At 38.7% G+C, this 72,089-nt stretch overlaps 1 protein-coding gene across 4 annotated transcripts; it reads left to right on the forward strand.

Moving 5' to 3' along the window:
- Positions 1 to 21,972: 21,972 nt before the first annotated feature.
- MRPS9 (mitochondrial ribosomal protein S9) lies at positions 21,973 to 55,977 on the forward strand. Of its 4 annotated transcripts, none has more exons than XR_015261350.1 (11): positions 21,973 to 22,082; positions 28,412 to 28,591; positions 37,177 to 37,239; positions 37,332 to 37,362; positions 39,623 to 39,702; positions 45,887 to 45,969; positions 48,743 to 48,818; positions 51,583 to 51,751; positions 53,204 to 53,312; positions 54,205 to 54,349; positions 55,774 to 55,977. XR_015261350.1 is itself a non-coding variant. In XM_086769639.1 (11 exons), exons 1-11 carry the CDS (start codon positions 22,005 to 22,007, stop codon positions 55,863 to 55,865), a joined length of 1,131 nt encoding a protein of 376 aa, XP_086625765.1. In that variant the 5' UTR covers positions 21,973 to 22,004; the 3' UTR covers positions 55,866 to 55,977. The 4 variants fall into 4 exon arrangements, 3 of the variants coding, with proteins under 3 accessions (XP_086625765.1, XP_086625774.1, XP_010122156.1); XM_086769639.1 differs by having other exon boundaries at positions 54,180 to 54,349; XM_010123854.2 differs by lacking the exon at positions 21,973 to 22,082 and adding an exon at positions 27,237 to 27,341 and having other exon boundaries at positions 54,180 to 54,349.
- The last annotated feature ends 16,112 nt before the right edge of the window (positions 55,978 to 72,089 follow it).

Here is a 72,089-nt window from a genome sequence, read left to right on the forward strand (position 1 = left end):
ATTACCCCCTGCCCACACCTATTATGGGTGCAGGTGAAACTTAAACCGGTTAAGGAAAAGAATAGAGAAGACAGCTCGTCTCTTTGAATAAAATGACTTGGCTTTTCATACTTAAATGTACTTTTCCCCATGAAAGCAAAGATGTTTGGGTAACAATGTTTGGCTAGCTATGCAACCTGAATATTGAACAGATGGGGAAGAAATACATCTTTTCACTCTATATGATTATGAGATATCTGAAACAATAATTTGTAGAGAGGCCCTGGGCTTAGCTACAGATGTTTGCATTGCAACAGTCAGATATCGTTTCAACTGACTTTGAATTCAATATCCTTCAGAAGCAGCTAGAAATGAAATTCATACACTGTTAGATGGGAGACTTGTTGGCAAAGGCTTTGAGGAAGAAAGCATTTTGATTTTGTGAACAGCAAGACCAAAATCTGTGAGTGATGGACTAGGTACAGAGGACACTTATTTCTCTCCAGAGACTGTGCCAGGCTACCAAACAAGATTCTGAGTGCTAGCTCTTGGGTTGGCTTTGCTTTTCTTTTCCCTCCCATTTTCTGTCACGTAACGGTAGCAGTGTAGCTTAAAAATTCCACAGTTTTCCACCCTAATCTTTGCCTCAGTGTCTCAGACACTCTATGGGAAGAGTTTCACAATTACTCAGTGTTTCGCAATGTTAAAATGTCACAAGCATTCAAGTATTTTTGATGCGGGAACATCTACAAAACTGCATGAGTCACTCAACTAGAACGGAAAAGCGAAGAGCCTTGCAATGCCTTATGCTGTTTCTTGAACGTTGGCTTTCTTAATGGGGTCAGCGGTGACATTTGTCTTGAAAGACATCCAGTGAGGAGGGAAGTTCTCACACAGTCTTCCTCACAGATGGTGAGACCTGCCAGCAGTTTTATGGCTCGGCAGTGAATGGCTCTGCAGCTGTACGGACATACCTGCTGGAAGGCTGCCCGAGTGATACAGTCAACACGTGCGTCAAAAAACCCTGGGCGCCGCTGGTGGGTTCCTTTGTTTAATCTTCCTCTGGCAAACAAAAAGTGACTTGGCTTCAAAACAATGGGAGTGAGGGAGACAAATAAGGGGAGAGGGTGCTACTGAAAGATTTAGTTAAAGTCTATTCTTCTCTGGTATTTCTCAGAGTAGGGGTCAATGGTTTAAGTACAACAGGCTTGATTCACTGCCTGGATGAAGCAGATGGGGCAGACCGCCAGGCAGTGGCTTCCAAATAAAAGCTGCGGAGGGCGGCTTTAACTTTTCTCGCAAACCAAAGGGCCATTATAATAGTGAGAAAGTGGGACCTGACCCTACTCTGCCTTCACTTCCATCTGCTCCTGGGAATTCTTCATACAGTAGTTTGGGTCACAAGGGCCAGCTGAATTGGCTTTCTCCTTCTCCGCCAGTGGTCTGGAGATCGAGTACAGGAATTGGTAGGCAGTCTTCCTGTACAGGGAAGTACAGCAATTGCCTAAGACCATCCAGCTCCAGTTGTGTTGTCTCACACTCTCACCTGGAGCCCTCATTATACTGTAAGATGAGGTGCTGCACCAGCAGATCACAAAAGATGCTCTTGCCTAAAAAAGGAGATGGTCTAAGCATGAAACTAGAGACACCAGTGGGAACACAGGCATTGATAAGGAAACACAAAGAAAGAGTGAGCTGATGTTGTTGAGCATCGTGGTAAGGAGCCAGGTGCCTGATTGCTGTCACGTGTGTTGCAGGCACCATGACACTTTCAAAGCGGGGAACGAGGTAAGTTTACAGACATTTGCTGGGGGTTCCTCCCACAAGAAAGCTTGAGCGAAAGGGTGCAAGTGTTTATTTGGAAGTGTGATAAGTGGGTAGAAACTGTTGGCTTCATGGGACAATTAGAGGCAAGAGTCAAAATAACGGCAGTCCTGATCGGTGAAGTAGGAATAGACAGTGAAGATCCAGGAAAATGGAAACAAGTAGTTTATATCAGTTGCAATACAGGAACCAAGATGGGAACCAGAAGAGAGAAGCAAAATATACAGTCAAGCTGTGGTCTAAATTTTTTTTTTTTTTTTTTCAGTAGAAGTCAAAATAGACTTCAGGGGCACTCAGCTTTCCAAGAGTTGACTGTGATGCTTGCACAACTATTATCCAAGACTCCTTTCCCTTCTTAAACCTGGAATAGACCCTAAGAAATCCCTCAGTGACCTGATAGAGGAATACCCAATTAATATCTAAAGATAGCTACTTCTTATTGAAGTTTTTAGCATCAGTGGACTCTGAGCATCACTGTTAGTCTACAGAGGAGTCTATGTTATATAGTTTTTATAGATTTTTAGAGACCCTGACTTTGAGCTAGTAGCACCCATGTTGTTTCCCAAGCTTTTCCAATTCTGCACAACATGCAGATCCGATGAAAGGATATTGTACAGATTTCTATCCCATGTATGGAAAAGTGTGAATACATATTTCCATGTCTCTGGGCACACATATTATTAGACAGATAGACTGACAGGCAAATAGATAAAAATAAATCATTCCACATGTCCAGAATATTCCACTGTCAGTAAAGTTATCTGTATTCCTGTAATAACACGTATTTTTTTATTCACTGATTCATAACTTTTTCAATTCTTTCATGCCAACATCTGCTTGTTTCTCCTAACAAACACAGCATAACTGACTTTCCTACATCCAACATCTACCATTATCTTTGCTTTCAGCCATGAAGTTTCCTAGACACCAAAACAAAGCGTTCTTCTGCACATGCTCAGAAGAGTTGCTCTCATATATCACAAGCTAGGCAGTTAGTTTCCACATAGTTCAGAGCTCTACTAATCCAGAAGAAAACTACACTTGCCCAAATCCAAAGGGATTCTAATTTAGGACTCCTTTTTCCCATGGGAGTTATGTATTGACCAGACCATATATATTCAACCACAGCGTAGAAAAAAGTGCTACATACATGTGGCCAGGAAAAGAGAACAATGATGGAGGAGTCTGATTCTGTGGTCAAGTGACAACAGGCATCCCATGAACGGGTAAAGTCGTCATCACGTCATTACTTCTGTCTTCTGCCCTGCCCCTGCACCTTGTCCTCAGGGTGCAATTCTTCAATAATCCCTGGAATGCTGCGACGAAACCTTGACTATATTGACTTGAATTGACTTTGAAGAACTGGGTCAGAATGCATACGTAACAGATAATAAACTGCAACCATAAAAGCAATAAAAAATGCAGAAGGCACTTGTACAATATAGTCCCATTAACATATCACACCAAAAATCTTAACTTTGGAATTTCCTGAGATAATTTTAACCATACTGTCCTCACATTACTTTAAAAGTCCTCTTTGTATAACATCCAGGGTGAGGTAAACAAATGTAGCAGGAACTGAAAGGTGGGCTTCTGGGCTTAGTAACTTTAACCTCTGCTGCCTAACCTTAAAGATGTCAGTCAGGAGAGATCCACAAAATGCCAGCATGGGTTACAGTAGCATATTCTTTTGTTGTCTGCTACTCACATTCGTATTTTCACAGCAGAAAAGGAAGATCAACAGGCTTGAAGGAAATTGGATTTCAGTATTTCTGGACACAAACTAAAATAAGATGACTTTTTTTGAGTATTAAGACACACATGCATACACGGGAGTTGGGAGTGAGGAAAATAAAAATACTCAGTATGGGTGTTAAGGAGAGAAAATCAGCGTCTGTTTTGATGGTTAGTATTTGGTGCCCTCTTCTGCACCCATCTATATTTTTAAAGGTCTTTAGAATCAGGGGAAGAGCATCTGTCTGTCATCTATTTCTGCACAGTGGTGCTTTGCTGCTAGGGGCAGAGGGTCATTAGAGCAGATGTCAGCCATCACGGTCATAGGAAAAGTAGAATCTTTTAGGTGAAAGGAATGAGTTTGTTAATACTGCTGAGACTAAAAGGCTGTGAATAGAAATGTAAAAAATATTTAACTGAGATTTCATTTATGACATTTAAATTATTATATTAATAAAAATAGATTGTATTTTGATTGTGACTGAATAAGAAACATACCATGTATATAAGGTATATAATCAGTTTAATCACATGCTGATCCCAGGACAATCTCATCCCAACATTTTATGAAATTACAAATAACATATAGCGCACAATTCTTCATAGTAATTTAAATGTCACTTTGCTAAATGAACTTGAAGACAGATTTGCACTTCTTGAGTGCAGAATCATTTAAATATTAATTTCTATTTTTTTCCATTACTGAAAGATAATTTTATGCTAGAATTTAAAATACTTAAATCCAAAAGGTTCACTAATTCTCAGCTTTTGAGTTTCAGCAGTACCAAATCCAATTGCAAAGCTTGCTAACTGTCTTTGTCTTTCTACCTTGAACTTCCCTTTATCTGCAGATGTGCAAAGCATTGCAAATGTCTTACAGCAGTTCTCTACCAGTCTGCCACAGCCTGGGCAGCTCTTGTTTCCTGCAGGATTATTCATTTATTTGAAGAGGGATGATATAGAGGTTATCATTGTGCCAGCTCACAGCTCCTCCACTGAGAACCAACGAGAGCAATATCTAAATTGTAGATGTTGTTATGAACATGACAAGCCTCAGGTTCCTGTATGGCAGTCCACCTGAGCCCCTGACCCCAGGCAGGGTTGCTCAGAAACATCATCTGAGCAAGAAGCAGGAGACTGAAGTCTGATTTCACCCTCCCAGGTATGTCTCTGTTCCTGTTTATTGCTGGTTGACTTCATGAGAAGAAATCCAATTGACATTTTAAGATTTACTGTCTTGGATACATGGGTTTGAGCAGCTGCTACTAACCTCCCCTACAGTTTTGAAGACAGTTTGTTTTCAGTCAAGCTAAACCTTAGAGCCAAAACTGTCAAACTTGGGTGACTACATTCCACATAGAGACATGAAAGCAATTGGCCAGATTTTTGAGCACGAAAAACATCCAGAATTTGCATCAATTCAGCACCTCCAAAACTCAGGCCATTCATTTAAGCAAGCAAATATGCATTTAGATTCCCAAACATAAATTTCTATTTGTATTTCCTTCAACAATGAACTACCATGCTTATGAACCTGTCCTGCAAACTGTTAATGTCTTTAATGTCATTACTGAATTTAACACATATGTCAGAGGACAATACAGAATGGGGTATATCATAGAACAAGGCTCAGGAACATATGCAGACAGCCACTCTGAGCAAACACTTGACCTGGAGTACTGCGTCCAGCTCTGGAGCCCCCAACATAAGGACATGGACACTTTGGAGAGGGTCCAGGAGGAGGGCCATGAAGATGATCAGAGGGCTGGAGCACCTCTCCTATGAGGAGATGCTGAGAGAGTTGGGGCTGTTCAGCCTGGAGAAGAGAAGGCTTCAAGGAGACCTTATAGCGATCTTCCAGTACCTTAAGGGGGCTTATAACAAAGATGGGATATACTCTTCAGTAGGGCCTTTTGTGATAGGACGAGGGGTAATGGTTTTAAAATAGACAGAGGTAGATTCAGACTGGACATAAGGAAATTTTTTTTTTATAATGAGGGTGGTGGAACACTGGAACAGGTTGCCCAGAGAGGTGGTAGGTGCCTCATCCCTGGAAACATTCAAGGCCAGGTTGGACGGGGCTCTCAGCAGCCTGATCTGGTGGGAGATGTCCCTGCTTCTTGCAGGGGGGTTGGACTAGATGGCCTTTAAAGGTCCCTTCCAACTCTAACTATTCTATAACTCCATGATTCTATGACCTCAAACTCACTGACTCGGTACACCGAGGTGAGCTCATCCCAAATCTGACACATTATTGTCACTAAGCAGATCTGAGCAATACAAGGAGACTTGCTATACTAGAAGATCTGCATCTTTTTGTGCAGGAGTGCAAATCCCAAATGCAGGAGCATCTCTGCAAAGCTAACTTTAGCTTAAATGTTCCCCGAGTTTAACTCCCATATAGGATCCTAACTTCAGTGTGGTGAAGCCTGTAGTGCTGACTGGCTGGGCCACTAATGGATGCAATCTAACAATTGATCTCCCTGTAGCAGGGACATATGTTTGCTCAATGGGAAAACTTCAAGGATGTACAGTCCTTCAGTGCCTTCTGCTCATCTAAAGAGGTCAGCGTTTTCTTATAAGCAATTAACTGGAGATGCTTTGCTTTGTTTTGTTTTGTTTTGCAGCTTACTTCAGTAAAGAAATCCATAGGATGCCCATCCACAACTCTTAGTATTACATACAAGCATAGCATGGGCAAAACAAATTCAAGTATTATTTCACAGTGTGGCTGCTTTCATGCAAGCAGAGCTAGTACAAACAGAATAATTCAAGCATGGATAATTCATGTTAACTCTTCACTGAAGATATATCCATCAGTGGTGCAAAAGAAGTGATTTTACCCTTGCTTTGTTTTCACTTAGGTCACTAATTAAGACAAGTTAATCTAAACAAGTTTGAACTGAATTCAAAGTGTCAGCCTCAGGGATTTTTTTCTAGTTTACATAGATCAAATAAAATTAATTGATGGAGACTTTTGGTACTTTTCTAGCGAGGACAAGATCAAGTGCACTAGCAAATATGAGAACAGATTGCAAAAAAATAGATTCCAGAGCTTACAGCACCTCTTTTTGTGATGTCTTATACTTTTATATCATATGACCATCTGCAGCTAAGTGGAGCTGACCATCTAACAAAGGGACCAGTCAGGTCACTGAAATATGGAGTTGCCCTTTGCTTGTATTTGGATAACTGATGGATAAAACATTGTTCATCATTATTCAGGAATGACATCAAACATTTTGCATCTGTACACAAGAAACTGGAGTCTAGACTGAGAGGAGGCTTTCAACGTCCTTGTTTTCTTCTGACTTTTGAAAAAAATTCTTTTTGAATTCATTATTAAATGAAGGCATTTAAAAAGACGAGATCAAAGCTGCACTTTAAACTCAAACAAGGATGAAGTACTGGTGGAAAGAGGTACCTTCCTTTACTGTGGTACCTACAGTTTTTGAAGGCGATTAACTGTTGTGTGCTCTAATATTAAAAGGATTTTTTAAAGGCATTCTATTGGAAGGATTCCTGATTTAAAGAGGTGCTTCAGGAAGTAATCAGCTGTTTTACTATCCTGTTGAGATAGCTATCTCTCTGCCACTGTAAGCTCAAGTAATATTCATATCAGTATAAGCAATGTTATGGCATACAATCTCAGAATAAACTGTGTGGAAAGTGGCTTCTAACATTGCATCATCTACATAGTAAAAATATATGCCATTAATAGAATGTACTTACAGAGACAACAAACAAATATCACGGGTAGGCTGCCTAGGAAAAACAGAGTTTATCACTATGCCATCATTATATTCCTCTAACCTAATATAACAAAAATAACTCTAATGAGTCAGTTAAGAACATGATTTCAGAATAAAAACACTTGAATCTTCTCTTTCAGTGTCCATCTATGAATATCAGATCAACTGCCTCAGCCTTTAAATTGCTTGCCTAGTGTCACGCTGCATCAACCGAAAAGAGCAGAGGGACTTGTGCTAGAAGGCTCTTCTTTAAAAAGGGGAAGTTTGGCAGTGGGTGAATTTAGAGGAGTTTCCATAAGTTTGGAAAAAATTCCCTGTACTGGTTCATGTAGCCAGGCTTTTTTTTTGTCTGTATTTGTCCTTACAGATTTCAGAAGCTACTTGTTCTACCAGGCCTGACAACAAGGCTCTGACAAAGCCTCTTTTTAACTCTAAACATCATCTAATACATCCAGAAAATAAAAACTCTAGCAATGTCCTCCATCCAAAGGTCATGAGGAAACCACTCTGACCTGCTACCTAAGGTGGCTCAGCACTGATCAAAACACCATCGGTTCCTGAGGAGAAATAGCTCAATTCATCCAATTATGAATCTATGGCATTCTACTTAAATATACCAGTGAAAAAAAAATTGAGCCCAAGAGCCTAAGTGCCTAGTAGCTGTATCCTGAGAAAATAACTCATATCTCCTCTGAATAGGATGAGCTCTGGAAGTACGTGCTGTCACCCAGCTCCCCATGGATCAAGGCAAATGTCACCTCACCTAGCATTAACCACCTCTGCTCCTCCGGGGAGACAGTCATCCCCTTCTAAGTCCAGGTCACTCAGCCTGCAGCATGAGGAGAACATCTCCCAGCAGAGACAATACTTGTGCAAAGGGACCCCAGTGTCATCATGAAAGGGAATCTTAAATTCAATAGAAGTTTTCTCCTAAATAGGCCTAAAGCTAGGGCATAGAAGGTCACACTCCTTGGCCTATGTTTACTTCAGCTAGAGGGCAGGAGAGAAGCAGGCAGAAGGCAAGGAAGGTCTGGACTGGGATGGAGAAGATAGGAGAGAAGAGTGCCTGAGGGAACTAGAGAAGGAAGCACCACTCTCCGCCATGCAGACCACAGGACCACATTTGGTGGGTTTGGTTCTGCCAGTACTCATCCTCTAGCAGAACAGCAGGCAATTTAAGCCTTGACTGCATCTTGGGCTGAAGCAACGTCAGGTTACGCCACAGTGCCTTGCTACACTGCATGCAGTCCTGACAGAAGGGTTCACCCAAGACCTGCTGCACTGTTGCAGAAGCTGCTACTGGCTTCGGTGATGCAAGCGATTCTTGGGACTTTCTTATTGAGCCAGTCTCTAGGGCTATCTACTAATAAGTTAAACAGTGTCAAGGAAGTTCCTGGAGAGAGGAAGTCCTGCAAAACTGTAAAACTATGCTGTTAGAATAGTTCCTGGCACACCTTTGGTCTGTACCAGATAGGACTTGGACAAGCCAATTCTTGGACTAATTCAAGAATTAGTACAGCCCTGGCACCTCTTCAAGCAAGTGGTTTGGATGTGGCTGCCCTTTGCTGAAGGGTAAGAGCTTTATTAATATAGCTGTAAACCACTGTGTGACAGTTGGTCTCAGTGCCAGAACAGGGCCCCAGGACGCTTCACCTACCACCAAACGCAGCCTAAGCGGCTGCCAGCTGAAAACATACTCCGCCTCTGCAGAAATTCAGGACCAGATGTGAGACGTTGTTCCCCAAAGGTCTGGAGACACTGAGAGGGTGAATGATGAGCCTGACCACTTCACTCATCCTCAGAACTCCAGGGCACTCTCTGACACACCTCTGGAGAGCAATACCTCATCCATGTGTGCTGCTGTTAGCCTGAGTTACATTTGTTGATGAAAGTGATGTAAATATTGCTTTTGGTGGCTACCAGCAATGGAAAAGGAAGAACCACAGACCATGGGATTGCTGCTGTTGTAGGCAATATGAAAATGAAAAGGATTATACATCTTCTGACATAGGTGTTCATTTCCATTGCTGTGATTTTCAGATGAGAGGGTATGTCCTGCTGCAGTCCTAACTTCCACTAAACACAGATATGGTTGTTAATAAACATACACTGTGGCCCATAGAAAGGAGAAATCGTGTGCCTTAGTACTATGCAATAAACCTCCTAGATTCCTTTTATTTAATTAATCAATGCATAGGGAGATTTTTATTTTAACATCAAGTCACTCCTTAATTATCAGAGCTCACTCCCTGGAGAGAAATATCCCCAATTATCATAATTATCACATAGTTCAGCTTCTGAAAATTTTCTATTGTGCATTTAACTTTTGGCATCACAAAATGTGAAGTGCAAAGCACACGCTGTGCCTTACTGCACAACTTAACAGTAGCATTACCTGCTTCCTAGCTTTGCACATTTTTGTACTTCTGGCATCATATTACACAAACACTAGCCATTCTCCTCTGTTACTAAAGTAAGAGAAGGCATTTGTTTGCTTCAAAAACACTTGCTATAAATCATTCCTCCATTGCGGTAACCATTCAAAAATTGCATACTCAACTTTTAGAAAAATTCCCAATTTAATTTCTGAAATCATCACAACAGATTAGTTTGTGAGCTCTTCTTTCGGGGCTGACATGTATAAAAACTTCTCAAACAAAGGTCTTCTGTCTATAGATACATTCATTCAACTTGTCTGACTTCTCATTTATTTTGAAGAGGTAGGAGCTATCTCTGTTACAATGGCACGGACTCCCGGCAATGATAACGTATTAGAAGCTTTCCAAGAAAGAATGAGTTTTCTGCAGTTTCTAAGTGGTAGCCTCCTTGGCAAATGAGCTATTGAAGAAATTCACTTTCTGAATGTACTTATTCTCCTGGGTTTTCTCGAGAAGTTTTTCTAGATATTTACTTGAGGAAAGATCATAATAGATCATTGTTGGAAATCTAAAGATAATCTTGCCACTTGAAACATTGGCATGCATTTTTAAATTAAATATAATGAATCTGTATTTTGTACTTTTGATATTAGATGCTTTGAAGCTCTGGTTAAGCAACCTAAGGATGTATTTAAGAAACTGCTTCCATGCATTCATGAACCAGAGCTTTTATTCTCAGTCTTGCTTGTTTAGGTATTTTGGACACACACTGTAGCTTCTGTCCCACCATCATCTGTTTATTTTTACTTCTAAATTTATAATTGGAATTGTCACTTGACAGAAAGCCTATTTTGTCAACGTCCTTCTCTGTTCTATTTAATTCAGATCTGTTTCTTTTGTTTCCATATCTTCACCTTCATTTCTGTAAATATTGACTTAGAATTTCTTTAAATCTTAACTCAGAAAAAAGAAAGGCATCTTTATTGGTTTGTGTTAGAATTACTTATAATGTACTATGTATGCCATTGCAATAAAAGAAATTTAAAAAACAATCATGAAAATCAATGAAATCTACCATAATTAGGACCATAACAGCTTGTTAGCAGAGAGTGAGAATATTGCTGTGGCACCAAGGTTTCTAGAATTTCCAAAGACAAGTAAAACAATGAGAGAGTGGTATTAAAAGGAAGAATCTTCAGACATGGAATACAGAGGAGGTTCAAGAGTGTGGATGCACTCGGAGCTACCCAAAATATTATCATATTTCAATAGTAATGTTTTTATAGATTAAAATCATAAGTATAGCTGGCAGTCTAAGGAGAAGTTATTTAGAGAAGATGAAACATCTTCTTACAAAATTGGTTTTAATTCTTTGAAAACATTTGGCTTCCATCTGCTACAAATTACAAAACAAGCACAGAATAGGTACAAAAGAGAGAATATTAACTAAATTTTTAATTCTTGTGTTTGATTTATGGATATGATCTTATTTATTTGTGTTAGCATAAGCTAACACTGTATATGTTGGTGTGAACAGGATATTGTTAAGTAGAAAGAAGATACTTCCCTGTCCACTCCCTTTTATGACTTGTCTTTTGGGTCAGCTTGCTCAGACAGCTTTAGTAGGGTTCAATGAGGCTCAAAGTTGCAGATACGTAACTTCAAAGTGTAAATCAACTATTTATTGGCCATCACCCACAAAAGGTAGCTAAGAGTTAACATTTAAGCATTAGTGTGCTCGCTACCCTGACAAGGCACCTGATGACTTTCCGCTGGCCAAGCAGGCATCAGGAAAAGGCAGACCTCCAAGGCTCCTGAGGATGCTCCCTCAGTGTGGCAGAACTGCCATCTTCCACCAAAAGCTGAAAGTCCCTGGCCTAAAAAAAAATCCATTAATTGATCCTGGAAATGCTTAGAAACTGGTTTTTAAATCCCTTCTTGAGGTGAATGGCATTTAATAGTGTGCCATTAATGGTAACAGCTTTGTTCACCAAGTAAGACGCTCTTTAAATAAATATGTCAGCAAACTCTTGGCCTTGGCTCAGTTCTAAAAATAATTTCAAGAGAGCAGAAACCCTTAATTTTTGCAAATATATTAAATTACTCTCTGCCTTCATTGCTGGCATCTTGTTTTCCCAGAGGAGACAATTGTTCTTCAGTTTCTGTTTGCAATTCAGACTCTTCAGATTAAAAAAATGCAGTACTCTTTACGTTCAATTTTGTTATAATCTTCCACTCTAAGTTTCTGTTAATTCATTTAATCGACCTTAACCTTCACTTCAGAAGATACCTAAATTTTACATTTTTCTGAATAACATATTCCCTACCAGTAACTGCAGTGCAATTACTCAGTGATAGTGACAAACTGTTCTATGTATTCTAACAGATAAAACTCATATATTATCATCACCTGGAATTAAACCTTAACTGAGAGATTTATTGAATATTGCAAAGAAGGTTTGAGAATCTGTGAGGGTCCTCTAATATTTGAAAAGAGAATACTCACTGAGATATATTGATTTATTTTGCTAGATTTCTTTTACTACTGGAGTGAAGAGCAAAATATTTGTCATCTGAGTTCCAGTGTGAAGATAAGAAGAGGAAAATTTCCTTTCTCTTACAAATTTCAAACAATTCCAATTTTGTACATCAAATATTTGCATTAATCGGAGAAAAAACGTGAAGACCAATGTGTGTTTGCGAACATTCCCAAAATAATTAGAAAGTGCTTGACTATCACATGCTGGCAGAGTGTAAAAACCTACTTCAACAAACCTAAATAAACAATTTAAAGTAACAATTAAACTACATGTCATATGCAGAAAATTTAAAACAAAAAGGCAAAACAAATATTGTTTCCCCAAGTCTGGTCCTCATTGCGAGGCCAACTGTTTGCAGGCTCCAATAAGGTGTTTAAAAATTGACCTGAGCACTACTCTGAGTGTACTTTACCAAATAATTTCTCATTTAATTTCATGTTCTTCAGTGTATTGTCCATTGGGTGAAATGACACTGGGACTAACTCCTCACCAGAAAGGTTTCTTATTTATAAGTAAAGTACATGTGAGTATTTCTTAAAACACTCTATCAGCTTGAGTAAGAGATATCATTATCAAGTCAAGATGAAGAAATAGCCTGACAAGATAGGAGGGAAAATATCCATATCAAGACAATAATGGTAGCCCTATCAAGAAAAGTTATGGGAAAAGGATAGATCCAGGCATGTAAGGAATATCTATGCCAGCTACATCTCCAAATCCTTTACTTATTTAGATGTCAAAAGGAAGATATTCTGATAAAGGAACAATAACCAAATGCCTAACCATGGAAGAACTCTCTGAATATTATTCACAGGAGTAAAGTTACTCATTTGTTTGAGCATTTCCAGAATCAGACCTTTTATGACAAATGCATCAAAAAGCAACATTTTTGTCTTGAAGAGTGAGAACACTGGCAGTTTCTCAGGAAAGCACTTCTAAAAACCAAAGTAACCTTTCTTAATTATTTTCACATATGAAATGATATTTGCCTGTAGTGGGGTTGAAGTCCTGCTCTTAACAGTTGGTGGTCCCAGAACTGCTAAACACCTGGTCATCCTTTGTTCTTCTATTTTAGCAGAATGAAAATTCAGGGAGAATGAGGATACAAAAGCTATCTAGACAGGATCTGATCCAACAGCCACTAGATCATTGTCATACCTTCGACAGACTCAGGCAAATCAGACCAGTGAGGTCAAGCCTGTACAGGCAGAATCAGTAAGGTATGGAGCTGTCCCTGAAGTATGTGAAAGAGCAAAATACCAAATGATGTCATCTACTGTGGAGAAGTAAGCCTTCAAGTTCTGTTTCAGTGCTAGATTTATTGCAATGTAGAGGAAAGACTGTTGAGACTGATAAGAGAATCACATAGAAATACAGAAGAGAGGCAAAGAGAAAAAATGTCTGTCCTATTGATCCCACAAAGGAGTTACAGGTTGGTGACTCCCCTCTCCTTTTAATTTTAGTGTTTGAAACTGTAGGTTTTTATTTTGAATTTTATCACATTTCCCCTGGCAACTCTGCTCTAAAAATATTTTTTTTTTCTGAGGGTATCTTGCATTAAAAAAAAAAAAGTATATTTCTTTTGATATTTGCTCAGAACCTCTAGATTCCAACAGAAACTCTTAATGAAAATCCTGTTTGATTTTGTATTTTTAATGTATCCAGGAGAGTGGAAAACTAGCAATCACATCCCAGGGGACAGTGAGGTCCTCTCCCAGGAGATATTTAGCAAGCTTTTTCATTTTGCTTTGCTTTTATTTAAGTAAACTGAAATAATTTAATGTGATCTGTTTTAATCATATTGTATATCTAAGTACAGATTGACCTTTCCATGTAACATTGTAAATGACTGGGAAGGCTTGGCCAAAGAGACAAAATGTCTGGCATCCTTTAAAATAAACTGGAGCCCACTTACCTCCACAAGGTTCAGGATAATTTGCTGCCAGCCAACCCTGTTCAGCTGGATCGTGGCAGTACATTATAAATGACACACGACTTGTGTCATCAATAAATAAGTAAATCAGTCACTTTGTGCCTCTGCTCAGAGAAGCTGGAGACTCCTTCTCTCTTTCCCCTCAAAAGCCACAAACTCTCTATCCCTTGTTTCACCTCCTGTTTCAAACAGAACGACCATAATCTGAGAAATACAGTTGCTTGCTGCAGATGTTCAGATTTAGGCTGACATGGAGTATTAGATTCTCACATCTAAGGAGGTGATGATTCAGGCAGTTTCTACTGATACTTACATAAGAATCTTAATTATGTATGCTATTTCATGAGTTAGCTCCAGACTGCATCATTTGCCCTCTTAAGTGCTTCCTTTGATGGCTGAGGACAGCAGAGCAAGAGATGTCAAAACAGAGACTGCCTTTCTACCTGCAGGTCAGATGGTTGAGAAGGGAAAGCATTCAATAGCGCTTCCTACTTTTCTCCTCATTACTATTTTCTGTAGTTGGAACTTGGCCCAAAATGGTCAACGACTGACAGGTTCTCAAGACTAGCATAAAACACCTGGAGGTAAAACTATTATCCAGGCGCCAGTCTAGCTCTCTGGGAGCAGAGTACTACTTCTGCATTCAGGTTAGCTCTTGCACAGACGTGCAAATGCTAAAGAAGCTTCTTATGCTTACCTCTCCCTCCAAATATACCCACACAGGATTATTGTGGATGAAGCTCTTCTTGCACAGCAGAATCACAGGAAGGGATCTTTTCCAGGTCGTGCTGACTGGCTCTTCAGGTACTGGCACCCACAGGGTAGACCGCAGGCAGTGCCTCATTGCTGCAATAAGAGAGAAGCCAAAAAGAATGATCGGTTCTTTTCTCAGAACATCTGGGGAACACATCTGTATTATGTTAGACGCTTGGTTTTGCTGGACACTTTACAGCCTTGACATCCTAACATGCATTACCTAAAACATTATAGCAAGTACAAAAGCATTACTTATTCTCTTATTTAGTTGTCTTAACATAAAGGAAAGCACATGCTCCCCAAGTATTTTAACAAGATTCAATGCAGGCACATGAATGGCTTGTTTCTGTAGAGTTCTACGCCAGAAAACTGCAGATTATTTTCTTTATTTTTTGAATATGATGGTCAGAAAGTAACAGCAGTACTTGGTGCTTTTTATCTTTATCCAGACAAAATTTGTCATTCTCTTTCCTTGTTATTTCTGTGAAAGATGCACCGTATGTATTTCTTTAGATTTTCTGTGGAAGCCCTGATGACTCAGAAGCTTCTGTTGCTACGGCTGTTTTAAAACCTGAAATCTTTAAGTCATACTTTCTTGTGCTTCGTTAATTCAGAGACTGGTCCAAAGCCTGTTAGAACAAAATTTCATCTCTAAATTGGATGGTATTTGGTCATCACATTCATTTTGAGGGGAGAAGAAATTTAATTCTGAATAACCACTTCAGAACATCTCCAAGAAGTGTGGAAAAGTGTTAGGTGCTGGATCTGCCATTTCCCGAGTTCCAAAGACACCAAGAGGACCACTTTTATTCTATAACTTTTCAGCTCCCGTCCAGGTGAATGCAGTCTCCTGCCAGATTAACTTGTGGCCAAGGTGACCACATCCTCAACAACCTGGTCTCCTTGGCAGGAGCAACTCTGTGTCTGGGACTGCAGCATTCTACAGGATAGCGCTTGAACCCTGCATGAATTTTAATCCAGCAGGAAAGACATGAGGGCCACAGAAAGGCGCATGCCAGCCTTAAAACCAAAATGGAGCTTGCAATCTAACAAATATATAGACGGAGTTCACAACCTTCAACAGCATCCATAAACTGTACATTAGCAAATCCCCCATGTTGTCCCAGGAGAGCAGACTCTGAGATGTATTTTCTGATTATCTGGTGAGGTAGACAGGATTCACAGTGTCTACTCCCTATCTATAAATGAATCTTGGGAAGCATATACAATTTGAAAAACTACTGGTTTTTTCTATTTATTCTGAATATATGTATGTCTCCAGTATTTAGAAAAATCAATAATGAAAAGTTTATAAATCTGAACAGGTTCAATAATGGGAACAGCAATAAATTTCTTTCTGAGTGATGAAGAGATAAAACTACTACTGCTCTGTGTCTATGGATGGGGCAGATTATTTGTATTTCTGGTTCTATTTTGGGCTGTTCCAAGCAGCTCTGCTGTACCGGGAAGGTGGCTCTAATCAGTGCTGATGTGACTCAATCAAGGTCACTTAGTCTCTAGGCCAGTCCTTAGGCCTCTTTTATTTAGCAGCATAGCCACAGCTTCTTGATCTAATGTCAGCTCTGACTCAAAGTTGCTGCTAAGCTCAGTAATGACATTAGTCTAATTATATAGAGACAAAAAAGTCTGATGCAAGCCCTAGTCTAAAGAACAGCTCCAAATGATTCTATTATTGAAATACTGAATCAGCAATAGCAACAGTGATAAACATATGGAGGCAAAGCGTATGGCAGACAAATGACAAAGACACATTACACAGTCTAAAAGCACTTGCCAACTAAAAATATGCCCAGACACTGCATTTGGATCTCTTTGGGCTGACTCTGGCATCCATGTGGAATAAAACTATCTTCAGATGCCTCCAAATTACATCCATACAAGTTCTCTTTCTTTTTGAGAACTGTCTGTAAATTCAACGGAGGCTACTCAAGCACATAAACTACGGCAGAGCTGGAGGATAATACTGCAGAAAAGAATTCTCAAAAAAATGCCTTGCAGTGCTCAGCGATACCCACAAGCTGTGGAAAAAAAACCCCCAACCAACAGCCCTTGAACTTGTGAAGAAAAGATGAAACAGATGCGGGGCTGCGATCCAAAGTGTGGTGAAGATTTGGGTAATACCTTCCATCATGGAGAAGGAAAGCTGTAGGAAGGAATAAAACAGGGGGGCACTGCTTTACAGGCAAAGATCTCTGGCTATTTTTGATTCACCTTTACCGATTTTGGGCTGAATCCAAACCACTTTCACTATAAAATGAAATATGATCCCTCTGTATTTGGTGCTGTCATGTAAATTTGTTTTATTTTTATATTTTATAAATACTGTTGGAATAATGATTCTTGAAATCTCTCTCACAACAGACTTGATTGACAGCTCCCTAAGTGTGCCTTTCATAGCGGAACATAATTGACAACCCTTAGGTGGCTAGCATATGCAGGCTACGAAATGGAGTGTGCTCGCTCCACATTTGCAAAAAACTAGGTGCAATGAAATAGGTGTTCTTATTATCAGCTTTTAAAAATGAAATTTATGTGTTTGCATTTAAGAAAGTATGACTTCTGGATATGTCAGCCTCAAGCCTTTCAACAGTGATGAAAAAGATCAATGCAAAACAATTTCTATGTCAAAAAGCACACACATGCCATAAAATACCTAGAAATTACTTAACTGGAACAGAGTTAAAATACTGCTGAGTTCTCTTCATTTCTAACACGTATTTCGTTTTTTTTTTTTTCAAATGCATACTGATCAGCTTCTGAAACACAAAGCTTTCTGCCAAGCCACCCTTCTCCAGTGCTCTCCCTAGCCAAAAACTGAAGGGTTTTTTTTGTTGAACACAGGACCTGGGTGTCCCTAAACTTCCCTGAGTCTAAGGAGAATCCTGAAAGTGCTCCTGGTTAGGCTCAGAGCAATATCCTCAGCATGCGGATGCTCTGTGTAGTGTCCTTAGACTCTACACCCAAACGCTCACTTCCTGGACGAGCACTGGTGATTGCTGTCCCTTTTGGCATAGGTGCCCCAGAACTCCAGCCAAAATACTTGCAGTCAAAGGAAGAAAGGCACACGGGAAAGATAACAGAAAATAGTTTATAAGAAGAATAACTGTAGTTCAGAATTGAAAAACAAATCTACTCTTTCATTTCTGTTTAGGGAAAACCCTAAAAAACTTAGGCATCTCTTCAGAAGTCGATTTAGATTATGGCATCCTGAGAAGTTTTAACTCTTCTACAACTACTTGCATTGTCTTCTGATTAACGGAGTCTTACTCTCTCTGCTGCAGATTAGCTTGTTCTGTTGCACGGCAGTAGATCCTGCTACATCCTCCATTATGTCCTGCCCGCTTCTCTTGCATTAGTTTCTTGTACACCTAAGTGTAAGATACTGACTTCAGCTCATTGCAGGTCAGGAGACTTTATCAGGGAAGTATGTCTGTATATTTGCCCTGTCTTTCTGCTCTTCTGTAAGCACCTAACATTGGCCACTGCTACAGTGAAGCCATCTGGCTCAATGGACATTTGGTCTGACCCATCCTTGCCATTTTTTCGTGCCACCGGGATATCTGTTCCTCAAGCAACTGGTTTTTACATTTTTACACTGTCCATACCAGTAACTTGAACTCATGCTACCTACAAATCCCGTCTCTGATTACAAAAGGACACCCCAAATCTTACCTTGGGACTGCCTACCTGCAAGTTGGTAATGCAAGCAATCAGCAGTTTTGGACTGAAACTGGGCCTTAGGTTTGTGCTCAAGAATTTGCATACACTGCAGATGTGCCACTCAAGCTGTCCCCTGACCTGTGCATGTGGCAGGCTCAGCCTAGTTTCCTTGTTCAGTAATTTTTCATTTCAGAAACCTCAAGCCCCACACAGAAGCACCATTTTCTGTCCCTGAAAGACAGCACTCCAAAGCTTTTATCATCCCAAATTGTATGCTTACCCTCATTACCTAATTTCAAAACAGAAGCAGGTAAATTGCTGCAGGCAACAGTTCTCAGTTCTGTGATGGCATAGAGCACGATTAGCAAGTTACACAAGGATACAGGTAATCAGGTCCACAATTTGAACAAGTTCCCGGAGTTGAACACAGGCCAGCCAGGCTCAAAAAGGACATTGCTGCCACACAAGAGGCTAAAGATCCGCAGGGGACTTAGCGAAGCATCAGGGTAGTTTGCATGGATTAGGTAGGCATCTAGTCTGTCAACCAAATGTGGAGATAGAAAGAGAAGCCCTTTGGAGTTAATCTTGGGATAAGTAGATTAACCATGCTTTTCTTGCATTTCCCTCCACCTCTGTCTTAATAAACTTTTGACAGCAGGATGGGGATGCAGGGGGCTGAGCATGTAAATAACTTCTGCTCATTTTTATCTTACCTTGGCTCGTGCTAAAAACTGTTTTTGAACTGGCAAACCCAGGCTCCTGACATTTGAGCAGAAGCAGCAATCCTTCCACTAGAAAGCAGCCTTCTGGGACACATTAGCTTTGCCCACCACAGTCAATAAACTTAAGGAGTTGAGTGAGTTGGATTTACATCAACCAGTTTCCAAGTACAAGTGGCCGATATGGTGTAGATGGCCCTGCTCCTCAAATTTAACTGACAATTAATAACATCTGGGGAATGAAAACCTCCACTCCAGTGGCGCTTTATTTCTCTATGGCTGACAGGAGTGAGAGGTAACAATTGCTCAGCATGGTGAGGACCAGTGAGCTCCTTGCTACTGAACAAAGCCAAGCCATGGGGCAACAGATGGCAGACGAGATTCACCACAGGCCTTGAAGAGGCTGTACCATCCCCAGCTTTCTTCACCTCTTCAACTCTGCTTGCTGCTCCTGGAGGTGGGTCAGTGAGGCTGTGACCCTAACCCAACCTCCTTTATCTCTTTTGGAGAAACAGCTGCTAACCAAATGCCATCCCTACGCACCCTGTGAATGAAAGTGTGGCTACAGTTCCCAGTGCTTGGCCAGGTGTGCACAGGAGAGAGACACTCCACTGCTCTGCTTCAGTGCAGCGTTCGCAGCATTCACTTGCATGTATCCACGTCAATAAAACTACTGACATTTTCATTTTCACGGTTGGTAACCACAAGAATAAACGCACCTTTCCAGGGTGGCTTCTCTTTGGCCTCCCTGCATGGGTGACTTCCCTTGCCCACGGCCAGTTTTCTTATACTTTCTTTTATATCCCAGGGAGGAAATCATACTTACGTCTGCATGGGGCAAGAGCCACTTGTGAAAAAAGTAAAAACAAACCTGGGAAAGCAGAGATTCACTTCCAGAATTTTCTTTCAAATAATAACTGCTCCTAAAGAGAGGGCCCCAATAAGTGTGAAGTAGAAGGATTTTTAATTCAATTTTTTATTAATTTCCACTTCTTCTGTGGTGCAAAACACTACTGCTAAAATCCAATCACTTCTAAGGGTATATACTGTGTAACTTGGGGAAATGATGAACACTCTCAAGCCCTCAAGGCTGAGCACTCTTAAGCCCTCAAGGTTCAGCATCCAGATTAACGTCACCTTCGGAGGTGACAGTATTGATAGCAAACCCCCCTCAGCAGGAGACAACTGCTACATCTCTAAAAAATGGCATTTTTTTTCCCTGGAAAAAAACCCCAGTGCTAGGGTGAAATATGTTTTTTGCTACAACTCTCCAGACAAGTTGTAGACCTCCAAGATCATCAAGTCCAACCATTAACCCACCACCATCCCTACTAAACCATGTCCTGAAGTGACACATCTACACGTTCTTTGAACACCTCCAGGGATGGTGACTCCACCACTTCCTTTGGCAGCCTGTTCCAGTGCCTGACCACCCTTTCAGTAAAGAAGTATTTCCTAATATCCAACATAAACCGCCCCCGCTGCAACTTGAGGCCATTTCCTCTTGTCCTATCACAAGTTATTTGGGAGAAGAGAGCAACACCCGCCTGCCTACAACCTCCTTTCAGGTAGCTGTAGAGAGCAATGAGGTCTCCCCTCAGCCTCCTCTTCTCCAGACTAAACAACCCCAGTTCCCTCAGCTGCTTCTCAGAAGACTTGTTCTCCAGCTTCATCACCCTTCTCTGGATGCGCTCCAGCAACTCAAAGTCCTTCTTGTACTGAGGGGCCCAAAGCTGAACACAGTATTTGAGGTGCAACCTCACCAGTGCCGAGTACAGGGGCACAATCACTTCCTTACGCCTGCTGGCCACACTGTTCCTGATACAAGCCAGGATGCTGTTGGCCTCCTTGGCCACCTGGGCACACTGCTGGCTCATGTTCAGCCGGCTGTCTACCAGCACTCCCAGGTCCCTTTCCACCAGACAGCTTTCCAGCCACTCTTGCCCAAACCTGTGGATTTGCGTGGGGTTGTGACCGAAGTACAAGACTCAGCACTTGGCCTTGGTAAACCTCATACAGTTCACCTCAACCCATCGATCCAACCTGTCCAGATCCCTCTGCAGAGCCTTCCTACCCTGGAGCAGATTGACACTCCTGCCCAGTTTGGTGTCATCTGCAAACTTACTGAGGGACCACTCGATCCCCTCATCGTTGATAAAGGTACTAAATGGGACTGGGCCCAGCACTGAGCCCTGAGGAACATCGCTTGTGACCAGCTGCCAACTGGATTTTACTCTGTTCATCACAACTCTCTAGGCTCGGCCATCCAGCCAGTTTTTGACCGATCGCAGAGTACACCTGTCCAAGCCATGAGCCAGCAGCTTCTCTAGGAGAGTGCTGTGGGAGATGGTACCGAAGGCTCTGCTCAAGTCCAGGTGAATCACATCCACAGCCTTCCCGTCACCCACTAGACCATGATGCAAGCTGTAAACTAGCATTCTAAAGATCAGTCTGCATTTTAATAATGCTGATGTGTTTTAGCTTTCAAAGTGATTTTGACAGCCTATCCGCCGCCACAGCCCCACCCCTCCGGGAGCCGGGCAGACCCGGCAGCGCAAGGCACAGCGAGGTGCAGCGCGCAGGCGCGGCTCCGGCCCCGCCCTTCCAGCCCGGCCCGCCAATCGGTGGCGCCGAGGCCTACCGGCGGAGAGGTGACGCGCGGGGCTGCGCCTTCCCCCGGGCGGCCGGGGCGGAGCGGTGCCGCGGGAATGGCGGCGGCCGTTGGGCGCGTGCTGCGGCTGGGCGGCCGTTGGAGCGCGGTGACGCCGGGTGGGCCGCTCCCCCAGGTGAGAGCTAGGCCGGGCCAGGCCAGGCCAGGCCAGGCCGTTTTCTCACCGCCCTTCGTGCGGGGGCTGCCTGCTGCGGTCCCCCAGGGCCCTGCTTAGGGGCGGAGGTGGGGAAGCCGGAGGCGACGGCGAGTTCGCGTTCCCGGCTGGGTGAAGCGAGGTTGTCGCTGCCGGGGTGACAGCACGCTCGTTTAAGACGCCCCAGTTAGACGCAGGGTGCGGGGCTCCCCCTGCCCGACCCTGGGCGGCCTGGCCGGCGGGGCTGCGGCCTACGGGGCGCCGGCGGTGCGTACGCGGGGCTGGCGGCGTGAGGAGGCCGCGTTGGGGCGGGGAGCGTGGGGAACTGGCGCCGCGTTCAAGTCAGGCCTTCAGTGAGCCGAGTTTGTTTTTCTCATTGTGAAGAAAAACTGTGGATAAGCCCTGGTTTATTTATATATATCACTAAGATGAACAGAAGCATGTATACACCAAAGCCAACACGAAAATGAAGTGCTTTAAGATGGTAGTTTTTTAGATTGATCGTCTTGAATTGTTCTGTCAGCAGGTAAGCAGATGATGAAGTCTCCCAATTCCACAATGAAGAGAGAAACGCACTCTACTTCTGATTAAACAGAATTACTCTCTTGTTTTGAGAGATAGCGGTGTTCAGTCAGTGTTGAGGAGAGCCGTGTATTTGTGCAGTGGTATTTGATACATCTGTATATTTAATCAGTGACCAGCAAGTGGATAAAAAGGCATGCTAGTAACACTCTCAAAATACAAAGTAATTTAGGCTAGTAAGAACTGTTTGATGACTGAATTAAACCAAGCCGTGGGCTGGCAGAAGGTAGATACAGTAAGAAAGTGAAAGATAGCACTGGAGCAATTTGAACTGTTGATAGGGTTTACTTCTACATCAGTTTTACCCATTAGGAATAAAGAACTGGTGCCTGTGTTGGTAGCTCTTTACACAGCAGTCAGAAATACATGTGCTTAAGCTGTGCAAGGAATGACAAAGACAGTAAGGCTGAAAATATTGTAACACTTGATTTTGTTCTCAGTTGGTATAGTTTGTGTTGTTTTGGTTATCCTGTATCAAAGGTATGATTATGACAGTAGCTTGCTTTTCCTGGCTGGGCACCTGCTTGAGTTTGAGCTGAAAATGTTTTGTATTGTATATGAGGAAATTATCTCGAAGGAGGAGTCACTGTAAAAGGCTGGGCTGGAAGAGGCCTTGTGAGATCGTTTGCCTACTCCTCTCACCCCTAAAGATAAGATCAGTACCTATAGCTGTATACAGATCATCCTATTTCTAACTGTGTGCAAACCAGAGGATATGAAGGGAACTAATGGGAGACAGGGCCCAGGAAACTTAAGGGACTCTTCTTCCGAGTAGGTGCGGTTAACCCGTGGAACTGTTTGATGAGGATGTTCAGGATACTAAGCATTTATGTGAATACAAAAAGCCACTTAAGAAACTCAAAAGAAAATTCCACTGAGGACTGTTAAAAACAAGATATCGGCATATCTTTGAAACATAGATTGCTGGAAACTGGGGAAGTATCTTGGAAAAATTATCACTACTTGTTTGTTGTCTTCTTGTACCTCTGATACTGGGTACTGTTGAGGACAGGATAAGAAGTTAACGTACCCTTGTTCTGACTTGCCGTTTCTTATGTCAAGCACTTATCTGTCCTTAGCATTAGGGAACTTTTTAATTATGCATATCCTAAAAATCCCTTTCTGGAGTTTAGTTCAAAACCTCTTGTCTATTTTAGTGGGGTAAACAGTTTAATTTCTTGGAGTGTTTTGTATTTGAAAGTGTCTTGTATTGAGAGGGGAAATGGGAGAGAAACTTTGTAATACCAGTTCCCTTAGCTTTGACTGAACAATAAATTTAGTTTCCTATTCTTCTAATGAGTGGAACACAGAGATTTAGCACAATATATAATGAAAAGAAGTTATCTAGCTTAGTTTCTGTCAGTCTCTTCTGATGTGATTGAATAGCTGTTCTCAACAGAAGACTTCAGAGTATCATGTGTGCTATTTCATTTGACTGGGACCTTATCTAAATCACGGTGGGTGACGGATATACCGATCTCAGAAAAGAATGGTACTGTTTTGGTCTTTCAGAGCTACATGCTTGGAATGGAGTAGCTTTTTCTGCAGTTATTAATTAAGTAGGGTTGAAGAAGCTGTTAGTATTTGATAACTTGTGCCTCAAAACAACTGGATCTAAATGCTATTCCCTGTTACACAGCAAGCATCAGATGTGCATATCTGTACCATTTAGAGCTATCCTTTATTTCTATAGTGTATAGTATAAGCAAAACTTAATGTGTAGATTTGGTCAAAGGTGCTGCACAGAAAGTAGATTTTCTGAGCGAGGGAGATGCAGTTTTATGGTTACCTGTCAAGAGACTTCATTTTGAGAAAAAGTCTCTTCTGATGAAATACTTTGGAAAATCAGGTATAAAAAGTAATATAAAATCACTTATGCATATTTGCTGACACCTTGTGATACTTTCTGGTGTGTTTTACAAAATGCTATTAAAATATAAACCTGATACTGGTTCACCTAATTAGTGAAGTTCTATCCCAAAGATAACTTTTTAGTACAGATCCGTTTGTGTGCTGCATGGTTTTGGAAAAGGAGATGGTTGAAGTCTGCCAGCTTAGAGCATAAAAGCAGCACAAAAATGGTGCAACTGCAAGTGTGCCACATCAATTGATGTCTGCTTCTGACTCTGTAACTTTGCCATGTTGTAAAATGGACAATATTTTATCTTGAATTCAGGACTCCTGTCTCTGCTTCCCTCTTTTTTCCCCATTCCAAGCTTGATCCCTCTGTTAGGGCTACATGTGGTTTTTATATCCATGTAATTCCAGTGAAGTAAACTTAATGGGACGAGAGTAAACAGAGAGGTCTTAGTTATTTTTTGTCTTGGAAAAAAACAGGCCAGAGAAGTTGAAGTTATCTAAAAGTGCTTATTTTTTTTGTAAAGCAAATTTTACGTAAGCTGATCTTTAAATTTATTGTCTCCCAGGGAAATCAGGATTTCCCAAACTGTTTTAATGCTAGGTTTCTCGGGAAGGAGTTGGGAGGGGAGGGTTAATAACAACGGGCTGTGTCCAGAAGTAAAGGCTTTCCCTTCTTTGTCCTGGTAGACAGTCTGTTGTTTTAGGAATGCCATTAGTAACTGTTGTTATTTTTAAAAATGGTGAGGCTGCTGTCTGCAGTAATGCTTTGTGAAATGTGTAAGAAGTGAATGCAAACCTCCATCGTTTTCTCTGAAAAGAAGAGGAGCATGCTTTCTTGTTTGACTGAAATGCCAGAAGCGTTTAGCTTTGCAGTTCTTGCCTGTACCACCCATGAAATAGTACTCTTATCCCAGAAGAGGTACCCAATACAATAGATATTAATTTGCATAAGAGGCTGTTTTCTAATTATGAACAGTTTGTGTGTCCAGGGACTTTTGATTAGTGACGAATTGAAACTAGGGAAGAATATGAATAGCTTGAGGGAAGGAGGACAAAAATGAGAAAATTACAATAGAAATTGACAGGAATAAGATGAAAGCAATCTTTTTAAAGTATCCTGTTTAAAACATAACAGAGAGAAAGCAATTTTGGGCCAAGTGATAAAGAATCATATGTTCATTAACAAGAATTACAAATAATTAGTTACTATTAAGACAAGTAAGACAGAAGATGAATTGAATTCTTTCTTGAGGAGTGTCTAGGAGAGAAGCATAGAAAATGTGTGGAGATACCTCTGGTTTCCTAACAGCTTTTGAAGGAAATCACCAGAGCCTTGCCCATGGAAAATGTGTACATTTAAAATGTTGATTATTTTTCTTTTCATTCCATATATGTCAATGTACCCTCACAGAAAATATGACTGAAAAAAAAAAAAAAGGGAAGAGGCAAACGAGGATTACCATTGCATATGATACATGTAAGCTGTGGAGAAAAAAAAAAGCAACGACAGGCTTTTCAGCACCAAATTCTGCCTTTGAGCTGTTTTTAAACTTTTTCTGGCAGAGGTATTGGTTACTTTTCTAAGGTACATACCTTGGAGGGCATGTCATTATCTATGTCAGATTGTAAAAGCATAGAGGGTCAGTTCTTTCCATCTCGTGTGACCTTGTTTTTCAAAAGATTACTTTACCTTCTATATCAAACCTCATTGAATCCATAGGACCTGTGCTGCAGCACAGGCATGTGGTATATGTAGGTTTAAGGTAGAGTATTGTAGTCTTTATTCCAAATTGAAATTTTAGGTCGGATTGTTAGATTTTGTGTGTTGAAGACTGAGACAGTCATGGACAGGTAAATTAATCATCAACAGCTTTGATGTGCAGCAAATTGTATGTATTGGACCAGTCTATCCTGAGCTGCCAGATGTCCAGAATACCAGCTGGGCTCTGGGAAAGTACAAGAAGGGCTGTGTTTCATTCCCTGTTCATAGAGGACTTGACCGTGTAATACAGAACACCCAAAGCTTCTAATCACAGGAGAAGTTTGTGTAAGCTAACTCATGTTACTAACAGAAGGTGGAAATTCCATCTGCTTTTGTGTTTGTCTTGCAGGTATATCCATATAATCTTGTTTTGATGAGATATGTTTGTATTATTCTGGTTGTAACTAGGTTTGAAGATTAGTGTTGTATTTGTTACAGGAAGACAGCAAGTATTTTGTTATTCATATTAGCTTAACTCAGAATGGTAAAATTCATCAAAATGGTCAGCATGTCTAAATTGTGATCCAGAGAAGACAATTCCTGTGACTTGGAGAACGTTTAGTCATGTTAAGTACTAGCTTTGTTCTGTTCTTCATAGTAAAAGCCCTAACTAGTTCACTTTGTGCATATTTAGGTTTTAGTGTTTGGCTAATGGTAGACTGAGGCTGCAGCTCCAGGAGCAGCAAAGGCAATTTAATGATTTGCTCAGAGAAATTAAGGTAAAGAGGGGACCCCTCCTCTTCTTCCTTCCTCCCAGTTGCATGGTTCAGCCACCTTCTCGTGTCAGGTTTGACTCTGCTCAGAGCCTTTTCTGAATCACTTGGAATTGCCAGCTCAGCAGAGAACTGCCTACTCATTGGGAGGAAGCAGAAGTTAGTGTTCTGCCACATTTAGGGAGCTGGGCTGGCTTGCAGCAGAGTCCAAGTGCCAAAGCTGGCACAGGGCGAGTTAAGGGAGTGGAGGAAAGAATGCTAGCAGGGCTGGACTGTGAGATGGACTCGCTCTGCCTTGTGAAACTGCACTGGCTGCTGGCAAAGGTGAGCCGTGATGTGTTGAAGGGACTGGAGAGAAGTGTTTCAGGGTACTATCTGGTGAACAGAACTGGGTGTTTTTCTGATTCAGAAGTGATTCTTTTTCTGTCTTTGCTTTTCTGTCCCACATACTCTTTTTTTTTTCTTGTGATTCCCTCCCTCCCTCAGCCCGCAGAAGACCATACAAACAATCACTTCTCATTCAGTTTGTGGAATAATTAAGCTGCAGAGGGCTTTAATACTAATGTTGGAGAGACAGAATAGTGCATAATATTTACACTAGGCCAGAACTGGGACATTGCAGCTCTCAGTGAAGCTCCTGTTGGGCTGGCAGAGAGCTTGATTGAAATTAGTCAACTTAACTACTGGTTGTCTTTATAGAAGAAAAAACAAACCTGAATCCCACAAAGATCAGAAGATAACTATCCCCTGAGTTACAACTTCTGAGCTGGAAAAATGCTCAGTAGTATTTGCTAATGAGAACTACCCTACTAGTTTTCTAATAGTTCTACCTGAGATGGTGAAATAGCTTAAGAACTATTCTGGTGCTTTGAACAAGGAGGGAGCACTCCATAGCCTTTCCAGAGCCTTTATAGCAGTGTTTGTGCAGCCACATGCTTCTGAAGCCCACTAGGGAGCTGCCCCACAGATTCTTTTAATACTTCATTATGGGATGCCTTTAGGTGAAGGCAAAACCAGCTTATTTGCTGATAGATTTTTATTTTTCTTTTAAGACTGCAACTGTGGATTGGTGCTGTAATTTTACTTTTGCTGGATGTTTCTGACATATGATATACATTTCTTTCTGTCAGAAAAATCTTCTGAGTTAATTGCAGTGTGTGAAAATGTTCAACTTTTAGAATATGTTTATCTGTTTATGAGCATTAAAACAGTTGGAATAAAATGATTTCCTGATTAATACTGCCTTTTCTAACTTATTACAATAATGTGTTGAATCTGGTTATAGATATGAATGACTTGTTATACTACTCACTTTATTTAGAGCTCACTGTATCAAAAATATAACATAAATCTCTCACATTTCTTTTTTCTTTTTTTTTTTTTGTTTTTGTTAGACATTAAGGCTAATTTCTACCACTACAGCAGTGCGGAGGAAAAATGTGGGAGCCTCAGGACCTGAAAAGTACACTGAGGCATTTATTAAAAAACAGATTGAAGAGTTCAACCTAGGAAAGAGACATTTAGCCAACATGATGGGAGAAGATCCAGAAACTTTTACCCAAGAGGATATTGATGTAAGTACAGTTGCTCTGTTGGAGAAGTAATTTACTGTAGAGTTTCAGATATTGAAAGCACTTTACTTCAGCATGAGCCCCTCAGCTCTCTGTGAATTTTAATCAAATTGTCAGAATAAGAAAGAATACTACTATACATTGCAAACATTGCAACTGTGACTGTGAATAGAGGTTCTACCCCTGCTACCATGTGAGGTCAGACATCACAGTATAGAGCTATATACTGTATCTTGCTAAAGCACAGTAGGTTCTTTTTAAAAGTCCTAATGGATAATCCCCTTGCTCTGAGGTTATAAGAGGCACTGTAAAGGTTTATGTAGCACTTCAAAACATTTACCCACAATTTGACCTGCTGTGTATATTTAGGTCAGGTTTTCTTCTATCATACTGTGGTTGCTGGTAGTGCAAATTAAATTTTATAGCATGTTTTACAACTAACACTCTGGTTTAGCTTGGGTTTTAATGTAGACACGAATTTAAGCTTGTATCAGTAGCTCCAAATGTACTATTTTATTGCCATTCCCTCTGACAACTGACAGATGAGTGCCCTCCTCTTTCTCTGTGTCATTTAGGCTCATGTGTAGATATGCTGCCTTTCACTCAAAAGAGTGTTTTGTTGCATGGATTTTTTTTTTTAATGTCCCACCCGGTCTTCACTTCTGTCATTTCTGTCTTATTTTATCACACATCAGAGGTAGGGAGGAGAAATGTCATTTGCTGACATTCACTCTTAGGTGAAGCTGCATGAAGTCTCATGGCTGAAGCTTTTTCTGCGCAGCAGCAACACTATTGCTATAGCTGTGGCAGCACAGTATATCAGCAGAACCCTGAGGGTAGATGTAGTAATGTGATATGTGCCAGAAGAGAGGTGTGCATGGTTTAGTTTGTTCAGGGGGAGATTGTTTTTTGCCTCTCAGTGGCAAAATTCTGTCAACATAGCTATGTCCGCATAAGAGGTCTTGACAATGTGCTTGTGCCAAGAAGAGAACTACCTCTGTAGGTGGTGATACAGGCTAATGTCAAACACATTTGACAAGCTTCAAAACTGAGTTCTGAAAGCTTCTCTACTTCGCTGTCTATTTTCAGAGAAGAGACATACAGCTAATGGCCTGCTGAGAAAAAGGCTGAAATAAGACTTGAGTCTGATCAGGTATCAGAAAATCCATAAGGAAAGCTTGACCTAAAGTCAGAAATCTGTAGGAAATCAAGCTTTGTGAGTACAAAGCTATGCACTGATACTGTGACTACGTTCATTGAGAATCATAGATATCACTTTGCTCTTCTACAGATAAGTGCCAATGGAGAGACCATTCCAGTCTCAGTGCAGAGTGAATAAGGTCCTGTCAGCAGTAGAAGTGTTCCTCATTGAGGCATCTGAGCCAGCAGTAATAGGAGCCTGTTTTTTCACATTGGCTTTCTTACTTCTGTATGGATTAGAGAATTTCCTTTTCCTGTATTTTTCAGGTTTTTTTTCTTACCTTTAATGACCTTTGTCTTTTTAAGTTACTTTCTTCTAAAGTATTCATGCACAGATCTGCCACCAGAACACCTCCCGTGTTAGTACAGTGCGATGACAGTGCTAATAGTTCAGTTTGCCCAAAAGGGTGAGGGTAGTAGAATGGATTAATTTGCAGTCTGGCTTCCTTCCTTGATAGGGTGTAGGGGGATGGCTTACAGACAGTAAGACTGGAAGAAATTAAAAATTACCATATCTAAGTAGTGGTTTCTTCTTTATGAATCCACACCACTATGATACTTTGTACAAAATTAACTAAGCTCCATTGTTACTAAAAGCAGATTAATTCTGGAAATTAGCTTTTACAAATGCAGTGCAGATGATATGTACAGGACTGCTTTGCAGACTCTTATTTCTAAAAAGATGGAGAAGTGGAGCCAAAAGAGTAGTGTTTTGTTTGGTGATACCAAGTACCTGTGGTACGTGTTTGATTTCTTCATATTCCATCAAGTGTTGGAGTGTGTAATAGTATCTGCTATGCATAATTAAATTTCTGTTATAAAAATATAAAAGCTGCTTAAGCACTGGCAAGAGAATTATCAAGCTTTACATTTCGAACAGTAATAAGTCTTTCTGATGAGTGCTTATATACCTGCATGTCTTCTGTTAATCAGTCTGTGCAATGTATTTCAAAAGTAGTCATCATAAGATTCTGTCCTTCACTGGAGTTTTAGGTGTAGTTTAATAAAAGCTAAACCTTGTGAAGTTTTGAACAGGAAAATAAGTTGACTTACTTACTAATCCTTCTGGATGTTGTGAAGCAGAATTACCTCTTACTTGATGCTTTTATTTAGGAATGAAAAGTTAAGCTGTGCATTACAACTGTATTTCTGGAGGAGGAAAAAAAAAATCCAGCAAATTGATATATAACTCTGCAGAAGTCTACCAATTGCTTTTTAATTGGTATTATAGACCTCACTCTGAAGCTAGGATGTTTTATTCTCCTATGTGTGAATATGTGCTATGAAGTTTCTCTAATTGATTTGCTTTGCCCATTCCATTTGAAGTATCATTTTTCACAATATTTCATAATTTGTGCTCATTTCTAATGAACAGAGTCGTTAGGACAGGCATGTCTAAGTACAACTGACAGCTAACATTAGGTGCCAGATGCAGTTTATAAAGCTATGTAGAACTGCAGAGAACAGTTTAAATAAATTAGCACCTGTACATTAGTCTCACTTGCTGGTAATTTATAAGCGAATCAGTAGAGATGACATTTAGGTAAGTCATTGATCAAGTTAACAGCTGCATACCCGCTGCCCAGCTGGGATACCTAATTAATAGAGATTGCAGTCCTGACCTAGCGCTTTTCCCCGGTAGAGTCTGTAATCCTTTTATTTTGTGATTTAACTTTAACTTACAGTTGTAGTAAACAGCCCACCTTCACTTTCCACTGTAAGTTCTGTGATATTCTACTTCAAAGCCCAGAAATCTAAGTAAGATTAATACAAGAAGAGCCTCTTAATCTTCATGACCTGTTTAAATGCCAGTATTTTTATTATTCATTTTTCCGCAGTCACTAAATGCTCTCCCAGATATGAGCGCATCATAAAGCAATACTCTTTCCTCATAAGAGTCAGTAAAACTCGGAAGCTAGAGATCTAGGTTAATTTTCTCCTGTTGTCTGCCTTGTGACCTAATAGATTGTTGTCAAGCAGATGGAATAATTTGAATCTACAATATATGTTTATCTTCACTAGCACATATATTGTTGCAAAAGTACCAGTAAGGTTCTTAACTGTGAAAATATTAAATGTAGGAAAACTTCATTCTTCATAGGATGTAGTTTCTTTCAATGAATTAAGACTTCTTTAATGAAAAATAGATTATATTCAATTGCTTTTAAGAGTGGCTCAGCACATCTGTTTTCTAAATAATATTCAAATTTTAGCAATGCAGAATGTTAGAAATGAGTGAATATTGGCATATGTGAAATGTGTGAAACATTATTCAGAGCAAAATACATTTCTGAAATTTCTGTTGTCTGCAAGAATATTGTGTTGTCAAGCATTGTCCTTACAAGAAATATTGACTTCTGTATTGTTTTTTAAATACTTGAAGCTAGAATGCTTTCTTCAACTTTTTTCCAGTGCAGCCAAACCCTGCATCAGTATTTTCTTACTTCTGCATCGAAAGTCCATCTGAACTGATGACTACTGTTTTGGGTTTTTTTTTGTTTTTTTGTTTGTTTGTTTGGGTTTTTTTGTTTGTTTTTGGGTTTTTTTTTGGGGTTTTTGTTTTTTTTTTTTTTTTTTGGTTTTGTTTTTTTAATACTGTTCAGTGTTTTGATGTGGTTTTTCTTTTTTTGCCGTGCAAGCTCTGGACAAGACTAATTTCCATTTTGAAACGGATTAGTTAGTGTAAAAGTAATGTAATATTAAAAGATTTTTTTTTTCATATACTGCTAGTGGATTGTGGTTGTTTTGTGGGGTTTGGTTTTTTTTTGTTGTTTTTGTTTTTGTTTTTTTAATATCAAGTGGTGGAGTCAAAATGACATGTCACTGTGAACTTGAAATTTCTTTCTGTCCAAACCAGAATTCAGCTTTAGATAAACAGATTTAGATAAATGATTGGGGCAGTTTCAATAAGTTTTAGTAGTTAGTTGTTAAAGGAAGATTTTGTTTTACAGGGTAAACTCAGATGTGTCACTGTTTTGTTTATTATTTGTTTACCTTTTCAGTCTTGATAAATAAAAAAGCTATTTCAGAGTTACCATTTCCTGTCCCATTTTTGTTTCATTCATTACTGGTTCTACCCCAAATATTCTGGTTTTAGATACTGAAAACTTTTAAAGAATACTGCTAGTGTGGTTGGAAGGGGAAACAGCTGTTCCAGCAAACCTCTTGGTCTGAGAAATGCTGAAGTACAGTGGCTAAATAATGTGATTAAAGAGGCGAGGTTTAAGAAGGGAAGTGGCTCTTGTGTGATAAAGTTGAGAAGTAGAAGAAGCTGAAACAACTATTGCTCAGGTGTTTCAGTAAAATGCTACAGCATAAAGTGTCACTTCTTATCTCAATGTTTTGATGATTCAAGTTTCATGTATTTTTAAAAAGAAGTAGGCTGGATTCTTGAGCCTTCTACCAAAAAGAATGCTGTTGCAAGGGAACCCTAGGGTGGGGTTTTTGATATTTTTTTTTTCCTTTTGTTTTCTTCTTCTTCTTTCATTGTTTTCTGCAAAATACCCATCCTCGCTGGATATTACTTAGATAACTATCTTTGCACATAATTTCAGCAATGAAAATTAGTGGAATGTTTCATGTTTGAGCTGTAGATCTAACAAAAGCGTGGGAAGGCACTGGGGCTAAATCAATTTGCCCTGACAAACCTCTCCTACTTACGGCAGGTTATTTAAGGACTGAACTGTCTCAGTCTCTTTCCCTTATCCCAGTATGACTGTCAATTCTATTTGAATTAAACAGTATGGAATTCTTAATTTCTCAAGACATTAAAAAAAAAAAGTAACCAACCCTTACTGACCCAGCTGAACTTGTTCGATTCAGAGTTAGTCTCTGACATTTGAGAAAGTAAGTGAACAAAACTTCTTGACTTGTAGATAGATAGGAGGGGAAGGAGGATCAGAAGTCAGCAGGTGCAACGTGCACAAGGAAGAGGGGAAATGAGTGTGGCACATATACTGAATTTGCACAACATGCCACATGCAGTGCTGGACAGATTGTTTAATGAATTGGCTTACATGTTTGAAGAACTGTCAGATATTTTATTTTTTTTTTTTTTTTTAGAGAAGCTTGTTCTCATTATTCCAACTGGCTTGAATGCAAACTTAGAGCTGCAAGTGAAAGACACTGTGGTCCTGTGGGCAGTATATTGAATCATCTGATCCCTCAACAGGTGATGATATAACAGGATTCCTTTTAGTTTGTTACAGGAATGTTAAGTTTATCAGTGCAGTTTAAGAAATGTCTGATGTAAACCATCTTGTTACTAACATGTATTTACTATGATCTGCTATTTTTAAAGGTGTGACTACTAGGTTGGTTGGTTGTTTTTCTCTTGTATGGATCAACAGTAGAGTTCAAAAACAAACACTTTCAAATCCTGAAAGGAAATGGCTAATTTTTTTTTTTTTTTTAAGTAAGTCATAGCAGAAGCAGACTGTACCTGTTCCACCCTTTTCCAGTAGTTTATGTAATTATTTTTGGAAACACCGTTGTGTTACTAGGTACCAGAGGATTTTTAATTGTGGGTTTTTTTTGTGTGTTTTAGAAAATTTGGTTTATTTCCAAAGACAATGGCAACGGTATGATTTAACAAATGGAATTGTGAAATAGGAGCCCAGAACCTGTGTTGGCTAGAGTGGGGTGAAGGAATCTTGTATACCTGCAATAGTGGCCTGAAGAAAGTAATTCTTGGTCATATTCAGCACATCATTTCCTTTCTCATCTAGAGTTCAAGTCAAATTAAGCACTAGAAGAAGGATATGGGCCATGACCCTTAAAGGTGAAAACCACTTCTGGAGTGGAAAACCGTAGTTAAATCTAAAAGGTTTCCTTGAAACATTACTACTAGCATTTAAACCTTGATTATAAATTTATAAGTTCACCTGCTTTTTGTATGTGCAGGAAAATGCTGAATGTGCAGTTAATCCCCTACATAATTTTGACTGTAATCATGGAGATTCCTGAAAGGAAGTCTGTGTTCCAAATCTGAAGACATTGTCAAAAATTTCAGGAAAATATTTCATGGTTATTTATGTGCTCCAGCTGCAGTTTGGGGAGACTAATTCTGATGTCATTCCTAAGGCTGATCCACTGTCTTATTTTATTGCGAGTATGCATGGGTGTTGAGAATTACAGTTTTTCCGAAATACTAATTTTCTACAATCCTGAAACATTTGCATAGACAAAATCTACTTCTATAAATGAGGTTTCTGAGAACCTGACTGATTTGCAATGTAGTTGCTAAAAGTACAGTCTGGGGACAGAGCTATTTAAATTAAGAGGAAACTTCTTAGTAAAGTTGAACTGGAGTCTGTTGCATCCCGGGATAGTTCCTAATAGGATGTAAAGACATCCTTGGTTACATTTTCATGAAAAGGGAGAAGGTAGGAAGACTGTATTACTTTCCATTTTGGAATGACAAAAAAAGCGAACTTTAAAAGTGAACTATTTTTCTTTGGCTAGTAGTTGTGTGGAGAGCTGAAAGTAGATGTTAGGATTTCTTAATGTAGGGTTTGCTTATGCTTTAGTTTGAAAGACATGAGTATACACTCAAGCAATATAAAATAAACTTTCTAGCAGTAGAAGGTCTCAGACGGCATTTTTCATTATAAATGTAAAATTGTTATATTCGGCCTTTATTAAGGTGTCATAGTTACAGTAGCTTTCAACAGATTCTGGAAATGCTTGTAGAAAGACTGCATCTTAAGTACACACACAGACAGTCTCAGTATCCTGTAATAAATTATTTTAATATCTTATATAAGGTGTTTGTTTAACATCATTTGGCTTACAGCTGATTTCTCTATTGTCATTATAATTAATCCCCATTTGTTCATAAATAGATGTTCACCTACTTCGTGTATGCACAAAATGCCCATTGACTAACAAATGGGAATACAGTAGTCACTAAGAGAAACAAAATTACTATTTCATAAAGTCAAGTTAAGCCTTTTGTTTGCTTCAGAATTCTCAAAAATTCTGTTCAGAATGCCAGTAGGGGATTAATGAAAGTAATAGGTTAGGTCTTTTTACACTCCATGCATATTAAATCGGTTGAAGCACTGACAAACCACTCTGTGTCCGTGGAAAAAAATTATCGGCAAGTAATAGCCCTAATGTAGCCTAACCAAAAAAGAGCTGTTCTTCTTAAGAGATGTTAAACTCTGATTTTCTTGTAATTCTACTTTTCCATACTGTCTAATGGAAATATAAACAAGACCACTGCCAGAGGGGTTTATTCGGTTAGCCCATGTTACTGTATAAGCACAAGATTTCTATCTTAAGCTCTACTACTTACTGTCTGAAGTTGGCTACGCTTGCCAGACCCCTGCATCTGGGGAGTTTTGATGGCTAGCTTTTTCTATTTTGGTTTTTAAAAACAAACAGCTCTCATAAATGCATATTTTTGCTTTATTATGTTTTAGTTACATTGAAGTGGGAGACTGAGATGATGTTGAACAGAAATGCATGTCACTGGGCTTAACCTTGTAAGATGCTTTGTCTTACATTTTACCAGAATGATTTGGAATATCGGTATACCTCCTTACTTTGCTGGAGGTAAATAATACTGGCTTTATACAGCACGTGAATAGTGGAAGATACTGATGAAGTAAAAGCAAATGAAATACCTTGTATTTAGTGAAAACAGTGTTAGACAATGAGTGTGTAATGAATGTCATACACTTTTCTAAATAGTTTTAGCAAACCTTTGGGTATCTAAGGAGAAGAAAGATGACATTTAAGAGTCTTTCTTCTATGAGCAATTAGTTCAGGTTCAGCAAAGATTGTAGTGATTCACAGTTGTTTCCAAATGCAGTGATTAATGAAATGCTTATTTAGGCTATGTAAAATAACTTCTGCCACAACAAACATTGCTTTTAGACTTGAGTAAACTATGTTGGTAGAAACTGGGGTTCTAGATGTGTAAAACTTTACTTTGTCTGGTTGCTTTATATATAGTTTCCATGCTTGATCTGTCAGTAGGCACTGTTAACAAGCACTGATGTTTTCAGAAAGATAAATGTTGTGATTTCCTCTAAAAGTCACAGCACTTGAAATTTTAGGGGAAAATCGCTGTGTATAAAGGTAGTCTTTGTACTTGGGTAGTTCTGGTAAGTTACAATAAATGCACCATTAAAAACTAAACTTTGCAGAAGAAAGTTCACTCATTCTGATATAGTAGAGTACAGCCTTCAGAACGAGGTTTTACTTTTTCTGAGGAAATTATCTGCTTTTCAGCACAGTACATATGCGACACTCTTTCTTGATTTGATTGCCTACTGTGCAGAATTTATACTATTTTTCTCTGCAAGAAAGTACCTAAGAAATGTTTTGATAATTCTTTTGTGGAAAAAAAATACATATATGATCTTTCTTTTTGTTTTCAGAGAGCTATTGCCTATCTCTTTCCTTCTGGCTTATTTGACAAACAAGCCAGGCCCATGATGAAGGTAGGATTTTTTTTGTTGCATTTCTGAATAACTTTAGCATGATATTTTAAGAAACGTTTTCCTATTGCTGATATTTGTTTGTTTATTTACAGCATCCTACTGAAATTTTTCCAGAGCAGAGGAGTAAGTATTCATAGATTTTTTTTTTTAATTTCTTTTAAAATTATTATTTCTAAGTGTTAGAATTTTTTCATATGTAGAATTCCTTATCTCCCTATTCCTTCTTCTGTGTTCCTAATAACTGTGAAGACATGAACAGTAAAAGCCTAATCTGGTATACTGGTTTTTAGGATAAAAAATGCTGCTGGATTCTGGAATACCAGTGGCCTTTTCAGACATCTTGTTAACTGACTATAGATAAATGTTTTTCATTGTTTAAAAATAAACAGTAGGTAGGATGACGTGCAGAATCCGTTGCAGTCACGGGAAAACCTTTTATTGAATTCAGTAGCTTTTTGTCAGAGCTGTCTATCACAGCCATAAAATATTCATTAATACTATTTTAAACCAAAAGTTTTCCTGGTAACTTCATTGCTCTAAAAGCTTAGAAATTGCAGCTTTGAAATTGCCAGTTGAGAGAATAGGGAGAGAATGTGTCAGTTTTGACCTGAAAGTCTGAACTCCATGCTTATGTCCATACTGTCTTTGGTTTTGCTTCTGAGACACCATGTGAAATTCCAGTTGGCAGTGATATCCCACTGTGTTGGTCAGCTGGTCAGTGAGAACTTCACTGAAATGGCCAAATTTATTTTACATAATAGAATATTTAAGATATGTCAAAACTTGTCCACTTTTGACTCATGTTTAGTATGAACTAGAGCATGGGTGTGAAATACTGCATTCACTGAGCTATCAGGTCCCAGATGGACACTTCTGATTATCAGCAATATCTTACAATATTGTGTCCTTCCTTCTTCTGGAATTAATTGATACTTCATGTTTTTGGGGCTTTATGTGTCTTTTTTGAAAGTGGTCTAAATTTTCTGAAATTTTGGAATTTCAACTTTCAAATGATATGAGGCATTATTTTCCGACTTCACAGTATTGTGAAGTGAAAAGTAGAAAGTGAAAGGGTAAGAGAGAGTTGATCATTTTACAATTTTAAAATCCAAGGGCTGTTTCATGACAGAACTAAGCTACTGTTCTATATGCTTTCAAGACTAAAGAATTCTTTGAAATGCTAGCTGTGTCCTGAGGAGTGTAAGAACTAATTAGTAAAAATGTGTATCTTTGTATTTACATCTAGAAATAACACTTTCAATAAGTGTCACTTTTAAGGCAGCTTTGTCTTATCTATACGTCTTTGATAACTTTGAAGTACAAAAACGTAAATTTATGCTTCAGAATGTTCCATGAACAGTAATTTCAACAAAATATGCTTTCACAGCTGCATATGTGGAAATTCACACATTTCCACTAATAGTATGTTTGGGTAAAAGCCCTCTGTATTCCTTCAGTTCTAGAAGTTTTGCATCTTTCCATTCAACTTCTGCTGTATTATCTCTTAACATTCCAATGGAATACATATTGTGCTTATCAGACAAGTTTTTTGTCTGTAGCTTATAGCTTCATTTGAACTTCACTGGATAAAATGACTGGAAGTTTCTCTACAGTTCAATTTGTGAAAAGCTCTGTTTTTTATTTTTATCTCTTTATTTAGAGAAGTTCTTTGCTATGTTATATTTAAGTTTGATTTTTTTTTCCTGAAATTGAAATTAGTTTGTCCTTAAATAACAAGTTTTTATATTTGAATAAAATAAGCTGGATGTGCTGAATGATATAGAGTGTATGTTTTCTTGCTGAAATAAATATATAAACTATAACATAAGTCTTTGTATTTAAATGTATCAACGTGAACCAGTCCTAAAATTACCCAAGTTCTGAATACAGTTGTTACCTGCAAAACACAATTATGTGAATACTTGGTTTAGTTTAGACATACTATACTAATAAAAAATCTGCTCTGTGTTTAAAGCACTGTTTTCCAGAGCTGTTAATCTTTTATCTTTCACAATCATTATGCGGATTTTAGTTGTCTCTTAATTTGTACTTCTTCATATTCTAGAATAGATACTTCTATCTATAATACCAACTATACACCGCTTGAAAGTTTAAGATGGACATGAGAGATTCCCTTATGTTAAACGATATTTAGAAATATTATATTAAATATTTGGTTATGATTGCAGATGGAGATTGGTTTTTAACAAGGTAGTCTAAATCATTAGATTTCCAGACAGGTTGAATACCTGTAAAATATCTTTGTTCTCTGATATTTAAAAAGATAATCAGTATTATGAAAGAGGTTTATAACTGCAATTAAATCAAGGGGTCTTTTTAGTGAGTGTGTATTGCTTTCTTGTCTAATCTTGCTTTTTATTAGAAATCCAGTGGGGAGAAGATGGACGACCATTTCACTTTCTCTTTTATACTGGCAAGCAGTCATATTATTCTTTAATGCATGTAAGTATGTTATAATCTGTAATAAATGATGTTAGCTCCCAGTCAGGTGGATGTTGTTCTAGAGATGGATATCAGGAGCTCCTGAGTCTACTCATGTTTTCACTGTAGGCCATAGTATCACTACTGAAGCTAAATGCAATGTATACTTTTGTGTCACAATTTGCATTATTAGGGGTATTTTTGTCACATTTAAGAGAACAGACTACATAACAGTTCTTGCTTTAATTTTTGGTTTATTTTACAGTTTTGGCTGTGGACTGGGTTTAAATAGTCTGAATGCTTTCTTGTAGGCTGTATCTGGTTATAGCATAAGGTTAGTAATAGAGAAAGTGTATATAACAAAAGTGGCTAGTTCTAGGAAAATTTATTGTAGGATAAAAAATGTGTTTTTCTTTTTTTTTTTTTTCTTGAAGGGCAAAACTATAGGAAATATTATTTATGCTGACATTTAGTGTGACAAAAATTTGCATTTAAACTGCTTAATTGATTTTTCTAAGACTGTGCCGTTCATGCAAACTTAAGGCTTTTTTCTGATTAGCGTGGTTCCAGGAGTAAACGATCTGCATCTCTTTACCTTTATGAAAAAAGCTGTATCTAATAAAACATCACTAGACCCTGAGTCTTAACATGGATTATGAACAACCATTTGATATCCATGACCATCAATGACGCAAACATTATCTACCTCTTTAAAAAGATGTGCGTGTTTCTTACACATACTTATAGAAGACAAAAGCATTAATAATGTGTGCAGAAATATTTAATTGGCAATCCTGCCAGATTGTTTCGTCATTAGATAGTCTTAAAAAGTTAGTTCTATCGTTAGTCTTTTGTCAAAAAAAAAAAATTTACTTTGTCAAGTTTGGTGCACAGCTTTACTAAGTGTAGTGTTTTTATTAGAATTATCTGATATTTATTTGTGTTCTGCGTACCCAAAGGACAAAATCCCCACTTGTCAGGTACATTTATTTCTTTGGGAGAATAAAAAACACCATTCCCCCCTATTTTTTTTTTTTTTTTTTTTGTTGACCTTGGGCAAATGAGCTGCTTGCCCTGGCAGAAATGAAATGAATGATAAATGTAGAGTGTGTCTTTGCTGAGTAATGGAGCTGCAGCATAGGCTTTCCACAGAGGTTTTCTCCTGCACAGCCTGAGGCAACCCGAGGACCCCTGCTGTTCATTTAAATAGGTATGTCAAATCTGCCTCGAAACGCCGCTGGTTTGATCTGTGGTAATATTTGTGAAGGTTCCATATGGACTTGAGCCCCCTGCAGTGCTAAGAAATAATGTACAACGCTTCATGGTGCAGACGCAAATTTTCTCTGAAAAGGGATGCAATGCTGCGTTTTAGCTGTCGGAGAGGATGATGGAGCTGATGCGCTAGGCCTGTCAACTTGTTACACGGATGGGTTGCACGCAGCGAGGCTGTGGAAAATCTGTGCCTTTTAACTTTTCTACTTAATCACGGTTGTAGCATTGCCTTTAGACTGTATGCTACATTAATTCTCTTCCTGCCTTCTGCCTTTCATCCCAAGTTTCACGGAGAAAAGTAAAGCATGCAGGTCTTGTAGAGGAGCCTTATCAAACAGCTGTCATCTGACAAGCCATTTGCATTTGTTTTGGCTGAAACAGAGCAACCCAAGGGCAAGATGTTTTGTTGCATTCCATCATAATGAAGAAATTACAAATTTTACAAGGAGCACGAGTTTATTTTTAGCTCTTCCTAGCAGTTAGAGTATGCAAGCTTGCCTTGGAAATCTCTGAAAGAATAGTGTGCATCTTGTTTCTAACAGCGTGGCAACCACCTTCAAAGAAATTGGTTTGACAAATGCGTTTTTCATTGGTATGGAATACTTGAGTGTTCTTTTGACTGTTTCTAAATATTTTCATGAAACAGACTTCTATAAACCTAAATCCCTTAAGTGAGACTTAACAGAGTTTTGTTTTTTAGTCAGCTAAATGAAAGTTGAAGTCTGCATGAAATTCTCAACATTTTTTTAACCTCTTATTCAACTAATGTATATTTAAGAAATTGTATTTTTAAGTCTCATCTAATTAATTTGGCTGGGGGAAAAAAAGAGGTGTTAATGCAGTCTAGTGTAAGTTTATCAATCCTGTTTGAGGATGTCCTTCAAATTGCTACATTAAGTCTAATAAATCAGATAAAATAATATTTAGCTTAAACTTGTGCACCAATAATTAATACATAGACTCATGTGGAACTTAAATTTTATTAATTGCTGGTAATATGTCACAGCATTATTTGTGTAGTTAAATGAATAATATTATCTAATTACTGAAAATAGACTGTGTGTATATATACGTTGTTATGTCTTGAATATTAAATGGACTTTCATAAAGGATATTTGCTTTACACTCCATTGTTGTCTTTGTTCTGCCTGTTGAATAAAGTTTAGCTGTAGGGAAAAGGACTATTTTTCTTCTGATACACAAAAGAATATTGCATGACACACCTCTTCACAAATGTTTGATAGTATATTTGATCATCATTTAACTTAAGTTTTTTAGAGTAATGTGATATTTTTGTAATGTGCAGAACAACACAAAATGGTGTCTTCATGCTATTTTGTCTAGCAAAATAGTAATTTTGTGTAATTGTGCTTCTTGGACCTCTTCAGAAATATCAGAGGTAAATGCTCTAAGAATATAGCATTTTAACTCTTAAAAAAAAAAAAAAAAAAACAACAAACAAACCTGTAAAACCCTGAAGATGTGCTGAAGTCAAAAACAAATAAGAAGTGAAAAGTGCAAACTGCTGTGAAGTGATGTAGGCTCTGCAACATAATTTAACCAAAATATTAAAATTAAGATTTTTTTTTTCAGAAAAGTATCTCCTTGTAGAGTTCCATTTGTTAATTTCTTCCATAAAAATTTTACACAGGGTAAAATAAGAGTTTTATTTATTTAATTTAAAAGAGAGCCTCCTTTTAGAGATCTGAAATTTGATCTCTCTATTAGAAATGGGAGCATTTCAGTACGTAGCCAATCTTGTAAAATCAGCTATTTTGATTGTGTAGTAGCTGAGTTTACAAGACACACAGATGTGTACATTCATGAATTGGACTATTGAATCCTGAAGTGATTAGTAAAATCTTCACCTGCCAGCTTTGGAAAAGCAAGTGTGTCTTCAGAAGCTTTCTTTAGCCTTTGGGGAGTGAAGATTTGTCAGATAAATTATTGAGCATTGCATGTGATTCCTGATTTTTGCAAAGGCTCATCCATGTTCTTTACTTCACATGTGAGTGGTTCTTTTAGTCTGTTGACTTCATATCAGTGTAGAGATTAAATACATGCCTTAATTTTTTTTTTTTTAATACTTAGGATCAAAATTTTATTTCATAAGAGATGCAAGTCCACTTTTATTGCCAGAAAAGTGCAGGAAATTATACTTAGTGTTTCTCTAAAACTTAGAAGCATTTTAAAATACTACTTTTTAATGTCATTTGACTTCATCTCCTGTGTAAAGGTTTTTTGTATGAATGGATCTGATTACTGTAATTTAGCCAGAACAATTTGAAGAGATAATTTTAATAATGTGCACTTCTAGGAATTACAACTTAAGCTGGCTGTGGAACGTTGGTGTTCTTTGGGAATACCTAGGGGGGGATCTTGAGGAAAATCTTACTGTTCCAGCTGTTGTAAAGCTTTCTTTGTGGTAGTAACAATGAATTTCTGAGGCTAAAAACTAGTGGGTGGCCACCCATATCTCATTTTACTTGCTCGTGTTTATCAGTAATTTCTGAATATGATGACAAAATCCTTAAGTCTTCCTTTAACTTGTGTCAGGTTCCCTGAAAATACTTCAGTCGCTGTTTAGATGCAATTCTGACTATAGTCAGTCTGTCCTAAGGTAACAGCTGCCCTTTTAAAAAGAACTGTGATATAGTTGTGTGTTTGTTGAGCTCCTGGTTCATGTGTTTTTTGCTGACCATTCCAGTAGATAAATGTATATGCCAGAGTGTAGTGAAGATGATGGGTATTTATGAGGAGGCAGACTCGGCTGATTTTGCCAGGTAGGAGAGTGACACTCTATGCCTTATGAAGGCAAGAGCTAAGCCAAGAGGCTAGAAGTAAAATGAAAAACCTCCATAAACATTAATAAGACCTAGTAACGTGGTACCTCTTCTCATCATCTAACACCAACATATCTTCTTCATGCCTGGTTTGACTTCTTCCAAATGCAGAAACTCATGGGGCTCAGAGGAATCTCTAAACCTGTTCCAAGTGAGCTCTCCCCAGACTGCTGAGGGACAGCCACAGCCTTCCTTACCCTTCTCTTCCCTTTCTCTGCAGCCCAGAGCAGAAGCTTCCATACTGATTCTTTTTCATGTCTAACTACAGATGTGTAAAAATTTGCTTGGTGTCAGACACATCTCATGCCTTCTAATCCAAACTGTGTCTGTGCTGTTCATGTATAGTCAATAATTTTTGCAGCCTAATAGTTGGCTCTGAATTGAGCTCTTAAGACTATTAGAGTGATATGACATTAATCTTACCCAAAGTAGTCCTACCGTATGTTGTTATCTTAGAGATCTATAGATATATTTATGAGTTTTGGAAACTTTTTAAAATATCAATTTTTGTACTTTTTAATATTTCCTGTGTTTGAAGATAGATTTTATTTTAAGTTGAAAATTTTTCCTAGTTTCCTGTCTGATACAATTATCTCAATCAAAAATAAAGAATTTTTGAAAGGCATACTACTATAATAGATGAATTCTTACGCTGTCTCAAAGAAAAGTGGACCATTTTATTCTTCAGGATTTTATACTGTGGAGTTATTCAAAAGATATTTTTGTTCCACTGTGCTGTTAAAAATGTCACTGATGACCTGCATCAAAGACTTCAATGGTTTGTCCCTATTTAAATGTTTTGAGTGCAGCTCAGATAACAATCTGTTCTTAGTTGGTACACTTTAAGGACAAATATTTTTAGTATATGTGCAGGTGTAGTTTTATATTAGTGAATAAATCAGCTTGAGCAGTAGATGTGAACAAGCAAGGATTTCTTTTTCTCATGTATACTGTTGCAGATTTTTCATCGCATTCTGTTGCAAATCCCAGTATTATGTTAAGAAGTAGTATTTCATTGGTTAATTTCTGACAATACAGAACAGTCTCACATTTCTTTTACTGTGTTTGTAAGTAATACAAAGAAAAAAACAACCCCAACCATTGTTCCTTCTCGCCACTAATTTTTATATTGTAGTTTCTCTCTACTATTTTCTAAAACTCGTTCTATTAATAAGGTATAGGAAAGTGATTATAAGCTTTATATTTTCATTTGTTAATAGAAGTAAATTATTCGTCATATAAGTACTTTTATTTTAGTACAAGTTCAGAATGTTAGATGTTATGTTTTAGAACCAAATAGTCTCCAAAAGTTTCTGAACTGAACAAAACCTGAAAATACTTTATTAAAAGCATGTTTCTTCTGTAATATTTTCAGTGTGACTTTTTGGAATGTTTTTCATGTCGTTTTTCTGAAGTAGTAAATCACTGTCATAGGATTGTTTGAAAATAATAGCATAGCTAAGAATTTTGAGAAAACTTTGACAAAAAAAAATACTGAAAATTTAGAGTAAATATATCTGTGACATTTGAAAGAACAGACATTCTGCTTATGGTAAATGTACAACTTTGTGTGTGTCCCTGTGGATGTGCCTGGGTAAGAGAGAGTTCTGGCTCATACAGACCACCAATAAAGTTGATACTTTAAATGTACAAAAATCTAACTAAATGAAATTTTTTACTATCTTAAACCTTGTCAGTATTTTGAGAAGTCAAACTAAAATGTAGGTGTACTGTTGGAATTATTGTGCAGTATGTTTTCAAGTTACATCCATTATACAGATGTATATGCTTTTCTGAGAATATTTTTTTTTACAAGCATATGTAAGAAGGTAACAAACACCATTGAAGAAAAATGGCAGAATTCAAAAGTAAATACTTTGCATATGAAAATATTATATATATTATCTAAGTGTTTGGTTAGATTTAACTTGCTGTATTATTTTTTAATTGTTAAAGCTCTACTTGTTTTCGGACCTTTTCTGAATTTTAAGTGTTTGGAGAGCAAATCCATGTAAACATATGTTTTAAATAACAAAATGTAAATATTAACTGGAAAAATGCATTTAAATACTTTTTCCATGTACATTTAGGAAACATATGAAAAATTGCTAAATGCTCAGAAATATCAGGACCAACTGGCAGCTCAAGACCTTCCTCTTCAGAAGGAAAAAAAGTAAGCTTCCGATTAGAATGAATATTGATATTAGTTTTCTTAGAATGCTTCAGTGTGTTGTCTTGACAGTTCCCCACCCTACCTGCCTTTTATTCCACAAACACATTCTCAGACTTTTTCCCTATTTCTCGTCTAATATTTGTATGGTAATTTCAGGTGTAAAAGTCTTTATTTGTAGTATGTATGTGTGGAGTGCTCACTCCTCACTGCTAAAATAGGGAAACACCACATATTTCTCTTGCTTTTCAATCTCTCCCTGCTCTTTTCAATAATCTCTCCGATACAAAAATTCTAAAGTGTGATTTGACCGTAAGTAGAGAATATCCAGGACTCTGTGTTTCTGTATATGAAATTTTCTCATTATTTATTTATTAAAGGTTTTTGGAAAACAAGGTAAACTCTTTATAAGAAAACAAGGCCTTTTGAAATACCAAATAAGTCACTTATCTGTTGGAAAAATCCTAAGACCTAAAGCTGAGCTCTTTTGTAGTCTTTCATTAATTACAATTCTTTAGTATTTTTACTTACTAATACTTAACTTGAGTATTGAAATACTTAATTTCACTGTTTTTCTTCTAATGACTTTGAACAGCTAAATCATCAAAAACTACAGCAATTTTAGGAAAGTTTATTTGGTTGAATTTGTTTTAAGTATCAGCATTACTAGTAGTTGGATTTTTTTGAGTATCAGTATTACTAGTAATTTGATTTAATTTCTCTTCTTTTTTGTCTTTAATTTGTCTGTTATGCATAGCAAGCTCTTCAGCTAGTTAGCCACTGGACAGAAAAGATACATATCATCCAGAAGCAGCTATGGGAGATGCTACAGTTGTTAGATTCCTAGTGCATGCAGTAAGAGTTGTCCTTGAAATGGGTATACATGCTTTAAGAACCCTTTGCTTCTCTTGGGCTGTATTCTTTATTTTCTATTTGGAGACTTTTTTGCAAGGATTTTATGGTATATTGGAATATTAAATGAAGCAAGTCTTTAAAAGAAATGGATACAGCTGGGAAGTTTTGACTTTGTCATTTACTACTTTTCTGTACAGTTATTTTTTCACTGTCCAGGTTGTTCTTATCTTTGTTCTTGCTGTGTATTTGCTACCCAGATTTATTTGCTGTTAGCTGCGCAGCGTGTTGGTTTGTCATTTCTTAACTTCAGCAATTTGTTATTTATGTTGAGAAGAGGAAGGAATAATTTGCTGAGACTATTTCAATTTCTTAAATAACAGAAGTTCATGTTTCATGATGTAAGTAGTGTCTTAGGACCCACAGAATGTTCTCTCATAGATTCATGTTAGCTTCTGAGCAGACAAGAGAACAAATGAATTTGGTTTCTTGGTGTATGTCGCTGAAAAATAACCTGACTCCTTACACAGCTTAACCAGTGGATTTACTGATGTGAAAAATGACCTGAAGCTAGTCAGAGTTGAAAGGTTTTTTCCCTGTTAGGTTTGTAAAAACTCAGAGAATTTAAAGGATTTTTGAGACTTAATTTCCATACTGGATATGGTGCTTCCTCTGAGATTAGCTTGGATAATTTATCTCCAAAGGGTAGTTAGAGGGTGAGTGGATGGAAGGACTGGTTTTGGTTTTTTGTTTTGTTTTGGGTTTTTTTTGTTTGTTTGTTTTTTGGGGTTTTTGTTGTTGTTGTTTTTTCCCCAAGCTATTTGTGGATGCATTCTGTAACATTAGCTGTAGGGTTAGGATCTGATCTTGAACTACTTTAAGTTTATAGCTTTTTCACATGTAAAAAAATTTCACTGACTTCACTGGAAGTAGCAATATGTAAATGTAAGTATGTACTTGAGTCTGTCAGGGTTGGAAACCTCTAAAAATTACTGTTAAAACCAGCATTGTTTCTAAATAAATGTTTCTCGTGCCCTGACTCAGAAAAGCATTAAGATACATACTTAAGAAGAAGTACTACTTAAAATCACCTTCAGAAGGAGTGCTTTTCTGAATCACAGCTTTCCTAGTGCTGCTGAAAATTCATTAAGATTATGTCTAAAAAACCTAAAGAGGTAAAAAAATAGTTGCAGCTTTGCCTTGAATTTACCTGATAATATTGGCATGTATCTTTATGGTGGCATTCTGCTTTGTTGGTCACTTCATATCATACATATTTCACAAAGATTTATTTTAAGCATTGCTTTTTCTTTGTGTTAGCATCTCCATATGAGGGTCTTTTCTTAGAATTTTCTGCTTTTGCTATCATCAGTGCAGTTTCTGTGCTGAGCAGGTCAAGATTACACAGTAGATAAAATACGATGTGTCGTTGCAGCGTTAGTACTTTGACCATGCTTACTGCTAGTGGAGTTTTTTTGTGTTGGTCGGAAAAGTAAAGAGCAGAGACGACATTCTGTTACTTTAGAATTTGATTGTAATGTTCTGCCTTTGATTTTGGTCTTTGCTGGTAAAACATACTTCCTAGCAGCAGGCTTTTAAAACTTAAGTCCTAAGTTGTGGAGAAGATCGCTTAATATCACAATATTACTCTAGCTCAATCTTGGACTTCAATACTATGAATAATGCATAACTGATACTCATAACTTACATGTGGTTAATTCAATGTGTCAATTCACCATCTCTTTCAAAAGATAGTTTAAAATCAACATAGACCTTCTCATGTTTACTATAGGAATGTGATCTTTATTCGTTTATAATGGAAAATGTATTTCTCAGTAAAGACTGGCTGTATGTGTGGTCCTTTGTGATGTAACTCTAATTGCATGGTTAATTAAAGGGAGGATGTATGTGATATTTTAAACAGAAACCTGGCTGGCAGCAGATGGCTGACTAAGATTGAATTGGAAGAAATGTTGTTAGAAAAACTGTCAGATGTTGAAGTAAGTAATTAATCTTTCTAATCTTAAGGAGGCTTGTGTCTTAAAAATAAGGACCTGGGTGCATTTTTTGGATACTGAAAAGGTACTATGTAGAGGCAGGTGCTCTTCAAAAGAATTTTCTTCCTTCTCATGAAGTCCGCATACGCTCACAGCACTATCACATTCATGTTGTCTTGAAAAGTGACCTGCGTTGCTTTTTTATTTTTTTGTCTAGCACAGTCCAGAACTCTTAAGGCTTTTCCATTGTTACTATCATAGTTTAGTTTTTCTCCTGGTAACATTGTGAGACCTAGAGCACTTGTTCTGTATCATCTAATTATGTAGTCAGGCATGGATGATAGTAACACTTTATAATATAAATAAAGTAATTTTTTCTAGTTACGGATTAAAAATAGACAGGGCTAGAACCTCTGTTAGTTATTGTAGAAAAATGGTAAATGTTCAAGGTGGGAAACACGATTGATTTTTGTAATGGTAAACCTGCACGGAGTTTCTGATTATTTAATCTTAAGAAGGACATGATAATTATAGAAAAATCAGAGTAGGTTGATCAGAAATAAGGGAGTTTCTTAGTGATTTGCTACAGAATCAAATATTGGAAACAAGACACAAAGCTGCATAGATCTGTGATCTGATAGAGATATCTCTTGTTATATTCTTCTTTATATGAATATGGTGGGCGAGAGGAGGATTTTGCAGTTTCCCCAGTATCTGCAAGCTGTGTCACTGTCTAGATTTGAAGTCCTTCTTTACATGTATCTCTGGGAATAAGACTATTCATCCTAATAGTCATACACCTTTTTCTTACTCGGAGCTTTTTCCTGTAGTCCCCTAAATAGCGTTAGATTTTGTAACAGCAAGTTAAATCTATGTGTCCAGCTTCAGTTTTCTTTTGGAAGTTTAAGCTTGAATATGATAGTACCAGAGAATATAACATTATCTGCCTGAGTGTCCCAAGTATTTTTCTCACCTGGAAACAGTGTTCTTCAATCTCTTCTGTCTTGCGGACAGCATCATTGCAAAAATAGCATAGCAGCAGCAAACATGCCCTTTGCTCAATTGTCATACAGAACAGTAGCATGTGATGGCTTCTTTTTCTATGAGTGGTGTGAAAAGGTCTTGAGCAGATTGTGGTTTCTAAGCCTAAGTTAGAAATCACTGTTGTAAATTCTCCATCCTGCTGTACTTAGGAGACTTCCTCTATCTTGCTTGCAGTAGAAGCAGTTACGACTTTGGTGTTTTCAGTAGCTCCTACATTTGGAGTGACTGTTTTTCCTCTCGCAGTGATAGGAACTGGTCTAATTGCACAACCAAGCAGTTTGGTGTTCTTCACTGCTTGGTTTTTGTACACTCTACATCTGTAAAAGTAGACTGCAGTAAACTTAAAAAAAAAAAAACCAAACAAACAAAAAAACCAAAACCAAAATAAACCCAAACCATCCCCAAAAAACCACTAACCAAACCCCAGAAGCTTTTACATACTGGCCCCTGCATGTAAAAACACAAAGCCTCAGCCTATAGGAACAAACATGATTTAAATGTAGTTGAAATGTCTCAGTATAAGCTGCCAGTCTTACCTGCTCAAATTCTTATATTTTGCTATTGCAACAAAATTTTCTATGGTGATTGTATTATTAAACAAAATCAGAGCTATTGGTATTTTTTTTCCCTTTGCACTCTGCAAGTGAAAACTGTTGGAAGCTTTCTTCATCTATAGCCTCTATAATTTTTAAATTTTTGTATTTTTAGGTTTCTGCTCTTCAGAGGCTTTACTACACACCTGTGTCATATTGTTAGACAGAAGTAGCTTTCTAAGTGATGTCAGGGTTCCAGGGGCTATTGCTAGGTTACAAGAAAAGTATTAATTTTGTGCAGAAGACTCTGGTAACAGAGAGAATAAAAAATACTTCTTCTAATAACAACTTGTAAGTAAAGAAAACTTCAAAAATAAGATTATATACGTATGAAAAATCAATTTTATATGATAGCATACCTTTATATCCAGTAACCAGCTGTCTAGCGCTCCTGCCAGTAGCACTTCGTAACAGGGCCTCCCAGCTTTTAGCACAAATGGGTTAACACAGTGGTGTTTACTCTTTAATCACATGCTGAAGAACTTTGGAGGGGGGTGTAAGGGGGAAGGAGAACCACACAGTAGCAAAGGATAATTTATTTCAAGAGATTGCCCTTTAAGTCAAGTATCTCTTGAATTTTTGAATAGCTTGATTGTTCGGTTTTAAAGGAAATCATAAACATCAAAGTAACTCAGCTTGAACAGCCGAAGATAGATAGGTGGGTATTTCCTGTATATATTATGAAATATAATAATTTAAGAGGTTCAGTTTAGTGAAATAAAATTATTTCCAAGTCAATGAACATGCTGACTTACTGAAAATGAGATTAAAATCTTTTCCTTTTGCCATTTTAATAAAACAATAATAAAAGAATGAAGACCTTTCTCAATGTTTTCTTTTTAAAAATGAGATTAACTTCATTCTAATACAATAATCCTGCATTACAAAGGGGTTGGTTATGCTTTGAATTAAAGTTTCATTGTTGCCTGAAGAAAGAACTAGATATCTTTAGTCACACAGAAAATGATGCATCTGCATGCTGTTCTTAAATCAGCATGTAGGTGCAAAAGCGTCATCTTGTCAGAAATCATCAATAAAAGTGAAGTAGGAAAGATCAATTATATAAAAATAGAAAATTTTAGCAAATGCAATTGCACTTGCATCCCTTAATGAAGTCTTGTTTTCTACAGTATTCAAGATTTATTCAGCTCTTACAAAAATTGCTGACGTTGCCATGTGGTGACATCGAGGAGAAATATATACAAAAGTTTTCCAAAGAAGTTCCTGCGCAGTTAAAAAAGGTAGTTATTGAGCCCTTGAAGTATGATGAGCGAGGAGTGGCCTTCAGCACTGGTGAAGGTAATAATTTCAAGTTGGTTGATAGTGATGCAGAATTTTTTCCTCTTCGTACTACTTTCTTTATAGTGTATACATCACTGCTGAATGTGTCACTACTTCATTTTATGTGCTTGTATGTATATTGCATGTATAATTGTTAATTATATTATGACCTACTAAGTTACGACATGGCCTGGTAACAAAGTGGAACTTTTTGTTACAGAGTCTTATCAGCTGTTGTAGTACATCTGTAGAGTGGACTCTGTTGTGCTACATGTTGTAGGACACAAAAGGACTTTCACTGCTGGCAAGAGTTGACTGTTGAACATAAAGGGCAGGGGACTGGGGGAGCACAAACATGTATGGAGAATTCCGTGGATGTAAAAGTGTTGCTGTGTAGTATAAATGAAGAATGATGCAATATACAATTTGAGTGCCTAGAAAAAATAATGTAGTAACAACATGGATAGGGAAGTCTGGCAACTTTCTGAACAAAGCATATGCACACACACACCCTTTGTATCTATGCTGTACATCTAAGGGGAATCTTGGGGGTGATGTGTTCTTAAGTAGGCGGTAACAGATGATAATAAGAACAAAGGTGCCAGAGAATCTGAGGAGCAAAATGGCTGGAGAGCTCTGTGCTGCCTGGGTTGACTTCAAGATGATGTGACAACAAGGAGGTGTGAGAGCACCAAACTGGAACTTAATCCACACTAGTTTTCAGTATTGTCTTCAGAACAGTAGTTATTGATGTTTGATAAACATGCAACCCATGTTATTTAAGAAAAGCCATCAGATTTTACAAGTTTAAGAACAGTCTTGTTTGTGTCCCATCACCTCCCTAAATTAAGAAAAATGGCTATTTGTTTCATAATTCCTTTATCAGAAATATTGCTTCCTTTGTGCTACAGAAGATTGGTCTTAGGCTGATGTGTTTTAATTTGCAGCTGATGTATTTAGAGAGAACTAGCTGTAATTTCTGAGGAAACTACACTAAATGATGCATAGGCATTGCTTATACTAGTATGATTAAAGAGTTAACCTTTTCCATGTGAATATTTTTTAACTTCTGTACCTTTTCTATGATCTTATAAAGTATTTTAATATTATTAGAAATTGTACTTATGGTAAAGGTAGATGTTCAGAAAACTGTTTATTTTCATATACTGTGACATCACAAGGTCAAGGAAGTGTTCTGATCTACTGAAGTTATGGACAGCAGTGTTATCTCTGCCTCCTCCCAACACACACTTCTCCCTTCACTTAATAGACATTGATGAAAAGATATTGAAAGCTAGTTGTTCATTGTTTGTATTCATTTCCTTCTCAAGTTTTTTTTTTTTTGTTACCTCAGCCTCCAAAAAGAAACAGCTGGTACTGTATGAAACTGTTGAGATTTGCTTAACTTGGGCACTTGAAGTTCTGTAGAATACTGAAGCCTCATAACAGATTGGTTTTAATTCCTTTGAGGTACAAGAAAAACTGCAAGAGCTACTGCAGTAGTTTATGATAATGGGACTGGAAAAATTACAGTGAATGGAATAGACATTTTACATTACTTCCCAGTGCTGCAGGACAGGTGAGAGCACTATGACATACTGTTTACTTACTGTACTTAAATTATTCCACTAAAATAAAAGCTATGCAATGATATTTCGGTGCTGCGTTCCACTGAGTTGATGCTATGTTCTTCTTTCTGTGAAACTGTTTTATGAAAATTGGTCTTGCTTTCCTCCTGGTTTTCAGTAGTCAGTAGTGAAAGAACTAATAGGTAAGCCTTGCTGTGTGTTTCTTGTCTCTCCCTTTCTGAAGGAATGCAAAAGCCAAGAGCAGAGACTATTTGAATAGTTCAAATTTTGGTCCCTTAGAAAGGGGTCACAGTTAACTTTTAAAATAAATGAATAATAAACAGTGTCTTTAAGTGTTTGAGAGATTTGCAAATTGTATGCATGGGCAATTACTCTGGCATACAGTAACAAAGTGGAAGCAAGCGGGATGAGACGCTTCATGTAAAGCTTCAGATTTTGGAGGATGTGCACAGTCTGATACAGAGAAGACTTCTCATAAGGCTGACATAAGAAGGTTTTGATCCCTTATATGATTTTTATTTTATATTGTGGTTTCTGAGCTCAAGAATAGAGTAAAAGATTGCTCAGTTTGAATATCCAGAGCTGATGGATTTTGTAATCTATAGATAATCACTGAAACAATTGTAAAACTGAACTTAAAATAATTAAAATTGGCAGTTTGAATATGCTCCTAGCTGCTAATTTCACATTTATTTAGTTGCTATCAGTAGAAAATGAGATACAAATGCCTTTGTTTCTCTGCCTGAAAGTCAACTAGTTTTTGTATATACTATGATAAGAAATGTACACAGCATGTAACTTTATATACGTGTATATATTTAATCTTTATTATTATGATTATTATTTTTTATTTTTAGAGAACAGTTGTTGTTCCCTTTCCAGTTTCTTGACAGAATTGGAAAACATGATATGGTTTGCACAGTCTCTGGTGGAGGAAGATCTGCACAGGCTGGAGCAATACGTTTAGCCTCTGCAAAAGCCTTAAGGAGTTTTGTGACAGAACAGGAGGTGGAATTCATGAGGCAAGGTAGGAATTGAAATTATTTCAGTGTTTCTTAATGCGTTTTTGGTAATTAACGGAATTAATACAAGGATCATTAAGGATCAGATAGTGCAAATTTGAGTAAATAATCCCAATGAAACCTTGTATATTGTATGAAAGGGATCTGCATTTATTTATAAATTGTTTTCACTTGTTTCCTAGCATCCTTTGTGTACCTTTTGGGTGACTACTTGAGCATTTTTCCATCTGTTCATGACCTCTCTTAGATCTATTAATCAGCTTATGTTGCCTCCACATAGAATCACAAAACAGGAGTGTATATTCACTAACAAATAAATCTGGATCAGGTGTTGATGAGCAGTAAGGTATTAAGATTGTATTTTGTTTTACTTGGTTAGTCACATCTTCTTCATGTTTTAAAAAGTTTTATTCTTGAACTTAAATGGTAGAGGGTTAGAGTTGAAGGGATGGTAATGAGCACAAACATATTACTTGCAGCTAGTCAGACTGAAGAAGCTTCCTTTCCTCTCTTGCTTTATGTAGAGTTTTGAGTTACCTAGGATAAGATGGAACTTATTTGGATAACTGCAGTATTTGATGCTTCTCAGCAATTAGATGCCATACTGTTTCAGCAAATACAGAATTATGAACAGTGAGCTTTTAACTATGCTCTTTCTGGACTAGTACTAGTACTAGTATTCTCTATACACAGAAAATACCTGTGTATATTATTGACACAACAACTATACTTTTTTTTTTTTCTCTGTGTTACCATCTGTGGAAGTAAAGCTATATTCATGCTAGTATCTTTGCAACAAGTTTCTTTGATTGTATGTTTTCAGTACTGACAAGTGTGACTGGCCAGGGAGACCTCTGTAAACTGACATTGTTGTGAGTTGAGTATCTGTAATGAGATCAGCATAATTCTGAACAGATTTTGGACATTGCCAAATATACTTTGGAAACACTAAATGTACTTTAAAGCAGTGGTATCCAAAGTGGGGTGTGTGCACCCTGGTGTTGTACAAGATGATCCTTTGGGGTGCAGGAAGAAAATGTTAGGATTTTAGTACTGTATGTAATTTATAAATTAGTAAATACACATATATTGGGGAGTGCATGCTCAGAAATGTTATACTGATAGGAGTGCACAATCAAAAAAGTTTGGAGACCACTGCTCTAAAAGTTTAAGCAATATAGATATAAAACAATGTGGGATTTTTTTAGTGGTTTGTAAAGTAAAATGGGAAGAAAGTTCAGTTACTAAAGAAAAGTTAGAATGTTAGAGGATCTAGTGAAATTCCTTTCAGTGTTTTATACTGAACCTTTATCCTTCTAGATGTACAATTCATATGCAAAGTTATTGACAGCCTTGAATCCCCCACATGTAATATCTGTAATATTAACTAATAACAGTAAACTAACAGGAGCTTTTCTGTGTTTTGTAGCTGGACTACTAACAGTTGACCCACGTGTGAAGGAACGAAAAAAGCCTGGTCAAGAGGGAGCCAGACGGAAATTCACCTGGAAAAAGCGATAAGTCAGAGTATTTGAAGAATGTCAGAATGCTGCCAGAATTTCAAAACATACTGAATTATGATTTAAAACTAGTGTATAAATATATTTAGTAATAAAGACTTTTTTCCATTATAGCTACTGTTTTCTCTGTTTAAGAAGCAACAAGCAGCTTTCTTTAAATCTATTTGAAATTGTGGAAAGTTGTGGTGTGATTTGCCAGAATGCTAAATCTAAAATAGTAGCTTGAGTTCCAGCTTTGCAGCTTAGCTCCACTGAAGTCAATAATGATTTATTAAACTGTTGGTGGATTGTAACTTTTAGAAATCACTCCATTTGTTTAGTGACTTGACTCTCTAAATTCTGGAATTAGGCAGCTCCTATACAGGTATTTGGACAACTTTGACATGCCTCCCTTTTTGCCTCACAGGTATTGGAGGATAAGTGACAACTTCCCACCTAAGCTGTGGTGGAGTTGAGAAACTAGTGAGAATTGTACTGACAATTGAGGGGATGTTGAGAGAGGAACAGTCACAGAGGATAACATTTGCCCATGGAATCTGTTGTCTCCAGGATGCCTCCCTAGGTTAAGTAGGGAGTGATTCAGAGCAGGTACCTAAATTTAAGTGCTCTGAATCACCCTCTGGAGGAGTCAGTTTATCTCTTCTTCCCCCAAATGCAGAAAGAGCTGGAGGGATTAGGTTGAAGTTAATCTTTTAGAATACTCTTCTCCACCCCTTAAATCTCAAGGGGCCTGATCAAGGAGGCGTATTCTGAATATGGCTGATGCACAAAGATAGCATTGGACTCTTTGCCAAATAGAGTCATAACTTTTCTGTTTTAAAATCAGAAGCAGGAGGTGATGACAGTGCTGCCCACCACCTGTCTATAATTGTAGCCTTCCAAAATAGACTAGTGGTTATGGCACTGGCCCAAAAGCGCAAGGTTTTGGTTTGTTGCCAGCTTCCTTCCTGGGGCAGAGGTCAAATACAAAGAGCTTCCAAGGACGAGCAGCATATCCTTGATCTTTCCTTTAGTAACTGGGCTACAGTAGAAAAGAGTGTAAAGTTCATCTCACCAGGAGAAAGCAGAAAAAAAAAAAATTCAACTCAATATTTTTAACAGGGAACCTTCTGACTTTCTTTTAATTTGGAAGATTTCAGTAGTTGGAATTCTCCCTCCCCAGCAGATTTCTAAATGCTGGAGTACCTGTACTGCTTCTTAGTTGCTGTAGATTATACAAAAAATATTGCACCTCAGAGGTAACAAAAGGTGGTAGCAGGTCACTGCAGGTGGTAAACAACAAGTGATCTGTATGGGTCATTATTTTCCTGAGCACCATTCGAGAGGGGGCAGCAAGTAAAAAAACCTCTTCAACTAATGAAACAGAAAAGGTCAGAAACTGGTTGTGCATTCTTGGCTGATGTGTTTCTGGTTCCTTACTCCCCAAAGCCACTCTGTGCTTATCTTTAACTCTTTTTTTCATGAGAATGCTCAGTAAACTTGGGCAAGATTTCTCATTGCTAAGGTATTTCGTCTCAATCAAAATACGTGACTCTGTTACCTGAAAAGAGGTTGTAGCAAGATGAGTGTTGGTCTCTTCCCAGGTAATAAGGGATAGGATGAGGGGAAATGGCCTCAAGTTACACTGGGAGAGGTTTAGATTGGAAATGAGGAAAAATTTATTACTGCAAGTGTTATCAAGCACTGGAACAAGCTGCCCAGGGAAGTGGTTGAATCGCCATCCCTGGAAGTATTTAAAAGATATGTAGATGTGGCACTTAGGGACATGGTTTAGTGGGACTTGGCCGTGTTAGGGTAATGGTTGAACTCGATGATCTTAAAGGTCTCTTCCAGCATAAATGATTCTATGATTCTATGACTTGTTAAGTCGAATTCAACAGCTAAGGCAATTTAGCTAACTCTGAAAAACAAATGGAGGGGTTACATGAGATATTTTACACTAAGGCAAATGCGAAATGGCTTAATTAGCATTTCTGCTAATTTAACTCTGGAATGTTTGTCTGTAGCAAAATAACTCCATATTATGTTTCAGTAAAAGCTGTGACTTGTTATAAAAGCATTCAGTAAATATCCATACTGAGATATGTAAGCATGTCAAAAGAATCCTTAGGTACCTAACAGAACATACATAAGCACATGGACTTAAATTAAGGTGCTAGCTGAAGAAGATGTAAGAGGAGATTAAACAGTAGAATTTTTATCTTAAGACAAATGAAAATTGATCAGTTTGACCATAGTCATTTTCCAGTCTCATTATTGGGCAATAAAGCTGTAAGAGTGCAACAGCATATCGGTACTTACAGCATACATTGTATCATGATAAACATTTTATCATGTTTTAAAGAATTTCTTAATATTTTGCCTTCCAAAAAAGTATGAGCATGGCCTTTGGTGCTTAGACCCAGCAAAAATTTTAGATAGGGTGAAATGTTAGAATTTATCACAACTTTTTAGGGAACTCCCTAGAAATACTAGTTAGTGCTGTGCAACGAGGTCACTTGCTTCATAGCTACTGGCTCAGACTGCCAACCAATTCTGAAACTGAGCCAAAAAATAAAAGCATTTTGAAAAGAAAAAATGAATTATATGTGTTTTTTTACATTTGTCACTTGTATGAAGTTCCTCTTGATCATCTGCCATACGTGTCAACATTTAGAACTTAGGAGATGGAATAATGCTGTTAAGAAGGACTGTTTCTGTCATGTTCAAGCTGATCAAAAGGTCAGCTGAGTGTTTTTTTCACTAATTTTTGCAGATTCATTGGAACTGAAACATCTTATGGGACGATCAAATAAGGAGATTTCATTGGAGTGGTTAATTCTGGTTTGTGACAGCAGCACAATAGTAGAATCAGATTAGCAGTTCAAACAATCTATTTTAATTTTCTGTTCCTCTCATTCCCTTGCATTCCCAAGATTACTGAAAGAAGCAGTCCTGAACACCTACTAATGGTGTCTGAGCCAGGCTTCTCAGGTCTCAATTTTGAACCACTTGCAGTGTGGACCAGCTTATCTTGCCTGCAAGATTTCAGAAAAGTGTCCTCAATGTGACACATGCTTGTACTTCAAAATATTTTCTGAACGTAGGCAAAAAGAAAGAAGCCTTCTGTATTTTCTGGTCAATGTATGTTGTGGTTCATCCAGGCTCTGTTTTTAACTCCATCACATTGATCCAAAATTGTGTCCAAGACAAATGGACTATATCTATGCCATCTGTTTCTGGTAACTGTTACATTCCTTCAGTGTGGAAACCAGTTAGAAGGTGAAGCTGTAAGCATGTTTCTGGTTTGTATTAATGCTGCTGTGTTACCACAAGATGGAGTAGTTTGCAATCTAATGAAACAAGCTATTTTCAGAAGTGGCATGTAGATACTTAGGAAAGAAATGATGAAGAATCTTCCTTATAAATAGGGATTTTATAACAACAGATGTTGTTATAAAATATATACCAATATACCAGTGTATTTGGTTATATATGAATGTATCTGGTTTCAAAAGGGTATAGATTCAGATTGTCTTTCTAGGATTATTTTCTCCTGACAAGAGGAACAAGTTTTAGTGAGAAATAATATATGTCAGTTAATGCTAGTTTTCAGCAATCTAATTTCAATTTCACCTTCAAATTAATGTGATAGTTATGCTAAGAAACTTTAGCTGATGTATGAAGCTTGGAAATTGTACAGTAAAATTGTGGTAGTCTTCACAAGGTTAAAAATCACAGAATCGCTGAATGGTTTGAGTTGGAAGGGACCTTCAAAGATCATCTAGTCCAACTCCCTTGCCATGGGCGGGGTCATATTCAACTGGATCAGGTTGCTCAGAGCCCCATCCAGACTGGCCTTGAACACTTCCAGGGATGGGAAATCTCACTGCCTTCATGGTAAAGAATTTCTGCCTTATGTCCAACCTAAACCTACCCTTAGCAATCTCATACTAATCATATATATATAACTAATAAATATTATTTAAATTAAATACCAGAAATTGGTTTTGGCTAAGGAGAGGGGGATTTGTCATTGAAACTGCAGTTTCATAAAAGCCTTATGCATATAGAAATTAACTTTCACAGTATGCTGTGACATGTTATATAGATAAGAATGAATTAATTGGAAGTAAATGTATTTTTTATGCCTTGCTAGTTCCCCATGGGCATCAGTTGTAGTAGCTTACTAAACACCCTACAAACACAAATCACTGTGTACCTGCCCACATAAACAAAACAGTGTGGGAGAAGAACAAAACATGCAAACAAATGGGCGATATGGTTTTAGACCTCATCTCAGTTAGCATCCACCCTCAACTCCTCTGTCAGCTATCACCTTCAGTATTAGTTGTCAGTATTAAATAACTGAATATTGAAGTCTTTCTGGTGGGGCTCTTATGCAGGAGCACTGCTGCGCGAGAAGACTGTGATGTGCATACTGAACACACCGTGTAAGACAAAATACCTGCTTTGTTCAACTCCATTGCAAAAGGGAGAATGCATGCACCCACTTACACAATAAGCTCCCCCTGAGCTTATATACAAAGTCATAGCGCAGCGGGGTTGACACGATCTTCCGGCTTCCTGCTGCACACCACCTTTCACGCTGAACCCGAGTTGGACATCCCCACCTCATCTCAGTAAGTAACTTGGATATGGCTGGGGAAATCCCCACCAGCAACTGCTGTGGGTGCATTGCAATGCCAGACTTGGTGTTGGTGTTCACTGCAAGAGGGAAATGAGACTCAGAAAGATCTCGCCGAGGCCATAAAGTTCATGTGGGGATGGACCCTAGCAGTGCTAAAGTAAGGGCTGCCACTTGTTATTTGCCCCTGTTGCTTAGTACAAGTTGACCCATGGCTGTTGTCGCCTGCAAGGCAGAGAGGAATTTGTTTTTCTCCTCCCTCAGCTGTAATTAAATTCCTAAGAGTTAAAAAGTTGTTGTTTAGTGAGACCTTGACATAAGCGCTGACATCTCTTGAGTGTTTTTGAGCTACCTGTGGTACCTATTGCTTCTGCTGGGAGAGCTGATGAGACAACAGGTTTAACAGTCAGCTTCCCTCAGAGTTTGTGTCCCTGTTAAAAAATCACTTTGAGACCAGCTCTAAATCCTCCCCCAACATTACCTCTGAACTCCATTTAATTTCAAAGGTTAGACAAACAGGCAGATTATTTTCTCCTCTAAATGCATGCTTCCAAGGTTGAAGGACTCATTTGTGCTCAAATTGCAAAGAACACTTAATGATTTTATTTGACTAAGGCAAAAGGAGAAAGGAAAAGGATATTTAGAAAATTTAGTTAGAAAAACATTTGCTTCTTTGTTTCTATAACAGGAAGGTTACTGGGTAAGCTCTGCCTTAATTCATCAGGGATAGCTGATTGCGTCAGGTACGCTAATGGAGCTGATATTGATGGGCTGAGCATGCGAAGCATACACATTGCCCTCCGGAAGACTCCTGAGATGCCTCGGACCAGGACCGAGTGAAACGGCTGCCCCATAAGGGTATCCTAAGGTACAAAGCAAACAGTAGGCAGGGGGCAGAACAGCTCAGAGCAGTAGCAGAGAGCCAAGGGCAACTGAACAGGCAGAAGATGTGCCCCTTCCCTACAGCAGTGCAGCCTGTTCAAATTCTGTCATTTACCACTAAAAAAAGGACACTGGCTGTGTTTCGTAACCCACTGTGAATTTGTTTTTACCTTAAGGAGCATATAATTTACAAATATAATGCTTTACTTTAGCATGAAGTTTATCAGACGTTTAGCATCAAAAGTCAAGACTTCCTCCACTGCCTGAATTTGGCATAAAGCTGATTGGTTTCTTTTATAGAAAGACAATTTAGGAATCAATTATGTATTTTAATGGGCGTGAAAACGGCTCCTCTTTGGTCATTGTGGTAGATTGCAGCTTGTCGTCTGACATCACTTCACTGCGTAGCAGATTGTCTGAAAATGAAAACCCCTATTAGGACACTTAAAAAATTTCTGTTTCAGAATGACTACTTAACAACCATTAAAGCATCTTTATAGAAATGTCACTACCCTCGTTACATCTGTACCTTTGGTTAGTTTCTTTCCCTCTTTCCAATTTTCTCCCCACATCTTGCAGCTTGCCTGTTATTTGGATGTATAATTAGAAATCCATTATTATGTTTTATGGAGATGTAAAGAGTAGGAAGAAAGCTGCGTAACTACTTTTTACATGCAGCATGCAAATTATCCACCTTGTGTATTTTGGCTCTGAATGTTCCGCAGATGTAGTTTCATTTCCCTTGGATCTCTGTTTACCCATTTTTATTGCTAATCATCAAGTATAGCAGCAGAAAAATCAAAATAGGAGAGGGGAGGGACCTTCCCACAGAAGCAGCTTAGCATGCCCCCATCACGGGGTGGTATCGACATTCATGTGCTTCACCCACACAGCGCTGTGCATGGCCATTATTTATAATAGAATCATAGAACAGAATCATAGAATAGCTTGGGTTGGAAGGGACCTTTAAAGGTCACCTAGTCCAACCCCCCTGCAAGAAGCAGGGACATTTCCAACCAGATCAGGTTGCTCAGAACCCTGTCCAACCTGGCCTTGAATGTTTCCAGGGATGGGGATTATATAAGAGGTGGTCATGGAAAGGGTAGGGGTAATCCACATTCCGTGAGAAAATGGTCACTGCCAAAGCCAAATAGTTGGGAAAATACTTTGAAGGTTATGATTTAAAATGTTCTATCCAGTTACTATGTGTACTAGAAAGGGTGCAGGATGGGGCTTTGGCTGTGCCTCACAGCTCAGACCAAGCAAATGCCACTTTCCTCAGCCTGACCCTTCCGGCTAACGTTTGTTCTGCTCTTGCCTAAGGATAATATCCTGCTGTGTGATAACACTCGGGACCTGATCTGAAGTCAGTGGAAATCTTATGGACTTCATGGCCCTTTACATCAGGCCCTTATGTTCTAAAGGATTTAAGTTCTCGCCTGTCCTGGTTCTGGCCAGGATAGAGTTAATATTTACCTGAGCTGGGTGGAGAACTGAAGCTGGTAGCCCCTATGGCTGGGATAGTTAACTAATTAGCTAACAGCTGGGGTTAATTTACCCAAATTAGCCAAAGGGCTATTCCATCCCATCTGACATCATGCTCAGTATATAAGTGAGGAGGGTGCTGAAGGGAGGCTCCCTGCTACTTGGAAGAGACTGGATGTGGAGATCTGTTGTGAGCTATTGTACTGTATTTGTGTTCCATCACTGTTTTGTTTTCTGCTGTCATTACTGTTAAATTTACTTTTTGTTCAATCTCAACCCACGTGTTTGGTTTTTTTTTTCTTCTGGTTTTCTTTTGTTTGCCAAATCTCCTCCTATTCTCTCGGAGGGTGGGGGGAGCGAGAGAGAGACTGCGTAGTCTGGTCCCCGTTGGGGCTGAACTACGACATCACCTTTATCCTCTGTGAAATCCCATCAGTGCATATGGATTTGCCAGCCCATGGGAGAGTGAACAGAGTGGAGGTTTATCCCTTCTCCTTCTCCCTCCCATGAGACAGAAATGTCCTGAGTCAAGAGGTTCCCCTGCTCTCTGAGGTTTGTGACCAGAAAGGTCTGGTGAGGCTCCTAAAGCTGGCAAAGCCTCTGGAGCTGTGACTACCCCTTTCAGCATGGCGTTGAACAGTGAATGCCTTGAGGGAGCTCCAAGGTTTGCCATGCCTTTTGGAGGTCCCTTGTTGGTTCCCTACTGGTGACAGGATGCCTCTAAGCAGGGAGAGGGCTCAGTGCAACGACCTTAAGGCAAAGATGGCTTTAAACTGGTGCTGGACATTGGGTCTGGTACAAGTGTACAACTTTCTGACTATTACGTTTTGAAAAGGGCAAAGTGCACCTAACAGGTGTGCATTAAAAAGAGTGTGGTGGGTTTGGTGTTTTTTTTTTTTTTTCCTGAATACTGTTTTATAAAACTCCTTTAGCCACTGACTCAAAAAAAAAAAAATCAGATACAACCTCTCTACGATATATAGATTTTTCCCCAGAATTATCACTCTGAATTATTGCTGGTTTCACTTAGCTTTTAATTTCATATAACTGGCAAAATAATATGTTGCCTAGGTTGCTCAGAGCCCCATCCAACCTGGCCTTGAATGTTTCCAGGGGTGGGCCATCCACCACCTCTCTGGGCAACCTGTTCCAGTGTTCTGCCACCCCACCCGCATCATGAAAAAATGTTTTCCTGCTGCTGGCTCTCCAGGAGCCTCGTGTGTGTGGAAGAAGCAGTAATGCTACGGCCAGTTGGTTGCACCCAGAAGTTTGGTTACTGTGCCTAAGCCAAGGTTGCCCTGCTCACCAGCTGGGAGAAGGAGGCATTCTCCAAACTGGATGTCTGCCACGGTCATACCCGGGCATGACCAAAGAGCAACTAGGCTGCATTTGTGCAAACCTACACACATTTTGGACAAGGAGGGCTGCCATAAGATTTTAGCTTTACTTGAAGGAGACAGTGGGATTTGAAGACACTGGGGTTGTTTCTTGCCAGTCGCCGTGGCTGATAACAGCTTTATCCAAACCTGTGGCTGGGGGCTTAGATCAGTGCACTGATACAGTTTGGCCATGTACAAACCAGAAAGTCTCCAGCTCCATCCTGTCCTGTTTACAAGTTACGTCTTGCGGGTCCAACAGCTGTAGAAACTTTTTAAATCACTAGTTTAAGAAGATATATCTCTGGATACACCCAGGGAGCTGATCTGTTGAGGAAGCAGGTGTCAGTTTTCCATAGTTACTTTTAAGAGCCAAATTGTGCTTTAGTGCTGATTTTTTAGTTTTAAGGCAATATTGAGAACTTAAAACCCCTTCTTTTTAATTTTTTTTAATTTTATTTTTTATTTGATCCAGCTGGAGCTTGTACTTCCTCTTTAACTTTTCCTTTTATTATTTAAAATCCTTAATTATCCGAGACAAAATTGGTAAGGAAATTTGCAGAATCTAGGGATTCCACAGAGCTCTCTCTATAAACACTCAGGCTATTCACTGTTGCCAAATAGACATGTGCCAGCTCTGAAACACCCACCCACTCCCTCCTTCTGCCGCAGCAAACTAATAAGCGCATTGATTACATTCATTTAAAGAAAAACACTGCTCTTTTAATCTTTACATTCTGCACGCTTTAGCTTTCTGATTACGAGAGATATCCTGTTTATCACACATCGCGTGGTGAAAAAGCTACTTGACACACCTCAACGCGTTAGATACTTTAAAAGAATATTTTACAGGGTACCAGCGAGTGGTGGTAGGAGATAATTGTCGTTTCCTGCAAGCTGTTGTTGTACTATTCGCAAGATGAACGAGAGGTCTCTTAAACGTGATTTTTGTAAAGGTCCCTTACATGCCTTCAATCCCCCCAAACAAAAATGTTCACATGCAGTTTCTCTCTTCCTCCCCTCTCCTCTCCCCGCTCTCCCCACCCCAAACTGGGAAGAACTTTGTTATAATGATATGAGACAACCACATTATGCCTATTTTGCTGCTCCGTAGAAATCAGTGATTAAGAATGACAATTATATACTTATATATAGGTGCATATGTGTGTGTATATATATATACAAATGCAAATACCAAATCATATGTATGTGTTGAACATGCATTGATAAAATACATAGCGCATATTTAAGCCAAACTCAAAACTCATCTTTTTAGAGAGTTGAACAACTTTTTCGATTTGAAGACTGGCAGGAATGCCCCAAGTTAGGTGCAAAACCCTTTACAGATGTCCTAAGCAGGTACATGTATGTATGTACATAGACAAGCTTGCTTTCCTCCAGCGGACCGTTGTGGAAGTCGCCCACAGCCATGGAGCAGGCCATCGGTCCCCCCTGGGGTTTGCCCCCAGCCAGGTCTCCCAGCAGTGCCTATGCAGGGAGGGGAGGTGGGCAGGTCTCCGGCGGGGTGGCTGGTGTTGGATACAACCTCCCAGCAGCTCAGAAATGGGCAACAAACTCCTACTAAAGCTGTGGAGAACCTTGCTCAAAATCCTCCTCTGGGCATGTTTGAGTTTACTGCAGTGAATTTTGGATCCTGGCATTCAGCACACTGATGCAGTGCTGATTCAGCTGCAGTGATGTCCTGGCCACAGCGCTGCCTGTACCCCAAAAAGCAATTGGCAATGCCATGCCCATTTCTAAAGCTGCTGAGGCTTCCAAACATGTGAAGGGGCTTCTACAGCCTCCTGAAAAACACTGCACATCCAGTATCTTGGATCAGATTTTTAAGGTATTTACTATTTAGTGAGTTCAGGTATCCAGGCATGACCTCTGTTCAGGGTACACAGTTTCTCTGGTCCCCGCTTAGGCCCAGTCTCCCACTCACGCTCGATGCTCCATCAGCAGTCCCTCCAGTCCCTGACTGAGACTGAAGAAAGAAGAGCAACAGGAACTGGTTCTTGCCCTCTGCTCAAATTCACTGATAATGAATATGCAGCCTGGGTACGTCTTTACTTTCAAAGAGAAAGGCTGGCCTTGCTCTCCTGGGACAACTCTCTTGGTTTGTTTGAGGTGAGTTATTCTCCCACTGCAATACTGATGCAATTATAGCATCAACATTTAAAGCACTGGTAATAATTGCCACAATCTAATGCCAGCCTGCACTTTTTTTAACAGGAAATTTCAGAAAGGAGACAGGGAATGCTGGACAGAATCCCTGTGGAAATTCAGATCAGTGCCCAAACTGGTTCTCAGGAACAATATGTAGCGCAGCCCACATGACAAGCACAGTGGGACGGGAAAACAGCACAGAGCTGTGGATTAAGTAAGAAGAGATAAAGGAAGGCCCTTCTACAAGTATTATACATGAATGTGAATTAATAACAGAAATGATGGACACAAGTCGCTGAGAAAAGTAACTGTGCAGCTGCGAGTGGGCCTTAAAAACTTGATTTTTGAAGCCTTTGAGGGAGACATGGAGGGATGGGGATTGTGGAGTAAGGGAGAGTGTGAAGGGAAGCACCCAAGAGTTATGGTCTGCTTCTTGCTCTTGCATTAAACCAACAGATGTGGGAGGGGTTGGGGAGGGTGTTGATTTGTTGTTAAATGGGGAAGATACTTGGAACCTAAGTAATGAACCAGAATCCCGATTAACTCCTCTCGTTTGAAATAACGTACTTCTGAAGAGTGTCAAGGGTAGGACGCCAGCGGCATCTGCTAACTGGCAGCGTTGGTGACAACACTCTGCCACGACAGTGCCGTGTTTATCTCCCAAGCTCCCTGATCAGACCTTCACCTTGAGACTGGCAGCGCCCTCTGAGAGCTTGCTAAGGGATGAAATTGTCGGTAACGATGCAGAGGGAAGCTGGCTGTTGACTCCCTCACATCCGTCTCTGCAGCCTGTCTACACTCATGAACTGTCCTGTGCTGGCTCTGACCATACAGCTTTCCTTTGCAGAAAGGAGAGGATATCTGTGCAAGCCTTGGGATTAAAATTTGTTTGAGGTGAGAAGTCCTGATGCCACACCACACGACTGTACTACTACAGCTGAGGTGGGATTGATGTTTCCACAGCTTCTCATTCTTCGGGCTAGTGCCTGTTCGTGTTTCTCAGTGTAAACACGTATCCTCAGCTTCATTTTGCTAGTTACCTTTAACACAAGTATTTGTTATTGGCCAAAACCATGAGTACTTCTAAAAAATGTATCTTTTTCCCCCTTTGCTCTGTTGGCTACGTTACTAATGTAGATTAAATCTTTCCGTTAAACCATTAAACCCCGCTAAAGATAGACATTAGAATAAAACTGTACGGGTTTTTTGTTATTCCATATATGTGCAATCTCCATAGCTATCCTAGTAGACTTCTAAAGATGGCATTTACTAAGAATTCTTCCTAATATTTTGACTGCTAACCAGGTTTTTTTCCCGTAAGAATAGCTTTTCTAATGGAACAATTCTGAGAAAGCACTATCATCATATCATAATGTACTGTGACAAAGGCTGTTCAGCTTTACGTTTTGGCATTTAATGTATTCTTGGCTCTTCACTATGGCTTGCAAGAGTGACTTTAAGCAGCCAATATTGTAGAGAAGTAGCTGAAAAAAAAAAATGTAGAAAGAGATTCAGGACAAATTGTAGCAAATCTTCTCTTGCTGTTTTTCTATTGTTTTTAACATGCATCTGTTTGTGTCTGACATCTTCCAGCAGAACTAGGAGACAGCAGCTGAAGACTCCTATGATTCACCTCTGCAAAGTTCCCATAGACTTTCCAAGGTTTAATAGAGATCGTCCCTGTCCTTGAAAGAAAGGAGCAACTAGCTCACATAGAAACCTGAAATGCACAGAAATCATGGCCCTCAGTAGAGGGATTTTGTTGGGAAAACCTCGTCTGCTTCCAGAAAAGTAATTGCGTTGTTTTTTGAATAGGAACTGCTTCATTATGGGCTTGGATATACGTTACAAATAAGGAACTTGTAAAGCTAAAGAACACCCTGAGTTTTCAACTGCTGATGGAAAACCCTCCACAGGGCTCAGCAGAAGTTGTACAAGCATTTCTCTGACTCTAAAGGACTTGGAAACAGCTGAAAACATAAATTTATACTGTAGAACCTTGTTCCTCTTTCTACTGTTGTTCCTGTTGAGACTTTCCACTGTAGTGATCCTTACAGGGAGGATTCCCAGAAGGCCTGAAACCTTTCAGATCTTGTTGCACATATGTTTTATTCTCTTGACAGAACAATATGAAATAGTTGACCTTGCCCAGAGCAATATCATTAAAGCTAAACAAGATGACAGTTGTACTGTCTCTTGGTCAGGAGCTGTCTAAAGCACTTTCCGAATTCTTGCGGAACAAGAAGAAAAATTTGAGGCAATTGAAATACATGTAGTGCTAGACAAATAATGTTTCTTGTTTTAACAAGAATTTATGGGTATACTAATATGCGTGTTCAAAATGAAGAAATTGAGTGGTTTATGGCTCAGAAGCTATTCTTGAAATATTTATTTATCATATAGTAAATAAAATTCATACTTAGATTAGACATTTTGAATAATTTTTGTTTGAGAATCTACTAACCTGCTCTGGTCTGTGCTTGTCAGGTGAGCAGTGGAGGTCTGTCAGGATGTTTTATCCCTCATATCCAATGTTGGAGAACAGACGGAGCTCCGCAGATATTAGCTAGTGTCAACTGCGCTTCAGTCAGGGTGAACGGGGAGCCAGAGAGCTAACACAAGCTGGTGGGGAAGGGTAGCCCACATTGTCTAGATTGAACACAAGAAGACAAAAATTAATTTTTGACAGACAAATAAATCTAGTCTTCCATTTTTTCTTTTACTCAGGTAGGAACTCGGCATATATGTCGGTCCCATACATGCAGCCTTGGTGTCCACATGCTTAACTGGGCAAATATTTTAAAGTCCTGGTTCTCTTCATCTTCTTCACAGGATGAGTAGCACTGAGGATGGTGAATAACCTCACAAACAGGCTTATTCTCCTCTCTGGATCACCTGTTCCCATCATGTTCTGGCTGTTTTGTATTTTTCCCAGTACACCAAAGCCTTACTAGGCTGGAGTGCCATTCGCAGCACAGTTCCCATCCTGGAGATCGTAGTCAGCACAGACGGACCTTTGTCGCTAAGTGTGCATGAGTGCCAAATTGAATGCGCTCTCTTCTCTAATACATAACAAAGCACATCGAATTAATGACTAATGTTTCATTATTGCAGGAAGCTTTTAGTATCAAAAGGTTAAGTGGTTCGTGTAAATATTGCCCGAGTATCTCTGGCCTGTCAAGGTCTGTTTTTTCCTGAAGTTAATTTGCCATTGTTGTGATCAAGTCTGACAAGCGGTGGGTGACAGCAAAGGCAGGTTATGGGGATCTGCTTCCACGCCATAATTACACTTGTATTTAGCAAGTTGGATTTTACTCAGCTGAGCATCTAATTTGCATGGACCTTTATTCAAGGATGAAAAGCCAGTTTTGAGCATAGGCCATCTTGTGCTGGGAATTATTTGCGCCGGAGGCAAAGGACTTGGGGGGAAGTGACAGAAAAGTGGGTACAGTTAATGGAGCTAGAAGAGGTTACCAGAAGAGACTTGCTGTGCATTCACAAAGGTAGGGGAGTAGGCCCAGGAATGATTATTAGATATAAAATTACAGTGGCCGAGTGCTAGTAAAGCACCACGGAAACAAGTTTCTGCTGCAATGACATTAATGATATAAGCTGCTTGTGACACGTGGTGATAAAAATGGAGAAAAAAAATTGTAAGAAAAAAGCCTCCATGTTACTTTGATAATGGTGAACTCTCAGTTCTTTCAATCAATATTTTCAGTGAAAAGCAGATGTCTAGTAAACTAGTTCAGCACATCTTTTTCTGTTTAGTTTGTTGAGAAGGAGAATACGCATCAAACACACACAGTCCTGCTTTGCTGCTTTCCTTCATGGGAGCACTTTCTGAAGTTGGCTTCTGAACCTTGCTGGAAAAACATGACTGTTGCTCTTCCCCAGCCTTTTTTTTTTCCCCATAGTCACCCTAGTGACTCTCCCACCCCATGGCAGAGTGTAATGCTAAATGTTCACCTCTGGCTTTGTAGCACTGACATTTTTAGCATAACTGCTTCTCAGGTTGTGTGCTCCAGTTGTCTTTAAATATATTTTATTCTGAATCTTGAATTCAAAATCTTTTTTTGCTTCTGATTAACAATAACTCCCTATAGTTTCACCCATCTGGGAAAGAGATCTAGCTTAGTACAGCAATGCTAATACAAAGAAAAAAGCAATCAGAGAGGCTTTGATTTTGAGATCATGTGCATTTTTTTTTAACTAGTTCATTATTATAGTTTCTGTATCAACTTTTTTAAATTGGGCAAGGATTTTTTTTTTCTATTTGCAAAAAAGAATTAAGATGACTTTTGTCCTGATTTCAGCAGGGATGGAGTTAATTTTCTTCTCATTAGCCAGTATGTCTTGGATTTCATGTGTGAAGAATGTTGATAAAAACACTCTGATGATATGAATTGTTGTTAATGAGACCAAGGACACTGTCCTGCTTTCCAAGTCTCGTTAAAGTCTCGTTAATGTGCAGATGCGGGAAGCTGGGCAAAGGAATAATTGACCCAAACTGGCCAAAGAGAGCATTCCATGCCATAAACGTCATGCTCAGTATGTAAGTGCGGGTTGCCCATGGGAGGGGCCACTCTTTTCTGGCATCCATTCCATTTGGGTATCTGTTCGGGCACCCTTGGCATCCTTTTCTTCTCTCTTGCTTGCTGGCATCGTTCCCTCTATCTTGCTAGCTTGTTCTCCCCCCTTTGCTTGCTGCTCAGTGTTGTTTCCGTGATTGCTGCTCAGGACAGGCTGCGTTGGTCATTTGGACAGTGGATGATGAGAAATTGTACATTGTTCATTTTGTATATTCTGTAGATATTAATATCCTTATATTCTGTTAGCTTTGTTGTTTTTAGTATTTTTAGTAAACTGTTTTTATCTCAACCCACGAGTTTTCCTTTCTTCTCAATTTCTCTCCCCCGTCCTGCTGAGTAGCGGGAGGGTGAGCGAGAAACTGTGTGATGATCCAGGCTAAACCACCACAAATTTACTTTGAAAGTAAGACTTGCCTGCCTTGTAATTGAATCTGAAATGCTGATAAATTCAGGTACCTTCTGGTTACGTATTATTGTTCAATATGTAAGATAGAAATTAATTTCCTTTGCAGCTTTCAGTTTCAGCTACCTGATCTCACTTCAGCATTGGTAGGGAGAGTATCCAGGAGTCAGGCTGAGAACAACTGCATCTGTGCATTTGTATGGGGGATCTAAATAAGCAAATCTAAATAAGCAATTAATTTGACACACTTGCAGACTTCTGCCAGCAAAGTGAGACAGCTCCAGGGAGACCTTATAGCTGCCTTCCAGTACCTAAAGGGGGCTTATAGGAAAGATGGAGAGAAACTTTTCAGCAGAGCCTGTTGTGCTAGGACAAGGGGTAACGGTTTCAAAATAGAGGGAGATAGATTTAGATTAGACATTAGGAAAAAGATTCTTTACAATGAGGGTGGTAGAACGCTGGAACAGGTTGCCCAGAGAGGTGGTGGATGCCCCATCCCTGCAAACATTCAAGGCCAGGTTGGACAGGGCTCTGAGAAACCTGGTCTAGTTGGGGATGTCCCTGCTCCTTGCAGTGGGGTTGGACTACATGGCCTTTAAAGGTTCCTTCCAACCTAAACCATTCTATGATTCTATGATTCTAAAAAAAAACCCAAACAACTTACTTATCCAAAGAAAATGCAGCAAGCTGC

This window comes from Chlamydotis macqueenii, chromosome 1 (genome assembly GCF_036417535.1).
Source record: "Chlamydotis macqueenii isolate bChlMac1 chromosome 1, bChlMac1.mat, whole genome shotgun sequence".
Taxonomy (NCBI): domain Eukaryota; kingdom Metazoa; phylum Chordata; class Aves; order Otidiformes; family Otididae; genus Chlamydotis; species Chlamydotis macqueenii.

Coding starts and splice junctions, on each gene's coding strand:
- MRPS9 (XM_086769639.1), top strand. CDS start 22,005: ATGGCGGCGGCCGTTGGGCGCGTGCTGCGGCTGGGCGGCCGTTGGAGC. Junction 51,752..53,203: donor GGCCTTCAGCACTGGTGAAG/GTAATAATTTCA, acceptor AATTCCTTTGAG/GTACAAGAAAAACTGCAAGA. Junction 53,313..54,179: donor TTCCCAGTGCTGCAGGACAG/GTGAGAGCACTA, acceptor TTTTATTTTTAG/AGAACAGTTGTTGTTCCCTT.